The sequence below is a fragment of the Micromys minutus genome (genome assembly GCF_963924665.1).
Source record: "Micromys minutus genome assembly, chromosome: 22".
Classification (NCBI taxonomy): Eukaryota; Metazoa; Chordata; class Mammalia; order Rodentia; family Muridae; genus Micromys; species Micromys minutus.
Genome location: NC_137957.1, coordinates 35518987 through 35585989, shown reverse-complemented (window position 1 = coordinate 35585989; position 67003 = coordinate 35518987). Strand labels below are relative to the sequence as shown.

The 67003-nt window shown below is 41.7% G+C and overlaps 1 protein-coding gene and 1 pseudogene across 2 annotated transcripts; both read right to left on the bottom strand.

Moving 5' to 3' along the window:
• Window positions 1-6522: 6522 nt before the first annotated feature.
• On the bottom strand, window positions 6523-43038 carry PLEKHG7 (pleckstrin homology and RhoGEF domain containing G7; the record flags this gene model as incomplete). Its single annotated transcript, XM_080935380.1, is given in 10 exon segments — window positions 6523-6608; window positions 6611-6658; window positions 8077-8170; window positions 8174-8248; window positions 13402-13540; window positions 32127-32157; window positions 32388-32431; window positions 32433-32477; window positions 40516-40682; window positions 43021-43038. Coding segments are annotated over 10 exon segments (747 nt in total).
• Window positions 26157-26685, bottom strand: LOC308434867 (large ribosomal subunit protein eL29-like; annotated as a pseudogene). The gene has a single exon. The product of its transcript is annotated as a large ribosomal subunit protein eL29-like (transcript).
• Window positions 43039-67003: the final 23965 nt, after the last annotated feature.

Sequence of the window (67003 nt, the reverse complement as noted above, 5' to 3'; positions counted from 1 at the left end):
CGCTGGCACAGTTCACTCTACTGGCCCTGCTGCTTCTGTCCCAGGTGGATCCAACCACCCTGGCATGTTCCTTCCTCCACCGCCTGGCACAAACCTGACTCCAAAGCCTGGTAGCTTATCAATCAGGTTTATATATTAAATTCTCAATCCACAAACCCTCTACACAATAAGCTTACAACCAATAGACCAAGATGCAAACTACCCTTCTATATGAGATAAAAATACCCATTGAAACCCTTAAAAATAATAACAATCTCATCAAACTAAAGATGCACCAAGAGAAACATACACATCTATCTCCATCTTCGTTCCTCCCGGAATCTCCTCCCCATCTCCTCCTCTTCTGCCTTTCTAGATCTTTCCCCACCTATCTCTGTCCTGCCCAATCATGTATCGCCTTAACATAAATCTACAGTCTTATGCAATACAGTTGTAGTTTGGAATCAACTATCTGACTGGTGCCCATATTCTTTCCCATGCTAAAACTTTTCTGTCTTATTCAAACAGTCACAGTAATACATCAGGAACAGCAGTGTGTTAAAAGGAACAAGATGTGCTAGTTACAAATTGGAACACTCAAAAGGTGAATGCTGTGCATGTGATTAGCCATTCATTCACCATTCAGGGTTGCTCTGCTATGCTTGGGCTGGTTTATGGCTACTGATTGATGTTTTGGGCTTGTACACAGGAGTGGACATTAATGCAATTCTGCTTTCTTCTTTTCCCATGGTCAGGAATTCATGCCATGCTTTAAAAGTTTGATATCAGGTTAGTGCAAATCTCATTGCTGGATGATGTGAATTCACCCATACCTAACATGTAGAGGGGATCAGTGCCTCTGACTACCAGTGTCTGGTGGGGTGGGCTATCAAGCATTGTGGATTTTATTATAACTTGCAGGTCAGGAGTTAGTGAAGGACTCATTAAACCAGTGTCCAAGCCTCTGATTCTAGAAACCAAGACAGACAGAGAGAGAGAGAGAGAGAGAGAGAGAGAGAGAGAGAGAGAGAGAGAGAGAGAGAGAGAGAGAGAGAGAGAGTTGAGTGTATCAGGAATAAATACAGATGCCCTTGCCTAGGGTTCCCATAAGGCAATAGATGCTTGGAAACAAACCTGCTGGCATCTAGCTTAGTACTCAATGCCAATCTTGAACCTTTTCAGAGCTTGGGGATTTAAAGCAAAGTGCTTTCAACTCCTAGGTCAATTACATGACTAAATAATGATTGTCATCCACGTGAGAAACATGGGCATCAGCATTGCAGCTTAGATGATCTTTATTTCCAGGACTTTAGTCTGCCTCAGAGGAAGCAGGTAGAAGAGTCTCCCCTTATGCCTGTACATGGGGTCTAATATGAAATTGTAATAGCTTGCATGCCCCAGAGCTTTTAAGTAATTGAAAGGGCCTCAGATACATAAAATGCTAATTTTTTTAAAAAAAGGTGTGAAGACTGTGAAAACCATTCATCACCTAGTACTAGACTTGTAGATGTCTATCTATTTATTACTTAAAGATTTTGTCCATCTAACCAAATTGCCATCATTAGTGTCTTGAAACATTAAACTGATGGCTTAAGGGATAGTAAAAGCAATGTGTCGTTACCATGATGGTGACACTGATATTGAGAAATGGGAGAAAATGATGCTCATTCACCAGAGATGTTTTAAGACTCTGGTCCCTAGTTAGGTGTGTGCTGCATTTTGTCCACAGCCCAGCAGTACACTGCAATGGCTTCTGCGTTTCTCATGAAAGTAGGCTCCATGCCACCCCCAACCTCCTGCTCAAAACTGTAATTTCTCAAAATGTTCTGGACTCTTAAAGTCATTGTGAACACATTAAGTCACAGTGAGCACTGGATGTCGCTTCCTTGCTGTGTGGCTACACACAGCTTATGGCCTTACCCTACTCTGGTAGACTTTTTGCACTGACCAGTATGGACAAGTCTACCATGGATTCCTTTGTGTTGGTGGGCCAGGCATAAAGTTCTAGAGTTTATGGGACTTAGCTTAAAAGATTACAGACTGAGTTGTTCTCAGACGTACCTCTGCCTTGCTGTCCTTGAGAAACATAATTTGTTAGTTATTACTTTGCTTTGTAGTACGTAAGATCCAACTTAGTGTTCGAGAAGAGCATGCAGCTCTGACAGAAGCCAAGTGGAAATATCTACAGCCTCACTCGGAGGCTTGCTTAGAAATTAGAGCATGTACCTGTATGTTGTGCTTCATTCTTGTAATTAAAGAAAACCAGAGAGGAACAGATAGGCATCCAGGAACCTTGTGTTTTCTCAAGGAAGGAGAAAATGGGGATTGAAACAGTAACTTTTATTGCTTTATTTTTATTTTTATTTTTAATCAAAGAGCCTTTCATAAAACAAGAGGGGGAAAGGCTGGAGGTTCAGGGAGGTTCTGTCAGCAGAAAACTGTCTGATGATTTTTAATTGATTTCTTCCTAAAGCACAGATTCCAACTTGAAGTGGCTTTCGCTAAGCACAGGGCAAAGCCATCAGCTAAATGAACCTTCAGCATTTAGCCTCTTGAAGTATCTGTCTGGGAGTCACTGCCAAAGGCACACATTCACCACACACATGCGCGTGCGTGCACAGACAAAGGCATTTTGTGGTTGCTATGCACTAGACTTGAGCCCCCATTCATATCTTGAAGCTCTTTCTCTCAGTATGGCCATATCTGAAGTAAGGAAATAATTATGGTAAAATGTGGTCATGTGGAAGAGAGGACATGGTTCCAGTGAGTCACTGGAGAGTTCTCTGTGCCTTGTGGGAACACAGAAAGATAGAGGTGTCTGCAAGTCAGAAAGAATACCTTCCCCATGAACCACTAGTGAGAATTGGCAGATTCCCTGACCTGCCTCCAAACTACCAGAAACCCTGTCCTTTGAAACACTGTTTTCTGCTGTTTTATACAACAACCCTCATTGACTAAAGACTGACACACAGTGGGAGAAGAGATGTCAGATATTGTAATCAAGTAGGAATTAGGAAGGAAACTGCATACACTTGGGAGATTGAACAGGAAAGGCATTCTGGTTAGAAGTGGGATCTAAAGTAACTAGAGCAAACATAGGGAAACACAGCAAACCTTTTAGCTTATTGCATTTGTTATACATGTATGAGTTATTCTAGCTGTTATTTTCTACACGCCTTGCTCCCAGAAGGGCGGTGGCAAAAGCTAAACTAATACATAAAAATGTATGATTTAGTTTAGTATCCCTTTCAGATTAGAGGAAAGACTATAATCACATGGAAAACATGTTTTATTAGACTTGAATCATTCTAGTATTTTTAAAAAGTTGTATTCCATAATTATTACTTTCCTTTTCATAAATCAGATGATGGTAGAAACTCCTGATCACTCCTCAGAAACCACTATCCCCTTGGTAGGAATGGCCTTTATCAACTTTTGTGGGCACATATCCATGGAGAACAGACCCCCAACTTCCCTTGCGGCTAAACTCTAACCAAAGGAATGTGAACAGATCGTTAACTTCTCAGTCATCTTCATTAATATTGGGTGGGCTAGGTGCTTCTGCACCTTCTCTCCTTCTCCCTGGGTTGACTGTAAGCATAGAATTTCATCATTTTGGGGCCACACAGAAGAAGAAACAGAGCAAAGGGAACCCAGGTCTCTGCTTCGTAAAGCAGGTCAAACATATGGCTCAGAATTTAACTCAAGAGGTAAATAATCCTAACTTCTAAGTCAGTGGTTCTCAACCAGTGGGGCCATGACCCTTTGAGGGTACCATATCAGATATCCTGCATATAAGATATTTACTTTACAGTTCATAGCAATAGCAAGATTACATTTATGAAGTAGCAATGAAATGATTTTATGCACAGGGCTCACCACAATATGAAGAACTATGTCAAAGGATCACAGCATTAGGAAGGTTGAAAATTACTGTTTTAAGTAATTATATCTGTGTCTGGTTACTAAGTCTAGATAGCACTAGATCTTTTTTAGCTAGGGCTGGCATAATAAGATGCCCTAAACTTGGTGACTCAAACAACAGAAACTCATTCCTCTCAGAGCCAAGCACTGGCCCACAGAGTCTCAGTGAGGGCTGTCCCAGAGCATCCCTTCCCAACTCCAGCTCTGTAATAGCCTGAACAGCTGAGCTTCCTCCGGTGCAACAGCTCTTCCTCAATTGCTTGTCTGCATGCACTCACTCTTCTGATTAATAAGACCAATCATTCTGCTGGAAGCAGTTTATGTGACTTGCATCTGGCCTGAATTCTAATAGGGATGGTTATGTTCCAAGTTAGGAAAACTACCTTCTGGGGATAAAAAAACAAACAAACAAAAAAAAGTGTTTGTTTGGTTAGAATATTACTTTCTTTTTTAAGATTGAAAGCAATTTGGAATTGCAATCCGAGTCTCAGGTTTGAGCCAGGACTCTGCTGTTCTCCTACATGTGACTTTGAACATGAAATGAAGCCTCCCTAAAGCCAGAGTTCTACATCTGCAGATGATTTTAAACATAACATCTCTATATTCCCCAAGAATGAGACAGGGTATGGATTTCTTTGATATAAGACACTGAACTTATCTGTCCCCCATATTTGACAGCTGTTAAGTACTGATACTTAACACCTGCCAGTATTCTCTCCCCAAAAGACGAGACCTTCAATCTGCGTATTGAAGAAGGATAATATTTCCTGAACAGGCACCACTGTGTCCCTGAGGGCTTCACAAACACAGCAGGTACCCAATCAAGATTTTGTAGGAAAATGAATAAATAGGAACTCTGTATTTCTGACAGGCATTTCTCTGACTCTCGCTCTCTCTCCACCCCTACCCCATCATCATTACACTATGTACAGATAGAGATTTTGTGTCCATAATTCTTTGAAGTACTTATCCTTATTCGAAATTACTCATTCCTCACAACAAAGAGGGAAGATCAGAGCAGGCAGGGTGAGGTGTGAGTGGACTCTTTCTTCTGCACACGCTGGAGAGTCTAGTCTTAGTTGGCATCTGCCTAGCATCTCCCACTGCATGCCCCATTTCCCTGTCTTCTTTCCTGTCTTTCTGCCAAGCCGTGCTTTCTAGTTCCCAAAGCTCATCTTTGCTCTTGATTTAGCCTGAAGTCTTTGCTAAGTGTTTGAGAGGAAAGACTCGAATTTGCATTGTATTCTGATAATAGAACAGACTTCCCAACTAGAAGGAAAGAATCATAGAGTCGTTATTTTATATTTTTCAGGGGTTCTATTTAGTCCAATGTATGCTATTTAATGGTCCTCAACAAATACCTGGTAGCTTGATTGCTCTGTCAGAAGACACATGCACATTCACGCACTCGAAACACAGGACAGTGGTGATACTTGATGACACAAGTGAAAGTTTACTGCATGTCACACTGTAGGTTGTCCTGAAGCTGGTTGTATTTTAATGTTAATTCCACTTCCCCAAGAAGGGCTGCCTAGTCACATAACTCCAACTGAACCTTCCCATTTTAATTAGTAAAATAAAGGAAAGCCAGTGACTGGGCAGGGCGAGGGAGAGAGTCGAGGTCTGAGGAGGTCAGAGGACAAGGAGAGGTCGTCGAAGCATGGAGGTTCCCAAGGACCAGCTGGACCCAGGTGGGATTGATTGGCGTTAAATAGCTATGAACATTAAGGATTTTATAGGTCTAATATCTCATATAGAAGGGCAGTTTGTATCTTTGTCTAGTTGATCCAATCTTGTTGTGTAGAGGGTTTGTGGATTGAGAGTTGAATTCAGGTCTGAGGAGTGAGACCTTAGGGCTGATAAAGAGATAAACATTTTATATATTTTTAATATTTACTGCAACATCACACCTTGAGGTGAGTTCTTCATGGATGACATTTTCTTTTGGCAATGGTTTTACAAACTAAATATGATGATCTTGCATTACAGGGGCAAAGTGAAATGTCTTTTCACACTGGACCTTGTCAGATTCATGCTGTTCTCTCACCTTGAAACAAGGTTTAGGTACAATGTCTCTTTCCCATTAGCTTACAGCCATTGGTAAGCAACAATGTGGCTAAGATGCTGTGTTTTTAAATAAGTCACTTATTTATCTGTGGGATTTAATTTCCCTTTCTAGAGAAGGTGCCTGTTGTTAGTTTCAAGAGGTTTTCTGTCAGGTGTTCTTTGAAAAAGTGCTTCTTCAAGCTCTGACAGAACAAGGGAGAAAATAAAAGGATATTTAGGAAATACTTATCTAGAAAAATAAGAGATCGCTATGAAATGGAAATGAATGTGTTCAAGGAGTTGGGCCAGCGAATTCCATCACTGGAGTTCACGTAGAAAGTTCACAATACTTGGATATTCTGGTAGGTGAAACTGGTGATGGTAAAGAGGGGAACCTCTCAGAAGAACCCTACCAAGAATGGCATGATGACAGCTTTGTCCCTGTATCTAATGCCACTGGGGGGAAACTTTACCTTTGATGGGCTAAACTAGACAGTTCTTCAAGTGGACAGCTGAGGACATTCAGAGATGTGTTCCCACCTAAATTCTGGACTTCAGAGAAAGGTCAGGAGTTCAACTGATCCTTTTTGAACCTATGAAATGAAAAGCTGTTTTGTCTTTGTCCCAAAGTGGAGGCCATACTATATCTCCAGTCAGTGTCTACATTTTTGGAAGTTGTCAAGCAAGTTCATGTTTCCTTCAAGATCCCCTGAAAGGCAAGATATACCCAGTGTATTTTTAAGTGCATATAATGTCAGAGCATAAATTCTAACAGAGAGAGGCAATCATTATTTAGAAGCACAACTTGCCCCTAGAGAGAAGCTATACTGTAGGTTCATTATCTTTATTCTTTGTTGCTTACATGTCTTAGGAAACTTACTGAATTAAAACCAACTTCTTCTGGAGAAAAGCAATACCAATAAAACTTCACTGATTGCATCACTATAAAAAACCTGGAAGGTGTGTGTGTGTAAAAATTCGTAAACAAACAGAGCATTCTTTCCCAGCTTCAAAGACACATCCCTTTATGACAAGGGTAATCAGCTTTTTTTTTTTTTTTTTTTTTTTTTTTTTTGGTAAGAACTCAAACTTTGTGTTAATTTTCTAAAACTTTTAACAGAATGTTGCTTTGGGGTTTGATTCTGGAAAACATAGGCATACACCATGGATCCATAGAATTCCACAGGAAGTAGAAGCCTTCAGAACTAGTTGTCTTAAAGACCATAGACTTAAAGTAAGCCACCGAGAGAGCTTACCCTTCATAAATGAGAATCTTGCATTGAAAATTCTCCAGGGAACTCACTTTGATCTGCTTCTCAAACCTAACCAAATGCACAATAACAATCAATGTTTCTGAAAGTTTTAATTGACTTTGGTTTTGTTACAATGATAAAGTCAATTCTAAGTCCTTAAATCATTTTTGAAATTTGAATTAGAGATTAGAAAAGAAAAATGAACCCCTCTCTAAAGTAAGTGGCTCTTTTACTTTTAAATTTGCAAGAGAACATAAATATATAATTACTGTTCTACTGATATTTATCAAGTTATTCTCTTTTTGATGTGCAATAATAGTTTATTGGGTTTTTATTTTTATTTTATTATTTTTATTTTATTTTTATTGCTTTATGGGTTTAAATCATGAACTTTGTTGAGTTTATGCAGTGACACATATATAAGTGGATCATCATAGCCTGCCACAATTTTAGTACTAAAGCTTCAGTTGACATTATTTTTACAATAACTCTTGATTCTAGAGACATTTTAAAAATGTGAATGGCAGTTTATAATCTGAATAGGCTTCTCATTTCCTTTCTGTGATGGATGGGCACTGATGGTAAAGACAGAGTACCTTCTTCAGTCATTGGAAAGGGACATTTTCTTCCCTGAACTCACTTGTAAAGGCCTTGGGGATAGACCTGGGTCTTGTATGAACTTGGTGCTAGTGTTTTATCCAATTTCCAAGATGTGACCAGAGTCCACTGTTGTGATGTTTGATTCATAATGCACTTACCTTGAATCATGACTTTACATCAGTGGAATTACCTTCTGAGATAGAAGACCCAAAGGTCCCATAAACCACAGATCACCCTGACATTTCCCTCAAGCTCACACATCACAGGGACTTACAGATTGATTTTTCCACCTTTTCCTTAATGGTGTAGATTCTAATCTTAGTGGAGTGTGTACTCCATTTCCAGATACTGCTCAGCAACGTGGAGTATCAGGTTAGCCTGTACAGTGGAGCCACTAGCAGGTCAAGCAGAGGAAGACACCTGCATTGCTCATTTTGTCCACGCCACTGGGAAAGGCAGAAGCAGTTCATGAGAACACCACCTGTCTGTCGAGGCACTGAGAAGCCTATACCTACTCCGTAATCTTGGGTCACTTAGAATGTATGTAGACCAAGCTGGCCTTGAACTTAGAACACCTTTCTCATTTCTACTTTCTGAGACTATAGAAATGCAACACCCTACCAGACCAGGAAAAGGTCTTCAGATTTAATAGGATGCACCAAAGAGTTGCTGGGGAAATTCTTAAGCCATGGATTCGCTTTAGATAGATAGATATAGACAGACAGACAGACAGACAGACAGACAGATTGATTGATTGATTTCTGGAAAGAAAGACTTTACTAGATGGCTTATTCTAACTTTGAACTTTATAACCCACGATCCTCACTGAGATCTTTTATCCTGAGTTTTCAAGTGTTAGTATTACAGGTCTGAGTCACCATACCAATCTAGCCTCTGATTTTGAAAATTCCATATCAAATCCAGAGGTTTTGAACTAGATCTTTACATGTGATCAAGAAGGATTGTTACTTTCAAGGTGAAGAAAACAAAGAATGTTCTTCAGCTGCTCTGCCTTCTGCAATGATAAAGATACCCTCACCAGCATTAGCTCTGATGCCACCTCTCAGTCCCCAGAAAGGAGGACATCAAATCAAGACTTAGATAGAGAATGGAAAACTCAGTAACCCATCTTCAAAGTATTCTTTACATGTGGTAGAAATATGATTTATTCCCATTCAGGTTGTTCACAGTGAGAGTTCTCTTTTACCTCTGTCTTCTACTCCTTGGTCCACAGGAGGTTTCTGGTTTCACCGGTTTTACTCCCGTTCTTTCTGTGATGTGCAGGAGAGATGAGAACCAGGATTTGAGAATGAGAAGGGCTAGAGAAGGAATTTTGCTTATTTGATAAAATCCTATCTGGGGAGGATGAAGCTAATGATAAAAATAAATAAAAAGGAAAGGAGAACAGAATTCCAAGAAGTGAATTGACCTACATGGACATTAAATTACAGAGCAAGCAGGAAGGAGGAGGGAGAAACAGTTTTTATGTGAGAGAGTTTGGAACTCTCTTTCCCTCAGAGATCCTGCCGAGAATTGCCTTGCCCACACCCTTCATATGGACAGTGGGCCATGAGTGCTTCACGACACTCAAGAAGCCGGGCTACAAGGAACACATTCCCTTTTGGGCCTCAGACTCCTCCTCTGTGAACTGCAAAAGGTTCTAGAGCAGTGATTCTCAACCTCCCTAAAGCTGTGACCCTTTAATACAGTTCCTTATGCTGTGGTGACCCCCAACCATAAAGTTATTTTGTTGCTACTTCATAACTGCATTTTTTGCTACTGTTATGAGCAATGTAATATCTCATGTAATATCCTAATATAAATATCTGATATGCAGGATATCTGATATGTGGTCCCCAAATGTGTTGCAACCCACAGGTTAAGAACTGCTGTACTAGAGATGTACTGTGCTTCTCACTGCATTAGAGGATAGAGAAGAAAGTGAGAGCTGCTCTTTGAGAAGCCTGGTAGGGACATCAGTAGGGAGCCGTTGAGGTGGAGAAGTAAAGCTATGGCTGAAGAGGCTGATCTTAAGGTGACTCCTCCGCTGCATTCTTGTGATGCCTCTACTTCTACTGGCAGGCTGAAGAGTCCCAGTAGCTTATTTTCAGCAGCATCTAGGGATCCCCTCAAAAGACACAGCCCAGAGTCATATGCCAAGGGACAGCTCCTGATTTCTAGCCTTCATTGGTAGTCAAAATGAATATGAAAACACCCACCCACTGCTTCCCACTCCCCAAACAAGATGGATCAACAGCAAACACTTTGGATGACTATTCAGACAGAAAAACCAGAAGCTATTGGTGTTTTGGAAAAGTCTCAGAACAGAGCAAATAAAATGGGTGACAATTATGGGAGAGAAGCTGTATGTTTTTCTTCTCTCTCTCAGTTTCATTTCTCAATTCCACTGGGGAAATCAGAAAACTTCTCTGTCAAGAGAGACTACACATAAAAGACCTTTACATTGATGGGATTAGATCAATGAGACTATTTTTATTTTATAATAAATATTCAGTGTTAGAGAAACAGTCAAAAAGTTAAAAAAAAAAACATTTCTATAACAAGTCTGTTTTGTTGGGACACACGGGGTTGGGGAAGGCAGTCTGTGGAACAACTTGAGGAATTTGTTTATTCTCTTCTACCATTAACCAAATGTAGACAACAGTAACAGTCTCATCGGATTGGTGGGAGGTTTGAGTAAAACAGCCATCCCAAGCTTATGTACCTGTGCTGAGCAGATATGAGCAAGAACAGTCATGTCAAGGGCCCCAATGCCTCAGATCCATAGGAATGGCAAAGCTCCCCTCCCCCATGATCTGAGTACCAATTCTTAGGAAGGGTTGACTGTTAGCTAAAACTGGCTTTTGCAGAAACTATCAAACACAGCTTCCTCCTCCTGGATTGCTGCAACCTAAGACAGCTCTCCTACAGAGACCTCCTACTAAGATTAGCTAACCAGCCTCCTCCATGGGCTGAGTTGCTAGTGTGACAGCTTTTCTGTAGGCGTGCCTGTCCTCTCTTCATTCCCCACACACCATTGCCTGTGATATCTCAGACATGTAGTATTAGCACTCCAGATCCCTGAGCTCTGGGGTTCCCAGCTACTGTCTGTTGGGATTCTGTAAACCCCACCCCACAGTTACCTGGCAACATCCAGGTATGCTCCGCCCCAGTTATCTAACACTATAAAAGGGGATGCTTGCCTCCTCTTCTCTCTCTTGCTTTCCTGCTCTCTTGGTCTCTCACTCTTTTTTCCCTTTGTCCCTCCCTCCCCATTCCCTTCTACCCTCTCTCCACATGCTTATGGCCAGCCTCTACTTCTCTCTCTCTCTCTCTCTCTCTCTCTCTCTCTCTCTCTCTCTCTCTCTCTCTCTCTCTCCTCTACCCTCTTAACTCCCCTCCCCATGTCCTGAATAAACTCTACTCTGTACTATACAGTCATGTGGCTGGTCTCTCAGGGGAAGGGATTCTCAACATGGGCCCTCCAGAGACATCCCCCTTGTCCCCATGCCTCTCACACCTTCATAGATCATACCCCCCCACACACATACTCTTCATTTTTTTTTAACACTGCCTGCTGAACTGTACTAAAAGGCATGCCACAGAAATCCCGGCCTCTTCCTCTGCACTATCCCGATTGATTCCAAATAGTGGGAAGCCTTACTGACATCATAAAACCCAACTTTACATGCATGGTAAGAAGGCAGACACAGAACATCCATTCATAGTTCATTTGAAGGCAGGTGGTAATATAATGTGGCTTATCATCTTCTAAAGAGACTGTCAGCTTCTGAAAAGGCTGAATTCCTGTGCCTCATGATCACTTGCTGCCTGAACTCACCTAAGCCTCTGATAAAAGAGGAAACATCAAATTCCACAGAGCTCCCATGTAGACAGAGATACCTGATACCTGGGATACAGAAAAATGCCTGGCCTGTAGTAAGGGCTCAACACCCAGCCTCATTTAGTATGTGCGCAGAAACTTGTGCCCTGCAATGGGGCACTAAAAGGCAATTTCTTTGTAGTATCTCCAAAGCCTTTTCATTTTTGTTTTATGAAGCTAACAATTCCCTAGTGATTGGAAATAGTCCTGGAGAGTAGGAAGCAGTGTTAGTTAAAACTGCAGTGGGGGCCTTGGTCAGATAGCTCAACAGTGGTGCTTGGGGCCAAGCTTGCGGATTTGAATTTGATCCAACAACTGGCTTGGTGGAAGGAGAAAACTGATTACTGCAAGTTGTCCTTTAACCTCTACCCACCCACTCTGCACGGCCTGCCCCTATATACATACACACAAATGAATGTAATAAATTTTTGTAAAATGAAATGTCATTAAAAGTACGAACAGAGTTTGGTTTTCCAATTTATATATTAGAAACATAAAAATTAAAGTCACCAACAAAATGTACATCCTTACTGAAGTTTTCTCTTTTTAAAAAATTTTTGTAATTATATTTATTTACAGAAAATTTACTGTACACTTAACCCAGTTTAGTGGTGAGTTCTTTAGCCTGTGCCTTTTCCAGCTTGGCAATGCGAGCCACACACTTAGGACCCAGAACGTTGCCTCCCCAGTAGCAGCGGATCTCATCATATCTGTCATTGTAATTGACCCTAATAGCTTCCACCAGCTTAGCCAGAGCATCCTTGTCTTCTGAGTTAACCTGTGTGAAGTTAACAGTGGTGCATGTCTTCCTATGGACCAGGCACCCCAGCCTGGACTTTACCTTGATGAGGCCGTAGGGCACCCCCATCTTTAGACACAGGGCAGACAGGAAAACCACCAGTCTACATCATGGGCAATCACCACCAGCTGAGTCTTCTTGTTCTCCACCAAGGTGGCGACTGTATTGACTCCTGCTCGGAGGACAGGTGGTCTTTTAGTTGGGACATCCCCTTTACCAGCAGCTTTCTTCTCAGCAAGGGCCAGTAGCCTTTGCTTCTTGCTTTGTCTCTGGTATCTACTTGTGGGCAGCTGACTATCTGCCTGTCCAGGGCCTGGGTGAACTGGTAAAGGCAGGAGGTACTTTGAGCCGCTTATAGAGGACGGCTCTTTGCAGCTGCAGCCTGATATAGTGGCCATTTGATGAAGCGTGTTAGATCTCTTTTGGGCTGGATATCCTGCCCAATGTCAAAGTTCTGGGGCCTTTTCTCAAACAAAGTTTGACCACCATTTTGGCTTCCTACTTCTTGACGGCAGGGACTGTGGCTACCTTCTTCCCCTTGACCTTCTTTCCTTTTGGCATCTTGCTCGGCTGGAGGAGAGAGCCCGAAGTTTTCTTAAAACGTTCCCATTACCACAAACAAACCATTTGAATAAGTCAAACATTTAAAAATCCTAGCCAAAAATCTCTCACGCCTGTGACTGTGATACCAGGATTCCAGACACAACCATGTAAAATGAGCAGGCGGACAATGGAGGTAATGTTTACTAGAAGAGCAGAATTGCAGTTAAAATAAACTTCAAATCACTTATTTTTCTATCTGTCCCTAATTTAGGTATAACAATTTCCAATATCTTCCAATCCTCAAGTTTGGGAAAATATAAAAGCCAATAAATGGATACCATACTTTTAGGTAAATACTGACATCTTCTCTTTACCCCCAGGATCTCCAGATAAAACAAAGCAGCAAAGTAGCTCAGGCAGAAGATCTGGTGGCTGTGACAGAGTGTCCCCAGGAAAGACTGCAGGACAAGGACTGAGCTAAAAGAGCACTTCCTCCCTTTGACATTACTGAGACTGGAAGAACACAGGAGCTGTCATGATTCTGCAGGGACTCCGTGATAACAATACTATTGCTGTATGCACCTAAGCCAGGATGCTACAAAACACATGCTTTTTAAAAAATAGATAGCACTGGGGGATAGCAGATGGCTCAGTGGTTAGGAGTAGAGGCAGCTATTGTGGAGGACTGGGGTTTAGTTGCTAGTACCCATGTGATAGTTCACAACTGGCTGTAACTCCAGTTTTAGAGGATCTGGTGCCCTCTTCTGGCCTCTGTGGGCATTCATGAATGTGGTTGCAAGCAGCCCTCATATACATAGAAGTAATAAAATAAATGATGAAGGGACCGATTCATCCCATTTTGTCTCCACTCAGAAACTAGGCCATAACCATTTGCTCTACCAGCAGACTCCAAAGTCCAGGAACAAGATAATAAAACCCCACACCTTAGCAACAACCTGAAGACAGCCATATAAATGGCTTATCTCAGGATAGGCCACATTGGTTAATCATTCATGACACAGGAACACAGCCCATCAGTGAGGTATTAAATGACCTAACCCCAACAATATGATAATAAAACATTTTCCTATCTCAAGTCTAAGTCACTTTGCTTCTCTAGCTGACTTACATGTCTGAATTGTTCTGAGGCTTGAAACTGCAGTCTCAGCTGTTTGGGACCTTATAGTGAAACAGTGGAGAATTAAGTAGCGTAGCCTTGGTTCTATCTCTGCAGAAACTGCAGTGCCTTAACTCCCAGCCTCTAGGTTAAAGTCACAGGAAGAAAAAGGGAAAGGAAGCTTTTCTCTGTTCTATATCTTCAGCACTTATACATCTTTCAAAGTGCATGATCACATGGTAAAAAGTTTACCACAAATTTGCACATAAATTCAGGTCATAAAATTGAATAAGAGGTTTACAACAGAGAATGTTTACATGCATATCCACTAAGTAATTATCTGGTTAAACATTCACCATCTGTCACAAGCTTTACAGCTTCCTGGAGAGTTAAAGACTGTAACTTAGTTATCCTTGAAGTTTTATATAGATAAACCCAGTCAATATTGTATCTTCTGCTCAGAAGCAATTAACTTGTAACACTTGAAGACTGGTAGAGTTCTTGTCTTGGTTTTGACATCAGAAAGGATTTAGTAGTAATCTATTATAAAAGAGGCCTGAGTGTCTTTGTCTGGGTTGCCATTTTAAAGTGGTGGTGACCCCTGCATGTTGGTTGTTTCTGCAGAATTTTCTTGCATACTATTGAAGTCAGGGGTATTCCTTCAATGATTCTCAAACTATAACAATAAGAAATATGATGTTTCTGTAATCAAAATAATGCTTCAATAAAGTCTTTCCTCTCATAAAAAAATATGCTGATTGGATGAGATTAGAACCCAAAACATGAAATGGTACAGTGATGTCACAGCAGATGGCTCTGGCTGCCTACTATAGGCCTATACTAGATTGGGCCTGTCAGTAGTCAATCATGGATTAAGGAGGAGCTCACAGACCTGTTAGTTCCCAAGGGATTCCTGGGGAAGGGCAGTCAGTGTTTTCTCTTGTGTACTCACTGGGGAGCTCCCCAGTCTCCGACGGATAGTCTCAAACCTATGCTCACAGAGATGATCTCAAAATTAAACAAAGGAAATGACAAGAGCAAACCAAAACCAACCACCAAACCCAAAGGGCATGCATGTAAGAAAGGGCCTTGGGTGGTGGATGTGGCTAATAGGGGTGGAAGGGAAGATTAGAAAGGATGGGAGTTATAATAATCAGAATGTACTTTATAGATAGCTAGATACATACATACATACATAATCCATAGATATACATATATCATATATAAAATAATCAAAGAACAAATTCAATAAAAGTTATTTTTAAAATCTATTTCTGATACCTATTAGCTACGTGATCTTATCCAGATTAAGAAACTACTTACTCCAAGCATGTTTTCTTGTCTATAAACACCTCAGAAGGCTCAAACCTGATGACAGCATGTCCCAGTTTCCCAGCTCAAGAGCTTCTTGGGAAACACCATGGTAGACTGATCATTATTCACCGATGACCCTGTCCGAGGACGCTCATGCACACCTGCTCCCCCAAAGACTCTCATCTTTGCTATGGCAACCGTAAGCGTTATCAGTTCTGGTCGTCCCATCAGCACAGGCCAAAGAGGCAGGACAGTGATTGAGCAGAAGCTGAGCAGACTTGAGACAGGCACAAGGCTGATGAGACTGGGGACTGCTTGTTACTGTGTCAACTGAGTCCACGCTGACTGTGGCAGAACAGTTTAAATCTAGGGGACATTCTTACAGACTGTTTGCATGTCTGTAACAGCACAGAACATCTTCACTCAGGGTGTGCACAGACCCTTAGGGAAGAGGATATTTGTATCCTACTCTTTAGAAGGCTAGATGCTTTGATAGAAAACTCGTCTCTCCAGACTATTTACAGATACTTTCAGAACAACTCGACACCTCAAGAACTGAGTGATCCAGAAATTTGAGCTGATTTCCAAAATTTAACTGTTTTTTCCTAAAGCCTTATTATTGTTTTTTTTTTAATTTCTGTTTTCAAAGTTGACTGAGGGAGCTCGCCACATCCTACCTGGTTTCCTGTATATGTGAGCCTTGTTAGCTTTTTCTCTTCCTCATATCATCCGTTCCAAATCTTTTACCAGGAAGCATATGCCTGTAGTCAGCGGGCCTCCTCTCACTCCACAGAGAAGTTCTGGTTTGGATGTTACGGTATTTACACTCCTGTTTTTCCTGCAGGTATTCTCTCAATTTGATTACATAACAGCGTCATTCTCCAAGCTCCACAGGAGACTGTACTCCTTGAGGGAGGGTCTTATCTAATTTTCTACATTAATTACAGAGTAACATTCTCAGATGGAACACCTAGTAAGTGCTCAGTAATGTTTGTTTGTAGTTTGTTTGATGCAGTGTTAATCCAGAGAGGGACTGGACTATAAAGATCACAGTAAAAGCCATGAGGGAAGAGGTGCTGATAGTAACGTGAGGATAAAGAGCACTCAAAACCCACAGCTGCACGTTTTCCTTTTTTCTCCTCATTTCAATGGCAGAAGTATCATCAAGGGTGTTGGTGGATTTGAAACTTTCGTGTCTCTCTTTTTTTCTAAAAGAACAACCGAGCCATGTAATTGGCCCACTCAGAACTACTTGCTATAAAAACTGTTTTAAATAGAAATCCCTTTTAAAAAAAAACAGACTTGGAAATTACTTCTTTACACATGCAGGGTTTTGTGTTAATAAAAACCTGAGGACTGCAATGCCTTAGAGGGTAGAGGGACCTGTCACCAAGCCTGATGACAGGAGTCCAGTCTCCAGGTCCCACATAGTGGAAAGAGAGAACTGGCTCCTGCAAGTTGTCCTCTGCCCTCTACACAGAGGGTTGTGAAATGTGGGCCATCCCTCCCTGAGTAAAGAAGTAAAAGTTAATAAAGCTCTTAGGAAATGCAACAAGGGGCAACAGAATTGGCAGGTTATGCTTGAAAGCATTGATTGATAGAGAAAGAGCTGGTTTCTGTATGGGAAGGTGATGGCAGAAACTTCCCAGTGCCACTGTAACAAAGGAAATCAAGTAGCCACACCCAGCTCCGGATGTGGAAGAATTTATTAGTTGTGTGAAACTGATCTCCCAGGAGGATTTATCTTTGTGAGCTCTGGAAGGAAATCCATCAGTGGTGAAGTACCAGAAGCACTTACTTAGGGAATCCTTAAATATAGGTTTGCATAAGGTCAGAGAAGAAGAAAACAGTGAGTGTTCACTTGGGGCCAAGAGCTCAAAGTGATGAGCTGAGCTTCCAGCATGCCTGGTAGATGTTCCTTATTTCAAAACCATCTCCAAGTATCTCTTACTTCCTCTCTAATGTTCATTTTCTTCTAAGCTTTTTTTTTCTTCTTCTTTTTCAAAGAATGTCTTTTCTTCGTTTTTAATGGTGTTTGAGATCAGACCTAGGGCCTCATGCATATTAGGCAAATGCTCTACCAGTATGGGCAACTCAGATGAAGAAAGCTTTGGAGGGTTTTTGTTTTGTTTTTGTTGTCGTTGTTAAAGTTTTTGTTTCATTTGTTTTATGATGAGTCATGCTAAGTAGCCTAGGTTACTCTCAAACCTCAGATTTTTTTTGCTGACTCAGTAAGATTTATTTAAGAGGAAAGGTATTAATTTGTAATGTATATAAGAAAGGTTCATTCCACCGAGCTAAACATATATGAAATTAGTACTGTAGGAGCCACTTTCTCCCACGGACTTTCATACAGTTTTGGAACCAAAGCTGCCCTGGAACTCACTCCTTGGCTGGCTTCAGATACATAGTCTTCCTGCTTCAGCCCTCTGAGTCTTGGAAATAAGTCACCATGACAGGCAAATGCGGCATTGAATAAAGGGAACTCACATATGACCATTAGGTCATACTGAACTAACATCAGATCATGCGAAGAGAGAATAATATGGAATAGTCACAGGTCTGAGCCAAGCATGGACTATCCTGAGACACTTAGGACTTCTAACACATCACTGTGGGCATCTGCCTACTTTGACTCACCTGAGTTAAAACTCTTTCAGGTTTGCCAAGAGCATCCAAAAACCCACATCTAATAGACAGACATGAGTTCTGTGCTATCTGAAGATCTTTAAGAAAAAAACACAGCAAATGCCCACTGGGTTTGGTTTTAAACATTGAAGCATGCCCTTTGCAAGAATATTAAGTATTAAATCTTCTGGGAATAATTTTACAAAACAACTTAGGAATCAGTATTTCCAGGGTTTAAGCATTTTACTCAATATTACTCATGGCATTCATGTTTCATAACACACACTGCAAATGAACTAACTCCCCAGCATGAGATCGCAGCTGTGTACATGAATCCTAACAGCATTTCTCTTGAACATTCCCTCCAAATGGGCCCACTGTGTTTCCCAGTGCCAGAGAAATCCCAAAGGCTCTCATCTGCCAACTCCACAAACTTGAGAATAAAAGAGCACCCATGCTGTGTTCTCAAGCTTTTCTGCCTCCCTCTGCAAGGACCCCAAGCCCTTTACCTCCAGAAAGCTCAAAACTAAGCAAATGTTTTGTTGTGGATAAAGATAAAGGTGTTCACGCGTGCGCCATGAATGCAGAAAGGGGCCTTGGGTGTTGGGCTTCGTGTCCTACTACACACAAGCAGGAGAGCTAGACTGTGAACTAGGGAAGCTACTCTCTTCTTTGCACTGCCTGCTCTTCATTCTGTCAACGGAATCCAGAGGAATAACCAGCCATAAAGAGCACAAAGGGGCTGACTCTGCTGACTCTTGCAGAAGTCAAGGTTTGGAAAGACTCAAGTCAAGCTTCCTTTCCCCCACTCCCCACAGTATGTACTGAGTGCAGAGAGCAGGCGGTTTTTGAACAGGCATCAGAACTGCCTAGAGTCTGTCAGGTTCTACCCTGGAGCTGGTATCTCAGTGGGTTGGATATAGGATAGGATCTGGGATGAGCATCTTAGTAGTTCCCAGGGATTCGGATGCAGATGCTCTGAAGACCCCATGCTGAGAACTATTGCCTCAGAGCTTCCAGATACTGGCAGGTGACACGGATGGGCAGGAATCTGTAATATCCAAATACATCAAACAGACAGTTGTAAAACAACAGCAATGGCCACAAACAAAAGAGCAATAATAAAACTAAGCAGTAGACCTCTGGGTTCCTTGTCATTAAAACTTACCTGCAACAATTTAGAAGAGATATTGGCATAACTGTCTTGTTTTACAGAAATGTTTGCCATTTTTAAAGATACCAAGTTCTCTGATATATTTATCTTGCTATTTGAATTATGAGTTTTCAATTCACAAGCAACTCTGGGAAACTCATACTGTTTGCGCAAGGGGAAGCACAAATGTATTGTGGTGACTTGAATAGATATGGCCCCTAGACTCAAGAGTCTGAATGCTTGGCCCATAGGGAGTGGCAGTGTTAGGAGGTGTGGCCCTGTTGGAGAAAGTGTGTCCCTAATAAGGCACACATTGAGGTGTCCCATGCTCAAGCAATACCCAGTGTGACACACAGTCTTGTCTGCTGCCTGTGGCTCAAGATGTAGAACTCTCAGCTCCTCCAGCCCCATGTCTACCTGCACGCTGCCACGCTTCCCGCCATGATGATAATGGACTAAACCTCTGAAGCTGTAAGCCAGCCCCAAAGAAATGTTTTCTTTGATAAGAGTTTCCCTGGTCATGATGTCTCTTCACAGCAACAAAACCTTAAGTAAGATGTGTGCTCAAATCCACTGGGGCACATGGAAATCAATTTAAATTTTGTGAGTTTGAGGCAAGACTGGTCTACACAGGGAGTTCTGGACAAGCCAGTGTTATATAGTAAAATGCTATCTCAAAAACAAACAAACCAACACCAACAGACAAACAAGACAACAAAGACATATCAACAAAATAGCTGAGATTTTAAGATTGAGAGCTGGAGACAGCTCAGCAGTTAGGAGCCTTTACTGCTCCTGTGGGTTCAGAGCTCAGCACCAGTGATGCCGTACAGTCACCAGGATCTTTAATTCCAGGTGACAACCTCTTCTGCACTTTACAGGACATGCACGCATGTGGGTACAACACACATGCATGCATTCGGACACACATGTACACTTACATACAAATAAAAAAATAAAACTAAAACAAAAAGCGAGATTGGTTCTTTCTTGATTCCTTATATGACCTGTCTATAAGATGTCCCCTGCCCTATTGGAATGTATCGAGAAGACCCTTGCCAGATGTGGACCCTCTATCTTGGACGCCCAGTCTCCAAAAGTATGAGCTAAACACATTTATTTTCATCATTCGTACTCATTGTGATACTCTATGACAGGAGCAGAAAAGAGACCAAGACCTTAGTTAAATGATGTTTGTGAAGACCAACTTTAAATACAGAGGTCTACAAGTTCTTGAAGTCAGTGTTGGATACTGGACTTGAACTCAGGTTTACCAAACCAACTTTTTTTTTTTTTTTTTTTAACCTAGAAGCACCCAGTTTGAACACACTACAGGCAGAGGTAATTTAGGAAGCCGTATGGCACAGAAGACACTGTAGTCCGGAGAAAGTGCTCCCCTCACCCTATCACTGTTTGTATCTTCTCTCTAAGAAACATTTTAACCTCTCCAGATCTGGTCAAACTCCAGAGCCTTATTTCCATAGAGAACATTGTAACTGTCCCGTACATTGTAACTGTCCTGTATCATCTAAGTTTTTCGGGCTGTGTAAGATGTGTGCATCCCTGTAGCTGTTAAGAAACACTGTTTACCAGGGAGCATATATCCTGCCTGTCTTTGCTCTGCTTAAAGATCATTACAGACAGGATCTTCTTTTTCCAAACATAATCTCTTGAATATCTTGGTTCCTTGGCCTCTAAATCTTTGGTTAATTTCTGGCTTTCACCAGAATAAAGGGAACCGCTAACAGATCTGGCCCTTGAAGCCGTGGACAGTTCCCAGCCACTTCTGAAACTATAGTCTGACACCTAGTTCCTAGTTCCTGACACCAGTTTCCATACTAGTCTGACACCTAGAATCTCAGAGTGTGACCTCTGGCAGGCAGAAGCTAATGAAAATGTGAACTGCGAACCTTCCATTTTTACTAATGAAAGAAAACCATGTCACAGGTGGTTATATAGCAAATGTGTGTCTGGGACCCCATATCATCCAAAGCCTTACATTTTCAAACAAGTATTTTTAGGGCTAAACAAACAAACAAGGGGGTTTCCAGCCTGGCACCCATCTGATTGGAGAGCTATTATGGAATTTGTGGGCCTTTGAAAGAGTTTATTCTAGGGTTTGAATTTAACATCCAAGAGTAACGTGGACTTGACCTCCAAGTAAGAACTGGTGACACATGACTGGAGAGAACCAGAAAGTTAAGGCTGAAGGTGAACTTTTTTTGTGATACATTTTCAAGCATTTTAAGCCCTGGGTTCTCTAAGTACATTAGCGATGACTTAAAATATACCAGTGTTCTGTGTCTAGGCTAATATGCAGATTTGTGCGATTTTTAATGTTTATTGTTTACATTTTTCATTTACTTAATGTGTGAATGTGTGTGTTCGTGCGTGTGTGGTTTCACAAGCCCACATCAGGTCCAAATCTCTCTCTCTCTCTCTCTCTCTCTCTCTCTCTCTCTCTCTCTCTGCAGGTCAGGATGTAAAGTTTTCAGCTACTGTCTGTTTGTTTAAAAAATGGCACCTTACTCAAGTTGACTCTGTAATTCCACCACATGGGTTCTGGAGATGGCGCTCAGCCCATCAGAATTGGTGACAAGGGTTTTTTATCACTTCCACTTGACACTTCATATAAGGGATTTCATCTTTCTTCCTCTGTGTATCACCACCCCTTCACCCTAGAGCACAAGCAAGTTAGCATTCTTCCTGCCATTTGTGAACCAGACCGTCCTTCCCACTGAGCACCTAGATACAGTCCATTGCTTGCACATACAGCAGTCCAGCACACTCTAGAATCCGTTGCTTTAAGGGTCAACGTCAACAATTAGACAGACACTCCTTCCTTCCTGGGGTTCTTTCCTCCTGATGGTATGAACTAGCTCCATGCACCCCTGAGAGTTTGCTGCTCAGGGTAGGCCTCAGGACATCTGGGGAGAAATGATCCTCTCCTTTAAGCTCTGGAGGCAACTCTTATCACAGACACTGTAGATAAGCCATTACCAATTACCCTACCTTTGGAGGAAAAGACTGGAAATTGGAAGAAGTGATTCAGATGGTTGAGGTCAGGGAACAGTAAGTGGAGCTGCTGGGATTAGAGCCCCAGCGGGTATTTATTTCTTCTTTTGAAGTAATTAACAGAACTAAGACCCTGTTAGGTGTACATTGCAAATGGAATCCATAGGTGACCAGCCCTTCTTTTGTCTCCAGGAAAAAGGAGGATAGACTCCAGCTCACTCTCTTTACCCATGACATAGAAGAAGGAAATGTTTAACTGTCCGAGGAGCCCCTTGTCTTATGTCACAAAGAACCAGGAACCACTGGTTTACACTGATTATTGTTTAAAACGTGATGACACCATGAAAGAATTGGAAAACCCACTAGGACCAATCTGATTGTCTCAGACATAGATGTACAGTTGTGGAATCTGCTTCTGTAGTACCTCATTAATTAAAAAAATTTTTAAATTTATTTTTATTTTTCCACTTTTTGTTGGATATATTTTATATACATTTCAGATGTTATGCCCTTTCCCAGTCTCTCCTACATAAACCTGGTCCCATCCCTCCTCCCCCTGCTTCTATGGGGGTGCCCCTACCCCCAACACCTCCCGCCTCCCCACCCTGACATTAACCCTACACTGGGGCATTAAGCCTTGTCAAAACCAAGGGCTTTTCTTCCCATTGATGCCCAACAAGACCATCTTCTGCTACATATGCTGGAGCCATGGGTCCATCCATTTGTATTCTTTGGAGTGGTATAGCTGGGCCCTCAGGTAGTACTATGTCCAGTTTTCTGAGAAACCTCCCAGAGTGGTTGGTTGTACCAGCTTGCAATCCCACCAACAATGGAGGTGTGTTCCTCTTTCTCTCCATCCTCAACAGTATCTGCTGTCACCTGAGCTTTTGAACTTAGCCATTTTGACTGGTGTGAGGTGGAATCTCAGGGATGTTTTGATTTGCATTTTCCTGATGATTAAGGATGTTGATCATTTCTTTAGGTGCTTCTCAACCATTTGATATTCCTCAGTTGTGAATTCCTTGTTTAGCTCTGTACCCCATTTTTAATAGGATTGTTTGATTCTCTAGAGTCTAACTTCTTGAGTTCTTTGTATATATTGAATACTAGCCCTCTATCAGATGGAGAATTGTCAAAGATCATTTTCCATCCCTTTTGTTGTTGTTTCATTCAAATGACAGGGTCCTTTGCCTTACAGAAGCTTTGCAATTTTATGAGGTCCCATTTGTCAATTCTTGATCTTAGAGCGTAAGCCATTGGTGTTCTGTTCCAGAAAACTTGCCCTGTGCCCATGTGCTCAACGCTCTTCCCTACTTTCTCTTCTATTAGTTTGAGTGCGTATGGTTTTATGTGGAGGTCCTTGATCCACTTGGACTTCAGCTTTGTACAAGGAGATAAGGATGGATCTATTTGCATTATTCTACATGCTGACCACCAGCTGGACAAGCACCATTTGTTGAAAATGCTGTCTTTTTTCTACTGGATGGTTTTAGCTCCTTTGTTAAAGATCAAATGACCATAGGTGTGTTGGTTCATTTCTGGATCTTCAATTCCATTTTATTGTTTTACCTGCCTGTCTCTGTACCAATACCTTGCAGTTTTTTTAAAATCACTATTGCTCTGTAATATAGCTTAAGGTCAAGAATGGTGATTCCCCCTGATGTTATTTTATTTTCGAGAATAGTTTTTAATATTTTGGGTTTTTTTTTTTTTTTTTGCTATTCCAGATGAATTTGCAAATTTCTCTTTCTAACTCTATGAAGAATTGAGTTGAAATTTTGATGGGGATTGCATTAAACCTGTAGATTGCTTTTGGCAAAATGGCCATTTTTACTATATTAATCCTGACAGTGCATAAGCATGGGAGATCTTTCTATCTTCTGAGATCTTGTTCAATTTTCTTCTTCAGAGACTTGAAGTTCTTGTCATACAGATCTTCCACTTGCTTAGTTAGAATCACACCAATGTATTTTATATTATTTGTGACTATTGTGAAGGTGTCATTTCCCCAATTTCTTTCCCAGCCTACTCTATACTTTGAGTAGAGGAAGGATACTGAGTTTGTTTGAGTTAATTTTATATCCAGCCACTTTGCTGGAGTTATTTATCAGCTGTAGGAGTAATATTTTGAATTCTTCCTTTTCAATTTGTATTCCTTTGACCTCCTTTTGTTGCCTAATTGTTCTGATTAGGACTTCGATTAGTATATTGAATAGGTAGGATGAGAGTGGGCAGCCTTGTCTAGTCCCTGATTTTAGTGGGATTGATTCAAGTTTCTCTCCATTTAGTTTGATGTTGGTTACTTGTTTGCTATATTTTACTTCTACTATGTTTAGGTATAAGCCTTGAATTCCTGATCTTTCTAAGACTTTTAGTTGAAAGAAAACTACTTTCTTGCTTTTTTTTGGGTGTAGTTTCACTCCTTGTGTTGGAGTTTTCCATCTGTTATCCTTTGTATGGCTGGATTTGTGGAAAGATGTTCTATAAATTTGTTTTTGTCATGGAATATCTTGGTTTCTTTATCTATGGTAATTGACAGTTTTGCTGGATATATAATCCTGGATTGGCATTTTTGTTCTCTTAGGATCAGTATGGCATCTGCCTAAGATGTTCTAGCTTTCATAGTCTCTGTTGAGAAGTCTGGTGTGATTCTGATAGGTCTGCATTTATAGGTTACTTGATCTCTTTCCCTACTGCTTTTAATATTCTTTCTTTGTTTTGTGCATTTCTTTGGTGTTTTGACCATTATGCAATGGGAGAATTTTTTATGGTCCAATCTAGTTGGAGTTCTGCAGTCTTCTTTTATGTTTATGGTTCTTTCGTTAGGTTAGGAGTTTTCTTTTATAATGTTGTTGAAGCTATTTCCTGGCCCTTTAAGTTGGGAATATTCACTCTCTTCTATACCTATTATCCTCAGGTTTGACCTTCTCATTGTGTCCTGGATTATCTGTATGTTTTGGGTTATAAGCTTTTTGCATTTTGCATTTTTTTTGACTGTTGTGTAAATGTTTTCTATTGTATCTTCTGCCCCTGAGATTCTCTCTTCTTCTCTTGTATTCTATTGGTGATGTTTGTGTCTATAACTCCTGATCTCTTTCCTAAGTTTTCTATCGCCAGGGTTGTCTCTTTTTACGATTTCTTTATTGTTTCTAATTTAATTTTTAGATCCTGTGTGATTTTGTTCAATTCTTTTACCTGTTCAGTTGTATTTTCCTGTAATTCCCTAAGAGATTTTTGTGTTTCCTCAAGGGCTTCTACCTGTTTAGCTGTGTTGTCTTGTATTTCTTTAAAGGAGTTATTTAAGACCTTCTTAAAGTCCTCTAACATCGTCATGAGTTGTGATTTTTAAATCAGAATCTTGCTTTTCTGGTGTGTTGGGAGTATTCAGGACTTGCTAGGGTGAGGGAATTGGGTTCTGATGATGCCAAGTGGACTTGGTTTCTGTTGCTTAGGTTCTTGGACTTCCCTCTTACCATCTGCTTATCTTTGGAGTTAGCTGGTTTTTCTTATTCTGACAGTGGCTTGATTGTCCTGTAAGCCTGTATGTCAGCACTACTGGGGAATCAGCTCTTTCCCTGCAGGGTCTGGGGCACAGGGTCAGAACAAGGCGCAGGTAGAAACCAGAAGGATCCTGTCCCAAACTGCTTCTCAATTCCTGTATCCTGAAGGCTCTGGGCGCGTCCCTCAGAGCAACAGTTGTTTTCTCACCTGTGCTCTCAGACATGTCAGTACTCCTATGAGACCGGCTCTCTCCTAGCGGGGTCTGGGTACAGAGTGCTCTGGCACTGGGTCAGGTAGGGACGAAGGCAGGAACTTCACTAATTTCTTTTTTTTTTTTTTTTTCTTGTTTCAAGTTTATTTGTAAAAACAGCATAGGACACTGGTCATCTTCAATAGTGTGTAGGTGGGTGTGTCATGGCAGTCTGTCCGTCTGTCTTCACTTTGGCAGGGGCCTTTTCTACGGAGCCTTCACAGGGGCCTGGGCACCTTTGGGAGCCTGAGCTGGAGCCGAAGCCTGGGCCTTAGCTGGAGCTTTGGCCTCTGCCTTGGTTTGAACCCTGGGCTTTGGTTGGCAGAGCCTACGACCCTTGGCATGTAGCTTCGAATCCTCTTCCCAAGCTTGGGCTGAGTTTGCGGCTGGGGCCCTTTGGCATCTTGGGCTTGATGACCTGAGGCTTCACAAGGGCCTTGATGGCCTCTGCGCGTGCGCTCACTGCCTTTGCATTGTTGGCCTGCATCTTCTTCAGGCCTTTCTTGTGCTTCTTGGCAAAACGCATGTTCTTCAGGAACTTGGGATCAACCCCCTTAAGAGATTCGTATCTTTGTGACCGGGGTTTCTTGATGCCATTCCTGTGCCATTTGCGGGACTGGTTGTGGGTGGTGTGGTTCTTGGACTTGGCCATGTCTGCACGGTAACCCGCGGCTCCCGCAGTGCCTGGGACCCCATTAATTTCTTAATGTTCACCACAGGCAAGAGGTTGAATGGCTCTCAGGATGTGTACAGGTATAAGTTCCTTTCAAGTTAGCTCTTTCTAAGTCACTTTGTATCCAAGTTAAATAGTTCATATTGCAAAGTTTCACTGTGTTACAAAGTCTTGCTTTGGTTTCTTGCAGAACTCATCACCCGCTGGCAATTAGCCCTGTTTTGCCACGTGAAATAGCATTATTCAGCATGCTTCTGGAGCTGATCCTTTGGATAGGATGATGTAATTCATATTTCCCCCTGCCATCTGCCTTTGTACTAAGATAAAGCCAAGTGAAGAGGCTCTTCCCCACTGTTACTTTCTTAACCACAAGATGTTTAATTAAAAACAAAATGACAATGTGTGACACTATTCCTGTCTTGAAGAAAGGCCATCCTGGCTCTTTGGGATTCAGATGGACAACATAAAAGAAAATACATCATTACTTATAGTAACAGGGGAAGGGGGTTACTGTGGAGCTTTAACAGAGCTTCCTTTTGGAAAGTAGCTAAAAGGAATGTTGTCTGTCTCCTTTCTCTTAGAGTACCAGAATGAACATTCATAATTTTGCTGATGGATGCTGCATTGTTGAGAGCTAGAGGCTGTGGTCTTCCATCTTCAGGTAACATGGTAACAGGGCTCTGCTTACCTTGTTTCTCCATCAGTGCAGGAGAAGTCTCTGAACTGCTAGAAATATGTGAGTCATTCATTTAAAAATTAACTTAATAGAAGAGAAAGTGGGAAATAGTCTTAGTACATGAGACAATTTCCTGAACAGAACACCAGTGACTCAGACTCGAAAATCAATTGATAAGTAAGGCCTCATGAAATGGAAAGGCTTCTGTAATGCAAACGATACTGTTACTAGGACAAAACGGCAGCCTATAGATTGGGAAAAGACCTTCACTAACCCTACATCTTACAGAGGACTAACATCAAAAATAAATAAGAACTCAAGAAGTTAGACAACCACAATCCAAAAACTTCAATTTTAAAAACAAGGTACAGAGCTAAACAGATTTTCTTTTCTTTTTTCTTTTCAATTTTATTGGATATTCTCTGTATTTACATTTAAAATGTTATACCCTTACTTCTCACTCCTCTCCCTCCTCCCACCTCAACTTGCTTCCATGAAGGTGTTTCTTCTCCCAATCACCCTCTTCACCTCAGTGCCTTGGCTGTTGATGGTGTTGTTCTTCCCATGAAGTTGCAAACCTTTCAGCTCCTTCAGACCTTTCTCTAGCTCTTTTATTGGGGTCCCCATGTTCAGTCTGATGCTTAGCTGCAAGCATCCTCACCTGTATCTATATGACTCTGGCAGAGCCTCAAAGGAGACATCCATATCTGGTTCCTTCTAGTAAACACTTCTTGGCATCAGCAATAATGCTTGGGTTTGGTGACTGCATATGGGGTGGTTCTCCAGGTAAGGCAACCTAAACAGAATTCTTAACAGGGAAATCTTGAATGGCTGAAAAGCACTTAAGGAAACATTTAGCATCCTTAGTCATCAGAGAAATGCAAATCAAAATGTCCATGAGATTCTACTTCACACCAATCAGAATGGCTAAGATAAAAAACTCAAGCAGCAGCCTATGCTGGTGAGGATGTGGAGAAAGGGAACCATCCCTCCATTGCTGGTGGGAATTGGTCCAACCACTCTGGAAATCAATCTGACAGTTTCTCAGAAAATCGGAAATAGTTCTACCTGAAGACCCAGTTATACTGTTCCTGGGCATATACACAGAAGATGTTCCACCATAACACAAGGACACTTGCTCAACTATGCTCATAGCAGCTTTATTTGTAATATCCAGAAACTAGGAACAACCCATATGTTTCTCAACCAAATAATGGATGCAGAAAACATGGTTCATTTACACAATTGACTATAATTTATCTATTAAAAATGATTAAAAATCCGCATTATAAATTTTGCAAATGGATGGGACTGGAAAATATCATCCTGAGAGAGGTAACTTAGACCCCAAAGTATATACATGCCTGATTGGTATGTACTCACTGATAAGTGGGTATTAACCATAATGTATGGGATACCCATGACCCCACAGACCCAAACAAGTTAAACATGAAAGAAGGCCCAAGCAAATATGCTTGACTCTCACTCATAAGTGGGGATAAAATAGTCATAAGAGGCAAAGGGAAGGAGGGAACTGGATGGGCAAGGAGACAGGGAGGGGGCAGGAATAGGGGTGCAGGATCAGGTGCAGGGCAGATCAGGAGAGAGGGCCTTGGGGTCAGGAGAATGAATGGAAATCTGTAGCTGCAGGGGGTTGGGGCAAGGTTTAGTACTAAGAAGCACTAAAGACCTGGGATGGGTGAGGCTCTAGGAACCAATGCAGGCAATCTTAGCTAAGATGTCAAGCAGTGGGGACATGGAAACTGAAGAGGCCACCTCCTATAGCTGGACAGGACCCTCCAGTGGAGGACACTAATCCACCCACAAAACTTTTGACCCCCAATTTTTTTTTTTTCTGTGTAAAAAGAAATGCCAGGACAAAGATGCAGCAGAGACTGGAAGAATGGAAAACCAATAACCCGCCCAATTTGAGACCCATCCCATGGACATGCACCAACCCCTAACACTATTAATGATACTATGTTATGCTTGCAAACAGGAGCTTAGTATAACTGTCCTCTGAGAGGCTGTACCAGCAGCTGACAGATGCAGATACTCACAGCCAAGCACTGGATAGAGGTCAGGGACTCTATTGGAAGAGTTAGGGGAAGGACTGAAGACCCTGAAGGGGATGGGAATCCCAAGGGAAGACCAACAGAGTCAACTAACCTGGACCCTTGGGAGTTCTCAGAAACTGAGCTACCAACAAAAAATATACACAGGCTGGGCAGAGGCTCCCAGCACATATGCAGCAGATGGGCAGCTCACTTTTTTTGTGGGTCCCCCAATAACTGGAGCAGGGACTGTCTCTAAAGCTGTAACCTGACTGTGAAATCTGTTCCCCAATAGTGTTGCTTTGTCTGGCCTCAGTGGGAGAGGATGCCCGTAACACTACAGTGCCAAGTTAGGGGAATTCACAGAGGAGAAGGGGAGAAGGAAGGAGGTAGGGGGTGATGGGGGGGGCAGCATTTGGGTCATAAATAAATAAATAAATAACCAAAGAGTTACTAAATTACTGAAGGGTAGGCTTGAGTAGACCTTCTTCATCACTCCCCACTTCCCACCATGACCAGTTAATGCCATGCAAATGTCAATGCCTGACTTGACCTAGGCATCCCCAGATGTTGTTACATGAAAATCTTCACAGTGGGCAGAACTTCAGGCAGTTTGTTTGGTGTTACATATGGTGTTACAGTTTGTCTGGAAGAAGAAATGGCCACAGGTAAGATGGTTCACTGATTCATGGGCTGTAGCCAATGGATTGGCTGGATGGTCAGGGACTTGGAAAGATCAGGATTGGAAAACTAGTGAGAAAGACATCTGGGGAAGAAGTATATGGATAGATCTCTCCAAATGGGCAAAGGATGTGAAGATATTTGTGTCCCATGTAAATGCTCACCAAAAGGTGACTTCAGTTGAGGAGGAGTTCAGTAATTGAGTAAGATCACTCATTCAGTGGACAACCAGCCTCTTTCCCCAGCCATCCCTGCCATTGCTCAATGGGCACATGAACAAAGTGGTCATGGTGGCCGAGATGGAGGTTATGCTTGGGATCAACAACATGGACTTCCACTCACCAAGGCTGACATGGCTACAGCTGCTGCTGAATGTCAGATCTGACAACAGCAGAGACCAACACTGAGCCCCAGATATGGTACCATTCCTCAAGGTGACCAACCAGAAACCTGGTGGTATGCCAACTACATTGGACCACGTCCTCTGTGGGAAGGACAATGTTTTGTTCTTACTGAAGTAGATACTTATTTTGGTAATGGACTTGCCTTTCCTGCACGTAATGCTTCTGCCAAAACCACCATCCGTGGACTTACAGAATGCCTTATTCATCGTCATGGTATTCCACACCATATTGCTTCTGACCAAGAAACTCATTTCACAGCCAGGGAAGTGCAACATTGGGCCCATAATCATGGCATCCACTGGTCTTACCATGTTCCTCATCATTCTGAAGCAGCTGGTCTGATAGAAAGATGGAATGGCCTTTTGGAGACACAGGTACAGTGCCAATTATGTGGCAGCAGCATGGAGGGCTGGGGCAGAGTTCTTCAGAAGGCAGCATATGCTATGAATCAGCGTCCAATATATGGTACAGTTTCTCTCAGAGCCAGGCCCCATGAGTCCAGGAATAAAGGGGTGGAAAAGGGAATAGTTCCACTCATTATCATTCCTAGTGGCCCTCTAGGAAAATTTTTGTTTCCTTCTCCCATAACTCTAAGTTTGGCTGGTCTAGAAGTTTTGTTTCCAGAGTGGGAAATACTCCTACTAGGAGTCACAAACATTCCATTGAACTGGAAACTCAGGCTCTTCCCTGGTCATTTTGGGCTTCTAAGGCCCTTGAACCAACAGACTAAGAAAGGAATAATAGTGTTAGGAGGGGGATAGATCCAGATACCATGGAAAAATTGGATTGTCTCTCCACAATGGAGGTAAGAAGGATTATGTCTGGAGTGCAGAAGATCCCTTAGGGTGTCTATTAGTACTACTACATCCTGAGATTAAAGTCAATGGGAAACTACAACAACCTGATCCAAGCAGGATGACAAAGAATACAGAACCATCAGGAATGAATGTATGGGTCACTCCTCCAGGAAAAGAGCCAAGACCTGCTGAGGTGCTTGCAGAGGGTGGAGGAAATAAAGAATGGGTAGTAGAGGAAGGTAGTTATAAATACCACCTAAGGCCAGGTAAACAGTTGCAGAAATGAGAATTATAAAGTAATATGAATGCTTCTGTTTTATTTTAAGAACACATTTGTAACATCAATTGGTATTTAAGTTGAGATACTAAAAGATTGTTCCCAAGGGACATTGCCCCATTGTAATTTACAAATGTGTTTGTGATTGTATGAGGAATGTTAGGTGTATTCATGACCTTGTTATTACTTCATGTGGACATGAGATATTATTTGTGTCAAGTTGACAAGGGTAGATTGTAATAGCTATTCCTGGTTGTCAACTTGACTATATCTGGAATGAACCACAATCCAGAATAGAATGGCTTACCTGTGATCCTGATTTTGAGGCTGGGAGATACATGTTTCTGACCTGAATCTTGGCATGGAGATCTTGAGGCATAGCAGCTATGAATCTTAGGACACTAAGGCAAGGAGATCTTAAAGTTCAAGGTCATCTGGGACAAAGCAAGTCCCAGATCCAGGTGTGGTGTTACACACCTTTAATCTGGGACACAGCTTCTGCTGTGGACCTACACAAGGGCATTGGAAGAAGGACAGCTCTCTTCCTTCATCTGCTTACCTTGTGGGACTGAGCAACTTCTGAAAACATTCTGTGGGGAAGACCCAGAACTTATCTCCTCAAATGGATCACTTATAAAAGACTGGTAGTCACCTGGTTCCAATAACTCACGTCTTTATGATTATTCTAGGTGAGGCTTCCATTCAAATGGGTCCATACCAGAATTCTACCAGATCTTAACCAGTTGAAAAGTCCCCTTTGTGTATTACAATATTTGCCCCATAGCTAATATGCAATGAATGTAGACAGAATGAATAGAACCTGGATTCAGCAGCAGCAGTGGGTGACACAAATAATCACTAACTATCAAACACTAGAAGGTCCCCAGGTCCTGTGCTCACAAAACCTGTGCTAAAGAGAATAAAGGTGAGAGCGGAGAGGCAGGATGCTAGCAAGTCATTCTTCAGACAACTCTGGTCATGCAGGCGTGTTCTTTAAGGAAAAGTCGGACTACTTCAGTTTTGAGGCATAGTGAGGTCACAAGAAGACAAGTGTGGCTTTTTTATTCTTATTATCCATTGTCTTAGTCAGGGTTTCTATTTCTGCATAAACATCATGACCAAGAAGCAAGCTGACACTCCCACATTGCTGTTCATCACCAAAGGAAGTCAGGACTGGAACTCAAGCAGATCAGGAGTCAGGAGCTGGTGCAGAGGTCAGGGAGGGATGTTACTTACTAGCTGGCTTCCCCTGGATTGCTCAGCCTGCTTTCATATAAAACCAATGTCTACCAGCCCAGGGATGGCACCGCCCACAATGGGCTGGGCCCTCCCCCCCTTGATCACTAGCTGAGAAAATGCCTTACAGCTGGATGTCATGGAGGCATTTCCTCAACTTAGGCTCCTTTGTGATAACTCCAGCTTGTGTCAAGTTGACCCAAAACCAGCCAGTACACCCACATATCTTAACTCACCCAGAGAACCCTGTTCATTCAGTCTGACACTAAAAGAGAGTTTTTAGACCCAGACATCTTTGCAAATGGTGCACAGTACCTCAGAGGCAAGAGGGGGTGACCCTGGTGCACCTTGCCACCCACAGCTGATTGTTTGAAGTCAATAGTTTTTTTGATTTTAGAGAGAAATGAGAAAAATTGCTAGAAAATTTGGGACACTCCAGGGGCTCTTTATCCTGTACAGACAAGAAAAGATATAAACCATATATCCAAGTCATGCATGGTCTGCCCCTGTGTGCCTTCTGGTATTTGTTGCTTTGCAGTTTAGTACCTGAAAACAGGGTCTGGACTGTAATAAAAATGATTTTATGCCAGGGATGAGAGGCACAGGCCCCATTTTCACAGGCTTACTACTGTTTAATGCAGGAGATTCTGGCCCGTGCGGTACCAATGTTAAGTAGCTTAAATGAGGTCTGTGTAAATAAAGTTAGGTTCAGATTTATTCAATTAGCTCCACTCCCTGGAGTTTTAGGATCTGTTTTACCTGTTCTTTCTCTGTGTCTCCCAAGCAGATGAGGAGAAATAGATGAAATCATTCTCTCATGTTGTTCTCCCATGTGGAAAGTGATTTACTTTCAAAGGTCATTTTGTAGGCTCCTGCCTTAATTCTGCATTATCCTAACTAAGCTCCTGGCTCCTCTAAATCCCTCTGTTCAGTAAGGGCTCAGTAAACATTTGTTGAGTAAATGGAACAATAACCAAGCCCGCACTTTGTACCCTGGTGATAGCTAGCTGCCAAGTGCTAGTCTCCAGATTCACGTCTGTGTTTTCTGTTTCCACTTCCATTTATCTCCACTGTCTGGTAGGGATTTCTCTCCAAACTCCGACCAGGACATTTCCTTTAGAAGTCTCCCCATGGGCTAGAGAAATGGTTCAGTGGTTAGAGCACTGACTGCTCTTCCAGAGGTCCTGAGTTCATATTCCCAGCAACCACATGGTGGCTCACAACCATCTGTAATGAGATCTGATGCCCTCTTCTGGTGTGTGTGAAGACAGCTACAGTGTACTTATATATAATAGCTAAATAAATCTTTTTAAAAAAGTCTCTCCATTCATTCCAGAATATTCTCTTCTGCTTGTTTTCTCACTGCATCCTTCCTTTCCTTCCTCCTTCCTTTCTCTAACTCCATTTTTTCCTCTTATAAATATTTCTCAGGAGGCTGTAGTAGGGCTGACATATCAGAGTGTTTAACAATCTAGCATGGGCTAGAGCAGTGTTCAAATGAGCTTTCTGAATAAATAGAAATATTGGCCTATGCAATGAAATGCTGGCAGTCTTTGGTTGAATTTGGTTTTAGAGTCTGGATCCTAAATGAGTAATTAATTATATGTATATACAAACCTAGAATATATTATGGTATTACCCCCACCCACTTCTCCTCTTTCTGGGGTTCTTTCTAATATGAGATATTCATTTAGAATGACACTGGTCAGTATTGACTGGAATTTGTCCATATGGAGTGGAGAGAGGGCATATGTTATATGCAGGCCCTGAGTCAAGACCTTTTTTATGTGGTCAAAGCACAAAGATGCCCATACTGGGTGGGTGGGGATGCCTAAGGGCATAAGGCAATCTGTGTACATGCGCATTTCTTAACATCAAAAAGGAAGATGGACAAGTAAAAGTATTAAGAACCACAGTTGTAATAAAGCAGAGATGTAGGGAAGCAATTAGAAAGAATACTCTTGTCCAACAACATGAAGAAACATAGACTGCTAGAGAGAACATTGTCTGTCTTCCCCAAAGCTCAGTGGTGGATAGATTTCTGGGTACTCTGGAGAGGAGTGGGGTCTGATTCTCTAATGGAAGCATCTCAGTGAGAGCAGTTGAACTTAACGCCATGTGTGAGTCATTGCTGCTTCTAAAGACTTTTCTTATTTTTGCTGTCCTAAACATTAAAGTTTCTTGTTTTAAATAGCATTGGATATGTTTGGTTCTGAGTTGATTGCCCACTGTAAATTCATTTAAATGATCTTTGAATTGGTACCCACTTCCCCCCAACAAACATACAATATTTTTATGTTACAATATAATTATTTTAATCTTTACTTGTTCAGTCATCTGGTTTTGGGTGCTTCATTACAGCAAAACAGCAACCACAGGAAGCTAACAGCAGAACAATACAATTGAGTGACCTAAATCCCAGATCCCCAACTCAAGACTGTCATCACAACCCCGTGGTGACCTTTCCCTGTTCCCTTGGACCTTGATTTCCCTAAGTGAAAATAAACACCTAGTAAGCTTTAAATAAAGATTGTGTAGGTGCAATTTTGTGGTGGATGTTCTGACAAAGCAGATGAGCTCTTCCATGACCAGGCACTTAGCTCTGATATCACAATATTTTAAAAAGAATCAACCAGTCACCTGCATAAGGAAGTACTGTGTAAATGAATGGGTTCTCCAAAATCCAAACCAAACCAAACAAACACCCCCCCCAATAAAAAAGAGGAAAAAAAGACCCAAAACAATAGCTACAATAATAACCAATTCTAATTTATTGGTAGTATTTAATCAATGAAGAAAAGCTGTGAGGTTGTGATGGTTACCACTGACAATTCAAAGTGACATGATGTAGAAACACATAGGAGACACACCACTTGGCCAGGCTATGAGGGATTACCTGCGTTGAGTTAGCCTCTGGGGATGCCTATGAAAGGTTATCTGGGTTAGGTCAACAGAGGTGAGAAGATTGACCTTGTGACCTGTGGTGGTACCACTCTGTGGGTGAGGGTCCTGGAATGATTCAATAAAAGGGAGCTGAACATCAGAATGCCCCGCCCTCCACCTCAGCACCACCCTACCCCCTGCCCCAACCTCCGCCATGATGGACTCTTTACCCAGGAACTGTGAGTCAAGATAAACACCTTTTCACTTAAGCTGTGTTTGTCAGGGCACAACATCAGGAAAAGAGACGGACACACAGATACTATCTGTAGTTATGCATCATAGTGAATACTCAGAGCTCTGAAGAATGTGGCCCAGGATCTGTTGCCAGAAAGAACTTGAGATGGAATCCAAACTTAGGTTCTGGATCCCAGGACCTTAATTTAGGGAATGCTGCCCTGTAATGGTAACCCCACAATGGATCTTACTTGGGAAGTGTTAGTGACTATTTTGTCTGATTTCTTCCTCAAGAGGGATTTTCAAATGCCTTGACATTTGGCTATCGTGCTAACACTGACCTATTGATTAATCTATTAGTTATTTATTAATTATCAGTTAATCTCTGTATACTTAACTTTCTTATACTCATTTTGACACTGAGAATTAGTGTTTACCCTTATGAAAATTTAGTGTGTGTGTATGTGTGTGTTTTCTTTTCCGAAGCAGGGCAGGACTGAAGATGGGGTGAGACAGGCAACTCTCTGTGAATACAGACTTCAGCCATGCCAGGAATGGCTTCTTGTCCACAAGATCTCTCTACTTGCTTCCTTCTGATTAACATGCCCTTTCACACAGACAACCATGTTTGGCTCTAGCCATGTTCTTTGTCAGAATGCAAACTCTCTGGGGATAGTTAAGTGATTCTGTAGTAAAGACTTGACTGGCAGCAGCTGTTGGGATTCTGTATACCTCACCTCACCCTCCCAGTTACCTGGCAACAGCCAGTTATACCCCACCCTCAGTTACCTGGAAATAGCCAGGTATGCCCTACCGAAGTGCCCTGACATTATAAAAGGGGCTGCTTGCCCCCCCTTGTTGTCTCTTGTTTTTGCTATTGCACCCTTATCCCTCCTCTTCCCCTTCCCTCCCCCCACATGCTCATGGCTGACCTCTACTCCTCTACTTCTCTACTCCTCTATTCTTCTCGTCTCTGTCTTTGCCTCTACTACCCTCTTAACTACCCCATGACTTGAATAAACTCTATTTCGTACTATACCTTTGTGTGGCTGGTCCCTCAGGGGGAAGGGATTCCCAACATGAATCCTTCAGAGGCATTCCCCCCCCAACCCCACCTCCAGGCCTTGCCACACCTCTATGGGCCATACCACCCCCCTCTCTTCATTCTTTTCCTAACGTTGGTGCTGAAACTGGGATGCCATCTTTTAACAACAGCAGCTTCTCTTCCCTCCCCCATCTGTTTTCCTGTAATAAACTGATTTGCAAATAGACTTTAGTTGAGTACTGACTGGACGATGGAGTCTTGGAACAGCTATGATTGTGGGAGCAGATGAATATGAAAGAGACGAACTGAAAGGGATATGTTGACTGTGCTTGGGAGTAAATGAGACTCTGCATTGCTTAAGCATAAGGTCCACTCGTTATTAAGGAAAGGTAGTAAGGAAGGGTTGTATGGATCTTTCCAAGGATCTTTCCCAGGAGGCATCTTTGGCAACAGCAGACTCGGCTATAGTGAGTCTGAGCTCATGCTCACGTTAAAAGGGGACAGTAGGAATGCTGGTAAGGAAGAGTCCTTCAGTTGAATTTGACTAGCTTAGTGAAGGGGATGGCTAACCACTTGTCTGTACAAACAGAAGCTCAGAAATCATTCTGGTCAACATCTACTTTGTCAGCTTTTCTGAAATCTGCATAGTTGTCCTAAATATCACAACCTGGGACATTTCTTTGAACTCCAGTCTTCATTACAGCCAAAACATAGCTTCTCATCCTCAGCCAGTCTCTTCTTGTTGTGTCTTAAACCCTGGGACAAATGGCTGAGTTACCTATTTAACTCAACAGACCTAGCTGCCAGGTTCTCCCAGCATCCTTCAGTCCCTATGTTACAGGGTATGACTGGCTTTCCCAACCCTCTATGCTGAACGCTCCAGCCCAGCAGCTGGGCTGACTTGCCTTCAGTGGCTCTTCCCTATATAATCCAGTTATCTTGGTTACCTGCTCTCTCTTGATCTACCCTTTACCTTCCTGACTTGGCTGGTCTAGCTCTTCCCTCTCCCCTCCCCTGTCTCCTCAAAAGGCTCAGAGTCATGTCCAGTCTGGACCTTCCGAGGTGTCTCTGCCTCTGTCTATATTCTTCCTTTGATCTACAATAAACTTTCCCTTCTACCATACCCAAGAACAGTCACGATCTTTTCTTTTTCTTTTTTTCTTTCATTTTTTTTTAACAAAAAAATATCCAGTCCTCCTGTCCACTCATCTGAAGCAGATTTCCACCTGCCTCTACCTGAGTCCATCGCCCCACCCACTCAACGCCATTCAGATCGGAAGCATACTAAGCCGTGCATGATCAGACTCAAATTAATGTCACCACACCATCTGTCTCTGAATGCGCTCTCCTCTGTCTCTGCCACATCTGTGCTCCTCATCTTAGCTCACACCACTAGGGGATTAGCACATGGTCCCTCCCATTACCCGTGTCTTGCATTCACACCATTAGTACATGCTACTTCAGTGCTCTCCTGATGGTGGTAGCACTTAGCCCCTGACCTTGATTCAACCAAGTGGCTTGTTTCGGTCAATAAAATTAAATGAGATTCAGAGTCCAGATGAAAGAAGCTCTGTGTGTCTCCTCTGTGTCCTTAAACCTCTCCCACCATTGTAAGAAGAATGTGCCCTTTGGTCAAGGATAAAGGACAAAGGACACAGGAGCCGAACTGCCCAACTGAGTCCTGTCCTGCAGACTATGTACGCCCCAGTAGACCCACAGGCCGACAAGAAACAATCACTGGCTAGTATTTTGGCGTTTGGGGTGTGATTTGTTATGCTGTAATAGCAAACAGATACACCTGACACAATTATTTGCATTTTCCTCTACTGTTTCTACATGTGGGCTGATGTCATGTTGTCTGGGACAAATAGGTGTCAAAGTCCCCTTCACTCCTCTGGAATTTTCCAAATGAAATGGGGGCTTTCTTGCCAATCTTATTAATCAAGTAGTAAAATTAGGCACAGAGGTGTCCTTTCCTGTCACAGAAACTATTTATCTCCAGCTTGGAAGGCAAAGCAATGGGGGCCTTGCTGCAAGCTCAGAGCTAGCTGCACATTTACACAGCAATTGTAGGTGAGGCCACAGCTGTCTTAGGAGGCAGGGTTCTTTCTTTTCTTCCCTCCTTCCCTCCTTCCCTTCTTCCCTCCTTCCCTCCTTCCCTCCTTCCCTCCTTCCCTCCTTCCCTCCTTCCCTCCTTCCCTCCTTCCCTCCTTCCCTCCTTCCCTCCTTCCCTCCTTCCTTCCTCCTTCCTTCCTCCCTCCCTCCCTCCCTCCCTCCCTCTTTTTTCTTTCTTTCTTTCTTTCTTTCTTTCTTTCTCTCTCTCTCTCTCTCTCTCTCTCTCTCTCTCTCTCTCTCTCTCTCTCTCTCTCTCTCTTTTCTTTCTTAGATCATGCTCATTTAAATGGGACTTTCTGTTTTTTTATCCCCAGTCCTTTGAATTTCCTTTTGAAAGGCTGGTGAATATTTTTGGCCGTTCTATCTCCTCCACCAGACAAAACCATTACTAAATAGTCACTAATTAAGTCTCAGGGCCAACTCACTGACAAGTCAAAACAAAAGCCCTGAGCTCTTGGGGCTGTTACACCCTGTCCCCTACAAGCACGGACACTGGCACCTTCACTTGTCTTGCACTATTAAAGGGCTCTGCAAAAGCAAAGACTTTTGCAGCCACAAATGTAGAGCGATTGTTTTGGTTTGGTCTGGCTTTTGAAAGTGTAAGCAACAGGCTTGTCCATGAGAATAAGAACGGAGACAGAAGCCTAAAGAGCTAACAGCCGGCACTGCTCTGCAGTAAGAAGATGCATACACATCCGGACTGATGTGCTCTTCTCCCTGGAAGACAGTGTAAAAATAATTGGTTTAGTCTTGCTCCGACTTGTCCAGAATTCCAAAGCAGACACAGTGAGGAGAATAATTTCACTCTTGAAGCTAAAATGCTCTGGATTAGTTTGAGGGTAATGGTAGGTTGGGGAATAAGAACTTTGAATATTGAGTTCTTTCTTTAAATCAGCCAAGTGGTATCTATTTGCAAGAGATCATTCATTGCTCTACAGTGACTTAAAGACCATCGGTGGCCTTACTTAAACCAACTTCAAGAACACTGGAGAGAGTGAGCTAGAGTAGAACTATTTTCCTTCTATCTGGAATGCTACCATTTTACCGGAGTGGTCAGCACTACTGAAAGCTGCGTGTATTCTGACAGCTTCTCTCCTGGTAGGGCCTCCTCATTTTGGATGTTGGGGTACCTCTGAAGACTTTTCAGTTACAAACCACTGAGAACCTTTAGGTGTCGTGTGGTAAGGTTGGGCAGTATGGTTCTTTCTTCCATGTGAAGGACGCCTTACTGCTGGGCTGCTGGGCTGCTGGGATGCTGGGCAAGGGCATCCTCTTCACTGGGCTTTGCTTGTGGTCAGATTATGTTGGGTGCACTGATGGCTCCTTCGGGGTTTGAAGGCAATCTTGTTTGGGGTCGCAAGGCTGACATAAGTGAGAAGAATCCTTTGGACTTCCAGGTAGACTCTTGGGATGGCAACTTGAGCCTGCAGGGTACCTCAAGCTCCCTCTGATGGGCATTTTCAAGGAGTCATCTTGCTGAAGTAAAGCGTGTGAGACCTCCCACCCACTGCCTCTTAATATTCTCATAGTAGGAAGGATGAAAATGTGACCAGGAGCTTGCCAGTCAAACTGGAGAAGTTTCCCCTGGCTCTCAAAATGTTTCTTCAATGGTTCTTAAAGGTTGTGCCTGTCTCTGCATAGGGCGGCTCTATCCTTCCACAAGGTTAGGAGGACCTATTTCCAGAAGCTTCCAAAAGACAGTGTCCAAGTTGCTATTCTCTAGATCACAGGTTATTTCCATAGTGTCTGTGTCCAAATGCCACCCATCCTGTGGCTTTCCCTTTGTCTTTTCCCAAATGAGAATTATAAGCAGGTTGTTGCATTTTCAGAGAGAAGCAGCTGGTCCAATCTGAGGTAACAGGGAGACTGAAGTGAGAAAAGGTATCTGAAATGTCAAAGGCAAGCTTATAATTCAGAGGAAGCAGGGACAGCTCAACTTTCATCTGTGCCCTTGATATTTTGAAGGTAATTTACACATGTGGCTTTGGTCTAGTGAGTAGCATGTTAAGTCCATCTAAATAGCAGACTGACATCAAGACGTACTGTCTATTTACCAAACAAAAACTAACCTCCTTGTGATGATCCTGTTTGAAGAGAATCAAACGTGGACTAGGTTCTCCCTATATCCTGCTTGCTTGCATGTGTTCATGCATATGTGCATGCATTTAGTGTATTCTGGGGTTTCCTGATGGGGAAAACCAAGTCCCTCCCCTCCATGCCTAAATAATGAGGTGTGCTTACAAAGATGTGAACCATGCGTGGTGATGCTCGTGTACAAACTCAGGGGTATTTCAGACTCACCACCAGTCTGGGCTGCGTAAGAAAGACCCTAAAATAAATCTTTTAAGGAAAATAAAATGGTTGTGAAAAGAAAACTCCAGACCTTGTTCAGTGCCCTGTTTCTCTCGATGACTAGTGTTCTTTAGGATACACATGTAGAGTTCCCTTCCCATAAATCCTTTCTCCTGCTGCAGTAAGGCTGATTGCTATTTGGCTAAATTGCATATGGGAATATGGAAGTGACCTGTGGCATTGGGGTGGTACCTGTCCGTTCAATGATCACATCAAATTCAGTTCTTGATGACTCACAGAGATGAGACACTGGAATGGGTACTGACAGTGTCTCCCCTTGCCTTGGGAAACTGAAGGCTGGGTGTAGATTCTGCATGGGTCATTTGCAGATGAGCATTAGCAGTTAATCACTCATTCTGAGATGCTCAGTAATTTCAGTGCAACTGTCTGGAACCTTCTGGGAACCCATGTGTTTGGGCAGGACAGATTTTACAGTGATTAATCATTCACAACTTAGTACAATATAATTTTAATTTCATCAGTAGCATTCTTGAGCATCTCCACGGAGTATTATTTACTTCCTTGACTTAGTGATTGTGAATACTGGAAGTCAAATGTTTTTCATGACTTGACCTTGTACCCCTTATGGTTCAGCACTGTCTGAAATGCTATGGCTATGCCTACGTTAATTGTGGTTCTGTGCTCCCATTGTGTTATAACACATGGCTGCTTCCACACTAAAGGGCCCCACACCAACACCCCTCCTTTCTATCTCAGTGTTCTTGTGTGCCCATTCATCTCAGGCACTTGCTTTCTTTTGTTTCATCTGATCATGGCCAAGTCCAGTAACTCTGTGTAGCAAGAAGTAATAGGCTCTTAGTTTTATTCTTATCTGCCAAGAGGAGGAATCCAGTATTATGACATTGCCATGACAATGTTATGATATTGATTCTGGGGACCTTGTATTCTCTCCATTTACTCTGACTCTTAGTTGGCTAATGGTCAAACGAAGCTAACAGGTACAGAAGTATTATTTAAAGAGAGCTGCTGACCTATCAACCAAAGTCAGTTCAATTCATAGGTACAAAGAACTCTGAAAGTTCCTATAAGGTCCCTTCCATAGAGACTTCATCTGTGGAGCTGATAGAGTCAAACTGGACAGGAAGTCTGTACATGCCATCTCTTCTGAGTTCTCTACAAGATTGGTCCACTATGGGCTCATTATTCAGAAGGGTCACTAGCTTTTCATTCCCAGGTTTAAGAATCATGCAAATATCCTGGTGGTGTAAAAACCAAGAATCTCAGCCCTTGGGAGTTAAAGGCAGATGTATAAGGGGTTCAGGGTCATCTTCCACTATATATCAAATTTGAGGTCAGCCTGGGCTATGGATACTGTCTCTAAAACACAACAAAATCCAACAAATGCACTCACCCTGTTGGGGAAGAATACCACTGTTCTAGGAATTAAATTACCCAGACTAATGATTCCCTACTTCTATTAGACCAGGAAAGACCAAGATGGGACCACAGAGAGTTAATAAGATCCCAACAACAGACATGCAAGAGGGAATCCAGAAAGCACTGAAGGTCTTCGTACCTTTGGGATGGTCTACCTCTGAACATGACATTGTCTGGGTTGAATCCTCACCAGCCTCAGGGTGGACATGACCGTACATCCAGCTGCCTGGCTAGAACTTTGGCAGCTAGATCTCCACCGGTAAAATAGACCCTCCCACTGAACCTTAGCAACCTGGTTAGGGCTGAGGAAGGAACTGGCTCTACCCCTCCTTAGCAGACTTTTGAAATGTGCAAAGCATTAAAAAATGAAATTGTTCATAAAAACAATTTATGAAATTCAAATCAATTCTGACTCAGGCCAGTTTATTCTCTACTTAGACACCTAGTGGTATTCTCATTCTAGTCTCTGAGATCACCAGGACTCTGTGTGTGTGTGTGTGTGTGTGTGTGTGTGTGTGTGTGTGTAAGCAGAGGCTACAGAAGAATGGAGGTCTTGTTCCTCTGGAATTGTTCATCTTGATTTTTTGAGACAGTGTCTCTCATTTGGCTTAGAACTTGTCAAATGTGTCAGGCTGGCCTGTGAGCTCAAGGATACCCATCCACACTGTTAGGAAAAGATGAAGAGAGTGGGGGACGTATGGCCCATGGAGGTGCCGTGAGGCCTGGGGGCAAGGGAGATGTCTCTGGGGGACCCATGTTGGGAATCCTTCCCCCTGAGGGACCAGCCACATGATGGTATAGTACAGAATAGAGTTTATTCAGGGCCTGGGAGGAGGGTTAAGAGGGTAGTAGGGGCAGAGAGAGAAGAGAGAAAAGGAGTAGAGAAGTGGAGGCCATAAATATGTGGAGAAACAGGAGGGAAGGGAATGGGGACAGGAGGGGCAAATGGGGAAGAGCAAGGGCGTAACAAAGCAAGAGGGTAAGAGGCAGAGAGAGAGAGAGAGAGAGAGAGAGAGAGAGAGAGAGAGAGAGAGAGAGAGAGAGAGAGAGAGGAGGGGGCAAGAAGCCTCTTTTATAGTGTCAGGTAACTGGGGTGAAACATACCTGGCTGTTGCCAGGTAACTATGGGGTGGAGTTTACAGAATCCCAACACACACCCTGCTCTGCTTTTAGTTTCCCAGCAGAGTTCTGGGGATTGAACTCTCAGTTGCTTGTTATGCAAGTGCTCTGTTGGCGGAGTTATCTCTATAGCCTGATATCACTAGATAGATGGCAAATTCAGCAGAGACTAATGAATCACCATAGCACAGCACAGCTCACAGCTCCTGGACTCTGTGGAATCCTCCTGCCTCAGTTTCTATGTAACCGGGACTAGACATGTCACCACTGTGTGCAGCTCAAACCTTCTAACCAATAACTTACCAAAGTGCTTACTGGATCAATGAGAAGCAGTTATGGCTTGGTGGTTCTCAAACTAAAGTTCCACTGAACATCACTGTCACCACTGAGCAAGGTGTGGAGTATTAGGGACTATAGCTTTTACTAACAGAGCTGTTAGTGGTCTGAGCTCACACCTAGGTCATCTAGAGCAGAATGGCTTCACGGCAGGAAGAAAGGAAAACGAATAAAGTTTTGCAGCTTTGGGTGTGCAAAAGGAAGGTCATACTTCATTTGTTAGTGCTCTCACGCTCACACACAGGATTGTAAAGCTGCCTCTCCTGGGGATAATAGTAATGGGATGCTCATTCTCAATGAAAAAAATATGCCCAAACTCTAGTTATAACTTAAAATTAAAAGGCTAGAACAAAGCCACAAATAATGATAAAGGGGAAAATTGCCTTCTGTACATGATTTGTCCAGGAGTCTGGACCAAGGAAATCTGTAGGGCAGGGGAGAAAAAGGCACCCAGGAGGAAACACAATTACAGGACCAGCTTCTTCATGAACAGCTTGAGAAACCACAGTGATCATGAACGGAGTCCTTTGTCTCCCCATGTGACATACTGACCCACAGTGTGAAGAGCTTGAGGAACTACACTGCCTATGAAGGGAGTCCTTCATCTCCCCATGTGACCCACCGACCCACCAGATTCTCTTCATCCTGCAGAGGGAGAAGCTTGCTCCCGCATATTGTCCTGCTCTCTGTTTTGTTATCTTGAATAAGGAATTCCAAGGCCATACGCTTGAACTGATGACTGATCTATACATTTCCCTAGATTGTTTGGAGAGGTTAACCCAACATTAAAAACTAGGACAACATGTTAAGAATCAGGTTGTAGGGTCTTCTTTCTCCTAAGAATATTAATCAGGCTGGATGCACTACATTCACATGTCCCTACTTCACATGCATCAAAGAACTTATTGAGGACAGGCTGCTGGGTTCTGATATGATGTGAAGTACCCAGTTCATCACAATGACTACCACTCCTCAGGGGATCCCCAACACAGGATAAAGTTGTCACACTTAGTACACTTGTAGAGTTTTATTTGTTTTAATAATGCTATACATAATTAATCTTATACTGAAAACAGGCTCACTGTTCCTGTCAATAAAATAGTCATCACTGACAGATAAATGCTTTGACATATTCCTAGGGTGATTGCTATCCAACTGAGAAAATAATGGGCTGTTCTAGTCCCAAAAGTGTTAGACAATAAAGTCAGCCTGTAGGATTTCATGAATGCCAAGAACAGGCAGAAAAGATGAACAGAACAACATATTGTTTCTGACGAAATCTACAGTTGTTGTATACAATTATCTTTAAACTCTATGACTATTTCTTCGCTTGATTCTATTTCTTATTTTCTTTGCTGCCTAGAGTACTTCTTAGATTGTCATTTAAAGAATATAATGATCAGACATTGGCTGCTCCGTGCCTTCCAAAGCCTGCTCAGAACGATGAGTGTGCACGACTGGTCATGGAACATTAGGCAGTTAAGTAGCCATTTATAGTTTATTGGTCTTGTTTCTTCCAGTGGGTGTTAATGTAGTCAGCTGCTCCACATTTTGATCAACCTTTTGTGCATGGTTAAATTCTCAGGGTCAACCAAATTAACCAAGGAAAGACTCCATGAGTTCATTTTTTTTATTGTTTGAAAAAAATCAATAGTATACATTTTTATCTTCTACTTTTTATTAAAAAAGATCATTTTTAAAAAGATAAGGTATATTTTCACTTTAATATCTGAAAAAGATTTTTATCTGCCGTCTTTAAGAATAATGGGATAAGGAGATTAACAAAGGTCAATCATGTCTTGAAAGGCTCATTATGCTGAGTGTGGAGGGTGTTTTGGAGACAGCATCATTATTTCTCAGGGTCCTTGCATTTAACAATCCAACTGTAACGAGCAGGCATTCTGCCACTGAGCTACACTCCCCGTCCTAGAGAGTACTATTTATGAAAATGATAAAATAATTTATATTCCATTGTGCAAACTCTTCTTATGCTTAATATATCACACGATTTAACTTGATACAATTAAAAGTATTTACAATTGATAGCTGGATTCTATCCCAACTACAAGATAACAATTATCTAATCATGACTCTATTGATATCATAAGCTAAACTAGAGTGATTTTCATCCATCTCTCTCTTGCTAGCTATATTCTTTCTCTTTTGGTTTAGGCAGGCCCAATTTCCCTTCCTCTGCCTTCATCACAGAACCAGGCCTCTGGCTGCAGTTGACACACCTCCCAATTGAGTGTGCATGTGTATGTGCATGGGGGGCAATCAAAGCTTTCACTGCTATCCGGAGAAGCAGGCGCCCTTTCTGTTTGATCCCAGCTGTGCAGATGATATGCAGCAGAGCTTACACACGTGTGACCACAGAGGAGCACCAGTGTAGTCCAGGTGAGAGAAGCAGAACACATGGATGCTGAAGCCCGTTTAACCCTCCATCTCTCCCAGGGGTGTAACAAATTTCTTATCGTGTGTGTGTGTGTGTGTGTGTGTGTGTGTGTGTGTGTGTACATGTGTGTCTATGGATGTAACTGTGCATGGATTCATGATGTAGAGGCCAGAAATAGCTATTAGCTGTCTTCTTCTATCCCTCTCTAAATTATATTTTCCAGACAGGGTCCTTCACTGAACCCAACACTTACTGATTGGCTCAGCTGACTGGCCAATGAGATCCAAGGATTCACTTGTCTGTTCTTTCTTGCCTAGTGATTCAGTGTGAGGGTCATAGATGTGTGTGAGGAAGTTTTTATGTAGCTACTGGGGATTTGAACTCAGGTCCTCATGTTTTCATTGCAGATGCTTTACCCACTGAGCCATCTTTCTTAACCCCAATCTCTCTTTTACAACCAGTGTCAAATATGTTCCTATACCAGTAGCCAAGAGTCCTCATTAACACTGAGATTAGATATAGTAAAGAGAAATTGAAATGTTTAGTTTGTAGAAGAGCTAACGAAAGGTGGATGAGAACCATTTTGCCACATTTAAACAGTTATTTTAGGGCATTCTAGTGGTATCCTTGTCCTGAATAGCTTAGCCCAGAATTAGGCTTTAATTTAGAGGCAGGTAGATTTTCCAGAAGCTTTCCACATTGTAGGCTTTAGAAGGTCATGTCCTGCCACAGTAAGGTACCTTATGAGTAGGGCTCAGCCACGAGTCCACAAGTAGCTTAAGCATAAATTCAGAAGGGAAGGGATTCACAGCAGAAAATGAAGTTCCTCCAGCTTGGGACACAAGTACTCTAATAAGCCGGGTGTATTGATGTCTGTAAGAGAAGAGAGAAAGCTCTCTAAGAGGAAGATTGGGCTGAAGAAGCTGGAGAGTTTCTGACTACTGAAGAAGTGTGTGTGTGTGTGTGTGTGTGTGTGTGTGTGTGTATTTTATGAGACTGGGTGTATTTTGAGTGAAAATAGATGCATAGGCCCATAGGGAGTAGCACTATTAGAAGGTGTGGCTTTATTGGAGGAAGTGTGTCACTAGACGTGGGCTTTTGAGGTTTTAGATGCTAAAGCCAAGGCCAGTGTCTCTCTCTTCCTCTGGCTGCGGATCCTGATACAAAACCCTTCTTCTCCAGCACTGTATCTATCTACACGCTACTGTGCTTCATGGCTTGACAATAATGAGCTAAGCCTCTGAATGGTAAGACAGCCCCATTTGAATGCTTTCCTTGTAAGAGTTGCTGTGATCATGGAGACCCTTCATAGCAATAGAAACCCTATGACACTGAGTCTCCGTATGTAGTCTACTCTAACCCAGAGCCTGTCATTCTCCTGCCTCAGCATTAAAATTTAACGTAAATTATGAATTACAGATAATTTCAGGAAAGAAGCACTTGGCATTTTGTGATTGGCGCTAACTCTGCTCCAGCTTCATTCTCTCTTCTCCGAGGATCCCACAGCAATGGTGCATGTGTCTTTACCTCTGCTCCATGTTTCCAGCTCCACACTCTTGAACTTCAGGGCTTTGCCTTGAAAATTATTTTTGGCCTGTCTTTGAGTTTCCCAATTCTGTCTTTGAGTAGTGTACTGTCAATCTTATCTGGTGGGCCTCAAGGTTAAATATCTTATTATTTCTATTGTACTTCTAGAATTTATAAATTTTTATGTAAATTCTAACTCTATGTTAAAACTTTTCTCTCTTATTATTATTATTTGTTATTTTGTGATGTCAGGTACATTGTATGTTCTTGTCCTTTCCTGTTTAGGCAGCCTGGTTGGAGGGCTTATGACCTGTCTTGTATGTGTTTGTATGTAAGATTCCCTGGCTAAATTCAGTCTGCCTCTTTTGTCAGATATCTGAAAAATCATGTTGATTACAAACAGTCCCCCTGGTGACATTTTGAATATGTGGCAGGGAAACTCATTGTCTTTTCAGACCACCCTTGTCTTCCACAGTCTCAGAACTCAACAATACGTTTTTGGAAAAATGAGTCAGGATTTGGGGCTATGCTGCATATTCATATCAGCCTGACATGAGCCACAGTCACTTAGGAAGTGGGAAGCTCCATTGAGAAAATCCTCCCACCAGGTTGGCCTGTGGTACATTTTCTTGGTTGGTGATTAATATGGGAGGGTCCAGCTCACTGTGGGTAGCATTAAACCCTGTAATGGTAATCCTGGGAGCTATAAGAAAAGCAGGCTGATCAAGCACAGGAAGCAAGCCAGTAAGAAGTCTTTCCTTCTAGTGTTGCTTTTGGTCATCATATTCGATGACAGCAAGAGAAGCCCTAACTAAGACAGGGTGTCCTCTAGCTTTCATTTGTCACCTCAGCCTACTTTGTCACAGCACTCCTATCTCCTGTCCCCAGCAGTGTCTCTCTATCTGTTACACTAGTCCCCAGCTTATATTAGATATAGCCCGTGTCTTCAGAAAACAAAATAGCAGTTTAGGTTCCCATAAGAAAGACTTTCTGCTTTGTTTCCTTTCGTTTGTTTGTTTCTGGCATTGCCGTTGGACTGCCAGATTACCGTTATCTGATAGTGTCCCTACCGTGGTACATGTAATTTGTTGTAGTTTTGCTCCCACGAGTACGAATTGTATTGAAATACTGTGAATCCATGCTGAGCTAACATGTTTTCAACTTGGTAGGTGATTTGAGCAAATGGAGATGCCGGTAAGTTTCTATGTTTTTAACTGTCCCTTAGAACCCTGTAAAAGTAGACTGTGAAAACAATGGGGGGAAGAGGGGCTCCAGAGGGATCAGGAGTTAAGAAAGTACACTGCTCTTGTACAGAATGGAATTTGGTTTCTAGCACCCACAGAAGTCAGCTTACCAAGGCTTCTAACTCCAGTTCTAGGGGATCTGTTGTCCTGTGCTGGTGACCATGGGAGCCTGTACCATGCTCACACACCCGGAGGTGCACATGCAAACATATACAAACAAAACTGACAAATAAGCCCAAACCAAAAATAAGCCTTAAAACATCATAGAAGCACTTTATTTAGCATATACTATACTTTAGGCAAAGTCCCTCAGAAAGCCCAAGATGGTAACATTATTATTATTTTTCTATAGAGATATGGAAGTTTCAAAATTTCAAGTACATGGTTTAAATAATCAATGACAAGGTTGTAGCTTAGTATGTTTATCCGACTTCCATTGCTCTCAGTTACTGTACTGCAAGCATTTGTCCAAAGAAGAGAAGAGATCGATCAGGATGTGTAAGGTTGTCCCTGCCCCGTGCTGAGATTTATATGAACATTAACGATGATGCAGCATCACACAGCTCCTCACTCAAAGACACACATGAGGACCATGTGCACACTTTCACAGTTGTTAGGACAGACCCTTCATGATATCACTTCTTCCAAGCTATTAGACCTGTGTTCAAATCCAGTGTGTAAACAGCAGGCTGTTTTCCTTACTTTCTTACTAACAGATTTTTTTAAAAAAATTTCTGCTGTTGTTTTATTTTGTTTTGACATGGGGTTTCTCTATGCTGCCCTGGCTGTCCTGGAACTCTCTCTGTAGACCACGCTATTCTCGAACTCAGAGATCTACCTGCCTCTGCCTCCTGAGTGCTGGTACTAAAGGGATCTGCCACCACACCTGGCTTTGTTTTTGAGTTTTACAGGAAAATTTAAGAAGAAATTTTAGAATGCATTGTTTTAAGTGGTTTCTTCCTGGTGTGTGTTTGGCACAGTGATTAGATGAACGGAAATGTTTCTTCTTTCTCTTTCTACATATTTTCCCTAGGTTCTGCAATGTGGTTTGACTTCACTGCTTCTCAGCCACACATATCTAATTAGAAGGCCCATGATGGGGCTATGAGTTACTGATTATTTATCTGTGTATTTTCCCCCTTCTTTTATTTTAGCTCCAGGAAGGTTTTAACTTCCAGGATACTTTCTTCTTCCCTGTGGCCTCTGCTTGCATCAGAATTAGTCCCATGAGTTCCCTACACAACAGAGACAAAGACAAAAGAAACTCACAGGGAAGGCAGAGATGACAGTCGCTGCTGATCCTGGTACAAGCTTCTCAGGGAGAATACATCTCTTAGATGCTGTCAGAAAATTTCAAAACAAACAAGCAAACAAACAAAAAGAAAACCCAAACCCAAAACCAACCAACCAAACAAACAAACAAAAAAAACCAAACAAACAAACAAAAAACTACAAGACAGATAAGGAGCCACCATTCCAAATACCTTCACTTTTCAGTTACAGACCACAGTCCAGAAGAATTAAATGATTTGATTATTTATCTTTTAGTGAGACTGGAACAACCTGGTATAAAAATGCAGAAATCTTATCTTTTATTTCAATGTTGTTCTCGAAGCCCTTCCTAAAGTCCGTCCTGGAGGCTGTTCTTGTCACCACTCCAAGAGAGGCTAAAGAAGAGAAAAACTGTCCCTTCACTGACAAATACTTCAAAAATCGTCATTCCCATGTTCCTGAAGCCAAGATGAGACCCCTAGGACCTTATAACCAACATGTGTGATGTTGGAGCCCTGAGTGACCATGTTTGTACCAGATACAAATATTTAAAAAGAATTTGACACCACATGGAAGTGTAAATGAATCATTTATTCTAGCTGGCCCATATATAAGACACAAAATCCTGGTATTTTATTTACAAGCTCTAAGCTCAGATTAGGCAGGTTGTGAGCTATTCTAACTGATATCCTATATATAGGTCACTTGTTACTTTTTGTGTGAGTCGAAAGGTTATTTCTTTTCCATCAGTCTGTTCTAGGGGAGCATTTCCCTCGGCACCTGCTCATAGTCCTTCATGTCTAATGGAGACATCCTGTTCTCTCTAGCTTCTTCTGATTTCTTCCTCCTCCTCTTTCTCCTCTTGTGGTCTCTACCTGCGACCTCCAGCCTGAAACTCCCCCTCTCTAGATTCTCCCCAGTTGGCTGTAGCCACTTTTATTTAACCAAAAGCTTTAAGTTGGGGAGCAAAGTTTACACAACAAAGACTGGTGTACATGGGAATTTGCATGTCTGGGACCACCAGATCTTGGGGTATAAAATCCAGCATTTGAATACACAGCATCAGACCAACCATCAACATGGAAGTTTGAGCAAAAGGGACCTCACTAATCAGGCCTTGGGACTGCTGCTATAGTCTCCAGTCTTGAGTGAGTCACTGGTACCTGCTGAGAGACACAGCAAATAAGGTACAATTCCAGATAAACTGGGGTGAATGACTTACAAAGACACTATGGTATAGTAACAAGAACAGGAATTCTAATTAAAATCTAACAAGAAGAAGAAGTTCAGAGGAAGGTAATATCACCTCTCTGGAGGTGGTCAGATAGCATTCTGTAAATATTTCACAGCTGGAAAAGCCCAAGTTTACAAGTTTCCATTTGTGTGAACATTTCCATGATGGCTCATCTTGACCATCTGATGTAATGTTACAGAAAGCTTCTGTGGGCAGAGAGGCATGTCACTGGCTTTCTGTTGCTTATGCAAGCTGACTGTAGGACTTGCCTGAGAGTCAACAGAGAATGTTCTATAGGCAACATGAGAATTGCTTATGGAATGGAGACATACACATGCATGCATGCACGCACATGAACATTCATACACCCCAGAAATTTACCAGGCAGTCTAAATGTAGTAGAACATTCTAGAAGAAAAAATCTCAATGGCAGAAAAATAGCTCTTAAATAATGTGAAAGACGTGTTCCTATATTTTAAGCTTACCTTCAAGACTACTAAATTTACATAATGTTAATCAAGCACATAAGTAATATCATTTCATAAAGAGGTTTTATATAGTTAAGGTTCTTTTTTTAATCAACACTCAATGTAAATGTATGTGGCAGTTAATAAAATGTTGATTACCTCCTGCAGGCACTTATTGAGTATATAAAATTATCTTCTGGATGAGGAAAAATTGATAGACTATTTTCAGCTTTAGTTGTTGATTGACTGATAAATTTAATTTTTGTGAAGATGTTAGGATAGTGTAAAATAGAAATGTTGTTTTTTTAATTTAAAAAAATTTAAAAATTCTTTAATTTTTTAAATTATTATGAACAAGAGAAAGTATTTATGTAGCACATTCTTTGAAAATTATCATAATACCCAAATCTGGGAAAAACCTGAGAGTTCACGAATATGAGATGATTAAATTAACTCTCTCTATACACAAATTTGAATATATACAATGCACTAAATAGTCATGTAGCAATATGGAAGATATTTGCTATATGACATTTAATGGGAAATAATAGGTCATAAGTTTGCTTATACTTTGAATAGTTGGAAAGGAGCAAATTATTTGCTTGTTGCCCCTATGGTTTCATTTGAGTAGATATTAATAAGTTTATGTTATTGAGATCTTAAGCTTAGAAGAAATTACTTGAAAGTGTGAAGTGACAAAGACCAACCTGAAGATGTGATTATTTGGGATGATGGAGGTGGTGGTCTGAAGAGCATTTTAAATGAACATTTAAAATCAGACCAGGTCAGGAAAGCATGTTGGGCCCAGATGCAGAAAGATTTGATAAACCTCAGCTTTGTCTTATTGAAAATGAGAAGTTAATTTTGCACAGGGAGTTATTCTATGGTCTTAGTATGGAGAAGAATACAGAAGACCATTCATCAACACAGGAGTAGCTCCCTACCATGAAGAGATGATACAACAAATGAAGCCTAAAGGGTACCAGCTCCTGATTTTGCCTGTGCATTTCCTTGAAGAAGATCTTTGTAATGTGACCAAGAATATCAAAGGAGAAGAAAGAGGTTCCCTCTGGCTTGTTTCAGGAAATGTCAATGAATCAGATAGCACAACTGTTAAAAAACACTGGACTTTAGAAAGGACTACTGAATTAAATCAGCCTATATATGTGATAACTTAAGAATGGAAGGAAAGAAATGTTTTGCTTTGGGGAGAGGTCTTGTCTTTGTTTAAATAGGAGAAGAAAAACTATGGATTCCAATCAAAATCAGACTGAATGGGAGACACTTCCAGAAGATCTAGAATACAGACATGAAGGGAGAAACTAAGAAGAACAAAACAAATAAAGCGTATGATGGTCCCTCTACATGGGAACAGTTCTGAGACTGACTGAGAATCGAATGTTTCCAGCCAGGACTTGAGCAACGCATAGCCAATGAATCTTGTTAGCTACTGCGTCCTCAAGACTTATCATACCTTCCTTTCTAATGACATGGATGGAAATTTATATTATAGTTTGGGTACAGAGTCCAAACAGTCTTATAAAGATAGATGCCTTTTACATGCTTGAATGTAGAACAAAGAATCATCCTTAGGTAAATTGTACACACTGCACATTTCTTACACGTGACAGTGCAAAATGCATATTACCTTGGAAAGTTTATTTACTATCAGAGCAACAGAACCAGACACTAAAGAAGATAAGACAAATAGCCAAGGTGATTCGACATCACAGACTGCATCAAATGCTGTTTCCTCAAAAATCTGCCTCTAGAACAGCTTCTATACAGCTAGCTCGGTCACCCAGCATCAAAAACGTTTCCAACCAAGACTTCTCTGTACCTTCCCATCACACAGAGACTGGACAGCAAATTTTACAGCCAGCTTGGCCAATATCCCAATTTTCTTAGGGTCCCAAAAAGGAAACATTGCTCCCAGACAACAGGAAGCTATTTTAAGAGAATGAGGTCCTATTCCCAAAAACATGAGGTGGATAGTTTTGGATGTTGGGTGGGTGATGAACGTTTGTCATCATTTTTAGGTGGGTTGGTTATAAGTTGCTGATGATCTTGCGCAGGCAGGAAACACAGTATAAGAGGTTAGATTCAGGGACAGGACAGACAGACAGACAGACAGACAGAGAGGGGTGAGGACTTTGCCTGGAATGGGCTTTTGAAAACCTCAGAGCACACCCCCCCAGTGACACACTTTTTCAAATAAGACCTCTTAATCTTTCTAATCTTCAAACAGTTCCATTCCTTAGTGACTAAGAATTCAAATATACGAACTACGGGTACCGTTTCTATTCAAGCCCCTATAGCATCTTTGGCTGAGACTGAGGTGAGAAGCTGAACACGCTTAGTTTCTTCCATCTGGATCCACAGAGGAGCTATGTGCTCTGCACTGTACTGAACATTCCTACCAGCCTCAGAATTTAGGGGAACAGTTCCTTATGGGCAGAAATGTTCAGAAATCTCAATGTGGTCATATTCTCTTATCCAGCTATGATCAATACAACGTCTTGTTAGACATCTCATTATTGCTTTCATATAGACAGAAGAGGAATTGTCTCCCCTCTCTAAAACCCCAACAGTTGTCATTGCTTCTGTTCAGGCAATGGTGCATTCTGGTCCAGACATCTGTGAAGATACTGCTGCCGAAGATGTCGATGTATGTGCATTGCACAAGGCTGAATGCTTCTGTTTTTTTTTTTTTTGTTTGTTTGTTTTTTGTTTTTGAGGCTTCTGGCCAAATTTCCAGATTGACTTTTTCAGTGAGACAGTGTCACCTCTGGTTTAAGCTGTATTCAAAGGAGTTGCTCTCTACTGAAGTAGTGTGAAATATCATTCCACTGCTGAGAGGAATGTCGGTAGAAGGTTGTGCTGGGAAAGTGTTCAGAAGGTACTTTATTGTCTTGTTATTTTCTAAGACAGAATCTTCCTACATAGTGCAGGCTTTTCTTAAATCCATCTTCCTCTTGCCTCTCTGACTCTCACGTGTTGGAATTCCAGGTGTATGCCGCTGCACTTGGCTTCAAGAAGGACTTTAGGTGGCTGGGGTTATGGGTCCCTTGGTGGAGTGTTACCTCTGTGAACCTGAAGCCCTGGGTTTGGTTCCCAACACGGTACAAAGCCAGGCATGGTGCTATACAATTATAATCCCTGCATTTGGAATTCGAAGTCAGGAGGATTAGAAAACTTCATTCATCTCACAGTAGTCCCTGGCTCTATTGTGAGTTCAAGGCCAGCATGGGCCACATGAAGGCCTGTCTCACAACACCCCCCCCCCACACACACACACACAGAGAGAGAGAGAGAGAGAGAGAGAGAGAGAGAGAGAGAGAGAGAGAGAGAGAGAGAGAGAGAGAGAGAGAGAGAGAGATGTTAGTACCTGGTAATTGAATGTTTCAGCTTCTATCTTGTCAAGTAAGAGTCTTTGATACATTGGTTCATCTCATCCATTATCTCTGAACAAGCCATCATTTCTCTCCTGTTTCAGGGAGAGACATTTTCTAAAATTAGCTATCCAATATGGTCATGACTATGATTGTAATATCTACCCCGAAGGCATGTCTGACAGACATGGAGGATGTCTCACTGACCACCCCTTCCCATCCTTCCAAAGTTAAAACAGGAAGAAAAATAAACACAGCAAAATTTGTGCTACACGGGAATGGAGACTATACGCCCCATGTGCTGCAGGGAGCACTGTCTGTTGCTGGTTGTAGGAGAACTCAGGGACAGGCCTGCTCTGAAGGAGCCCGTATAGGGATATACTCCACACTCACACACTCCTGGGCAGCCACTGTCTTAGCTTCTATCTTAGCAGCGTTCCCAAAAAATGGCATCCCAGAGGTTGGAATTCAGGGTTCAAATAGAGGAGAGGGTGGTGGGAGAACATTCTGAAGGCGTCCCTTGTCCCATGAAGTTTGAGAAAACCGGCATCTGCTTGATTTCATTGAGGTTCTCAGTGCATGTCTGGTAGTTATACAGTCTTTGAGGAGTCCCACGGAAAAGAAAGTTGTTCACTTTGTGTAGTCTCAGTTCCCTAAACACTTGAGCACATACTTCCCATTCACTGCTTTGCTACTAGAAAGATCTACGCAGAGGCCACCTAAGACCTTACTGCCTACCTGCTGTCAGTGCCTCTCCGGTTAGAGTAAAATCCCCATCTAAAAGGCCTCCTGTCTACTGTCAAGCGTCTGAGCTGCTGCACCGATCTCTGATTTCTGCTCTTCCTTTGATGTCCTTCAATGAGCCAGGGTCTTTTTCACGTCAGAGCTTGACACCACTCGTCCTTCAGTGAGACACCATGTCTGATCTCCGTTGTCCCCAGCCCTCTTGCCTGCTAACCTCAGGCTTGCTTTTTGAGGTTTTACATTCTGCGGGCTTCACTAACCAGGGTCAGCTGTTATCCAAAAATAGTAAATGGAAAATTCCAGAAATGAGTAATTCGTAAGTTTTAAGTTACAGTCCTTTCCTGGCAGTGTGATAAAAATCTCACTAGTTGTAATGACTATTTCTGGTTGTCAACTTGACTATATCTGGAGTGAACCACAATCCAGAATTGGGAGGCTCACCCATGATCCTGAACTTGAGGCATGGTTGCTATGAATCTTTTTTTTTATTATTTTTATTGGATATTCTCTGCATTTACATTTGAGATGTTATTCCCACCCCCAATCCCCTCCCCTCTCCCATTGCCTCCATGAAGGTGTTCCTCTCCCAACCACCCTCACCCACCTCATCACATTGGCATTCCCCTACACAGCGAAAATGAACCTTCATTGGACCAAAGGCCTCTGCTTCCATTGATGCCAGAGAATGTTATCCTCTGCTGTATATGCACTTGGTACCATGGGTCTCTCTGTGAGAACTCATTGGTTGGTGTTTTAGTCCCTGGGAGCTGTGGTAGATTTGGTTTGTTGATAATTTTGTTCTTCCCATGGGGTTGCAAACACTGTCAGCTCCTTCGGTCCTTTCTCTAGCTCCTTCATTGGGGCCCTCGTGTTCAGTCTGATGGTTGTGGCTATGAATCTTAAGACACTAAGGCAAGGAGATCTTGAGCTCAAGGTAATCTGGACCAAATCAAGTTCCAGATCCAGGTGTGGTGGTACATACCTTTAGTCTAGGACATAGCTTCTGCTGTGTACCTACATAGGACATTGGAAGAAGGAAGGCTCTCTTCCTTCACCTGCTTGCTTTGTGGGACTGAGCATCTGCTAGATCCTTGGACTTCATTCACAACTGCTGCTGACCATTGTTGGGAAGTTGGACTACAGACTGCAAGTCACCAACAAATTCCCTTACTATTATAGAGACTGCCCATAAGTTCTGTGGCTCTAGAGAACCCTGACTAATACACTAGCATATGTATACAGTAATATATAATGTTGAATGAATCCACTTTATAGATCTTACCCAGTCCGGGATATATCCAGGCACCTGGTAGATGTCTCAGTCACTAGGTCAATCGTTGTGGTATTGAAGTATGTGAACATACATAAAGGCTTGGTACTATCTGTGTTTTGAGCATCTAGTTGGGGGATGTCCTATCTATCTCCTGTAGATAAGTAGGCTATCCTATCATTTGAGTTCCTTCTGTTTTATTCATTGTTATCAAAGCAATTTCCCCCAACAGTTTAAATATTTACCTTCCTTCTTCTCCCTCAGTCTCTGCAATCTTGTGGGAGGAAATGTGGTGCAATAAATTTAACCTTAAACATTTGCCCACTTTCCATTCCTCCACAGCAAATTGTAGGGTCTCACCAAAGAACAAACTTACAGTGTAGTGAAGGGTCCCTTGTTGTTGTCCTCATGACTTTGTGGTTGAGGTTTCCTGACTAGATTTCCTCAGGATCTTGGGTTCTGGCCAGTGCTTACAGCAACACTGTCCTTGTGAGAGTCCTGGGACATTTTCAGGGTTTTGCTTTTGCAGAAGAGTCAGGATCTCGCCTACAGTGATAATTCAGTGGGGTAAGAGATTGCTAGCCCAACTTCTCCAAGCCAGAGATCAGAGTGACATTTCTCAACCTGTGGGTCCCAACCCTTTTGGCAAACCTCCATCTCTAAAAATATTTACATTATGATTCATAACAACAAAAATTACAGTTATGAAGTAACAACAAAAGTAATTTTATGGTCAGGGTCACTACAGCACGAGGAACTGTACTGAAGGGTTATGTCATTAGAAAGATAAGGAATCACTAGACTCAGCTTCTGAATCAAGGTAGAGTCCTATTTCAAAGAGCCCTCAGAAGGAAGTCTCTTCAAGTTCAAAGTCAAAGCTAATTTTGTAACAGAAATATATTTCTAGGACTTATTATAGCCTAGATTTTAAAATTTTATTACCTTTATTTCCTTCTTTGTATATTTGCATTTTATTAGTCAGAGCACTGTATCTTTTTTAAAAAAAAATTTGATATTCTCTGTATTTACATTTCAGATGTTATTCCTTTCCCACAATCCCATCCTTCCTCCACCTCCCATTGCCTCCATGAAGGTGCTCTCTCTCCCAACAACCCTCTCCCACCTCAGCACATTGGGATTCCCCTACAGAGGGAAAATGAGCCTTCAGTGGACCAAAGGCCTCTCCTTCCATTGATGCCAGAGAACACTATCCTCTGCTGCAATGCACCTGGGACCATGGATCTCTCTGTGAGAGCTCATTGGTTGGTGTCTTAGTCCCTAGGAACTGTGGTGGGTTTGGTAAGTTGATAATTTTGTTCTTCTTATGTGGTTGCAGACCTTTCAGTTCATTCAGTTCTTTAGCTCCTTCATTGGGGTCCCTGTGTTCAGTCTGATGGTTAGCTGCAAGCATCCTCCTCTGTATCAGTATGGCTCTGGCAGAGCTTCTGAGAAGGCATCCATATCAGATTCCTGCCAGTAAACACTATTTGGCATCAGCAATAGTGGATGGGTTTAGTGGATCCTCAGGTGAGGCAGTTTCTGGATGATCTTCAGTCCAATCCCTGCTACTCTATTTGTCCCATTATTTCCTTTCATGAGTGTTTTGTTCTCCCTTCTATTCTTAGACTGAGGCACGCACCTTCTGCCTTTCCTTCTCTTTGAGCATAATTTCTGTGAATTTTTTCTAGGGTATTCCGAGCCTTTGGGCTAGTATTCACTTACTAGTTAGTACATATTATGAGTGTTTCTTTGTGACTGGGTTTCCTCACTCAGGATGATAACTTAAAGTTCCATTCATTTGCCTAAGAATTTCATGAACATATTGTTTTTAATAGCTGAGTAGTACTCCATTGTGTAAATGTTCCACAATTTCTGGATCCATTCCTCTGTTGAAGGACATTTGGGTTCTTTCCAGCTTCTGGCTATTATAAATAAGGCTGCTATGAACATGTGTACTTGTTAAATGTTGGAGCTTCTTTTGGCTATATGCCCAGGAGTGGTATAGCTGGGTCCAATTTTCTGAGGAACTACCAGACTCATTTCCAGAGTGGTTGTACCAGCTTACAACCCCATCAACAGTGGAGGAGTGTTCCTTTTTCTCCACATCCTCACCAGCATCTGCTGTCACCTGAGTTTTTTATCTTAGCCATCTGATTGGTGTGAGGTGGAATCTCAGGGTTATTTTGAGTAGCATTTTTCTGATGACTAAAAATAGTGAACATTTCGTTAGGTGCTTCTCAGCCATTCATTATTCCTCAGTTGAGAATTCTTTGTTTAGCTCTGTCCCCTATTTTTTTAAATAAGGTTATTAGGTTCTCTGGAGTCTAACTTCTTGAGTTCTTTGTATATATTGGGTATTAGCCCTCTATCAGATGTAGGATTGGCAAAGATCTTTTTCCATTCTGTTGGTTGCCATTTTATTCTTTTGACAGTGTCCTTTGCCTTACAAAAGCTTTTCAATGTCATGGGGTCCCGTTTGTTGATTGTTGATTTTAGAGCATAAGCCATTAGTGTTCTGTTCAGGAAAATTTCCCCAGGGCTCATGTGTTCAAGGCCCTTTCGTATTATCTCTTCTTTTAGATTCAGTATATCAGGTTTTATATGGTATCAAGTTTTATTCTACACAATGACCACCAGTTGAACCAGCACCATTTGTTGAAGAGGCTGTCCTTTTTCCAATGAATGTTTTAGCTCCTTTTCAAAGATCAAGTGACAATAGGTATGTGAATTCATTTCTGGATCTTCAATTCTATTCCATCGATCTACCTGACTTTCTCTGTACTAATACCATGCAGTTTTAATCACAATCAATCTGTAATACAGCTTGAGGTCAGGGGTGGTGATTTCTCCAGAAGTTTTTTTCTTGTTGACAATAATTTTTGCTATCCTGGGGTTTTTATTATTCCAAATAAATTTTCAAATTGCTCTTTCTAACTCTATGAAGGATTGAGTTGAAAATTTGATGGAGATTGCATTGAATTTGTAGATTGCTTTAGGCACAATGGCCACTTTTACTATGTTGATCCTTCCAATTCATGAGCATGGGAGATCTTTCTACATTCTGAGGTCTTCTTCAATTTCCTTCTTCAGAAGTTCTTGTCATACTGATCCCTCACTTGCTTGGTAGGGTTACATCAAGGTATTTTATATTATTTGTGACTATTTTGAAAAGTGTTGATTCTCTAATTTCTTTCTCAGCCTGTTCATTCTTTGAATAGAGAAAGGCTACAGATTTGTTTGAGCTAATTTTATACCCAGCTACCTTGGTGAAATTCTTTATCAGCTGTAGAAGTTCTCTGGTGGAATTTTGGGGTCACTTAAGTAAACTATCATATCTTCTGAAAATAATGATATTTTGACTTCTTCCTTTCCAATTTGTAGCCCTTTGGCCTCTTTTTGCTGTGTGATTGATCTGGTTACTACTTCTAGTACTAAACTGAATAGGTAGAAAGAGAGTGGGCAGCCTTGTCTAGTCCCTAATTTTAGTAGGATACTTCAAGTTTCTTACCATTTAGTTTGATGTTGGCTACTGAGTTGCTGTATATTGCTTTTAGTATGTTTAAGTATGAGCCTTGAATTCCTGATATTTCCAAGACTTTTAACATGAAGGGTTATTGAATTTTCTCAAATGCTTTCTCAGCATCTAAAGAGATGATCATTTTTTTTCCCTTGAGTTCATTTATATAGTGGGTCACATTGATCGGTTTCTGTATATTGAACCATCCTTGCATCCCTGGAATTAAGTCTACTTAATTGTAGTAAATGATAGTTTTGGTGTTTTCTTGGATTCAGTTTGCAAGAATTTTATTGAGTATTTTTGTATCAATGTTTATGAGGGGAATTGATCTGATGATCTCTTTCTGCATAGGGTCTTTGTGTGGTTTAGAAATGAGTGTAATTGTGGCTTCAAAGAATAAGTTGGGTAGTGTTCCTCTGTTTCTATTTTGTGGAACAGTTTGGAGAGTATTGGTATTCTGTATTTTATGAAGATCTGATAGAATTCTGCACTAAACTCATCAGGTCCTGTGCTTTTTTTGGTTGGGAGGCTTTTGATGACTGCTTCTATTACTTTAAGAGTTATGGGGCTGTTTAGATGGTTTATCTGATCCTTATTTAACTTTGGTATCTGGTATTTGTCTAGAAAATTGTCAATTTCCTCTAGATTTTTCAGTTTTGTTGAATATAGACTTTTGTTGTAGAATCTAATGACTTCTTGAATTTCTTCTGTTTCTTTTGTTATGTCTCCACTTTCATTTCTGATTTTGTTAATTTGGATACTCTCTCTGTGCCCTCTGGTTAGTCTGACTAAGGGTTTATCAATCTTGTTGACTTTCTCAAAGAACCAGCTCCTGGTTTTGTTGACTCTTTATATAGTTCTTTTTGTTTCTATTTGGTTGATTTCAGCTCTGAGTTTGATGATTTCCTGCCATCTACTTCTTTTGTGCATATCTGCTTCTTTTTGTTCTAGGGCTTTTAGTTGTGCTGTCAAGCTGCTAGTGTATGCTCCCTCCAGTTTATTTTTGGAGGTGCTCAGAGCTATGAGTTTTTCTCTTAGCACTCCTTTCATTGTGTCTCATAAGTTTGAGTATGTTGTACCTTCATTTTCATTAAATTCTAAAAAGTTTTGGATTTCTTTCTTTATTTCTCCCTTGACCAAGCAATCGTTGAGTAGAGCATGGTTCAGCTTTTATGTGTATGTGGGCTTTTTGTTGATTTTGTTGTTATTGAAGAACAGCCTTAGTCTATGGTGATCTGATAGGATGCATGGGATTATTTTGATGTTCTTATATCTGTTGAGTCCTGTTTTGTGACCGAATTTTTGGTCAATTTTGGAGAGGGTACTGTGAGGTGCTGAGAAGAAGGTTTATTCTTTTGTTTTAGGATGAAATATTCTATCAATATAGTCTGTTAAGTATGTTTGGGTCCTGATTTCTGTTTGTTTCACAGAGTCTCTGTTCAGAATCTGCTTACATGATTGGCCCATTTATGAGAGTGGAGTGTTGAAGTCTCCCACTATTATTGTGTGTGAAACAATATATGCTTTGAGCTTTAGTAGGGTTGTCTCTCTTTGTGTTTTCTTTATTGTTTCCATTTCTGTTTTTAGATCCTGGATGGTTTTGTTCCATTCCTTCATTTGTTTGCTTGTGTTTTCTTGTGTTTCTCTAAGGGCTTGAACTTGTTTATCTGTGTTCTGTATTTCTTCAAGTGAGTTATTTATGTGCTTCTCAAGGCCCTCTATCATCAACATGAGGCACAATTTTAAGTCCAAATCTTGTTTTTCTGGTGTGTTGGGATACATACTACTTGCTGTGATGGGAGTGCTGGGCTTTGATGTTGCCTGGTTGTTTTGGTTTCTGTTGCTTAAATTCTTGTTCTTGCCTCTTGCCATCTTCTTCTCTTTGATGTTAGTTGATCATGTTGTCTCTGAATGGAGCTTGTCTCTCTTGTGTGTCTGTGGGTTTCAAAGGGAGATTGTTCCTTGATGTTCAGCCATCTATGAGTAGGCTGTGAGTCCTGATGGTGATGGGCCAGCTCTAGTTCTGGGTGCGGATGGAGGCCTGAAGGGTACAGACCCAAGCAGTATGGTGATACTTGTGCCTTGAGAGTTTACGAAGACATCTCCCCAAATAGTCAGTGGAGAGAGAGTGTGGGCTCACCAGTGGACTCAGAAGGGAGAGCTCTCTCACATCTCCTTTAGGTGCTCAGCTCTCTGGAGGCAGGCTACAAGTCCTGATGGCTGTGTGCCTGTGTGCCTCTGTGTGTGGCTCTGGGCACAGATGGAAGCTGGACCCATGAGTACTGTATTTCTAACAACTGCACAGACCATATTGACAAATCAGAAGACAGAGCCTTCAAAGGCTTTAGTGGGCTCTAAGCCCACTTCCATGTCCAAAGTCTGTCAGCCCCTTTGCAAGTAATTTGTTTCACAGAAATGCAAATGAGTTTGCGAATGTCTGGTTGCCCCAATTATTTTCCTTCTTAGTTAAGACTGAGACAAAGCCCTGCTTCTTATTTGACAAGGACACTCACAACTCTGTGTTCTATCTGTGGTCAACAGAAATAAAAAGGCAAGGGCTCAGCTCCTTCTATTATTAGCATTCAGATTCATTCCTGGGAATACACAGATGCTAACTGGAGCAGAGCTGGGTTGGTGTGCCAGGTTGGGGGGACAGAAGCATGTGGCATCATCGTGGCCCTTCCTACCATGGCTCTCATCCATCTGCATGTGCTGTCAACCGTGTTCTGGCTGGGAGGTAATTTCATTCTCGCTGCACTTTCTAAAAGGCATCAATTCTTTTGACAGTTAATAATGTCAGGATGGGCTGACATCCAAGGTCCAGGCTCACCAATATCCTAAAATATAGCACCGCACAGGGGGACTCATTAATAATAATGAAAATAATAATAGAAAAGGATTAAAATATTCACAAATCTTTAGCCTGGTTTCTTTTAGACGCTTACCATGTTTCATAATTTAAGACCCATTAGTTTATGTTAATTTCAATATAAATTTGAAGCTTATTTCCTTTGCAGGACACTTGGAAGTCAAACCTAAGGATCAAACTCTAATCACTGTGCGACTGTCGGTAAGTGCATTTACTACCATACAAACTACTTCCCTCAGCAATACAAGGCAATAGGTCATTTTTTTCATATACATTGCACAAAGTATTAAAGATAAGTGCATGTAGGCAGGTGTGAAAACCACTTACAACATGTCTGCATGACTGTCATCCTCCCTTGTCTTATCCTGAGAATGTTTTTAATCTAAAACATTCACTGCAATTTCAAACATACAAATCAAGTGGAATATTTTTCTTTTTTTCTCTCTCTCTTTAATTGTAGGTTGAGGAATGGGAGCACATACAATGTGTCTCTCTTCCTAGTCTGGGAGAAGAGAGGATGGACTTGTGGGAGGGGCCTCTGTTGATTGATGATTGACTGGAAAGACAGAGGCCTTTGGAGCATACCCCTCTCTACAGCACTCTCTTCACAATCCCTCCTGTTATGACATTTAACATATCTTAATCCTCATGCCAACACAGTTTTGGTTTTGGTTAAGAAATTTTGAGAATGGATAAGTGTGGCGGTGGGTTTTTAGTAAGTGGTCCAGCCTTCTGCTCTTCCCAACTCTTCCTTACCTTCCTTACGATGCTCTCATCCCTGCCCTGGGTCATACATATAAGGACAATGGCTTGCAAATGGACAGATACAAAGAGGTTGTGACTCTCTCATAACTCAGGAGGTCTGTACACCAAACCCCTTGCAACCCAAAAGCTTCTAACAGCTAAGTATTCGCATGGGTCAGGTCCATGTGAGGAGGGGGATGAGTAAGAACAAGTAACAGGAAGTGGAAGGAGTAGGATTGACGATATGGCTCCAGGAAGAAGAGGTGGAGAGAAAGTTGCTCAGGCCTTACATCCTGAGGGGAGTCACTTCTGTGGCTAGGGTCTGGGGACAGCGAGAGAGGGCGGTGTTGATCTTTGAGAAGGCAAGCCAAATGGAAAGTTTTATTTTTAGTATTCTTATACTTGATATTTTGGCCAGATTTAATTGAACGATGCGAAGTTGTATAAATGTTCAGAATTTCATGACTGGTTACAGAAGCCAAAAGCAAATAGCCTTCAAACCAATGAGTACAAATGCTCTGCTGGTAATATGGATGTCTGGTTAAAAAAAATGAGATTTTTAAGATGTCTGTATTGCCCCAGTGATGTTAGCTTCCCACTAGAATTAAGACAACTTATCCCTTGCTGGGGCATATTTATGTTGAATTCATTTTCCACATCCCTATTTTATGATCTTTAGTGGAAAGACAATGAATAAATGTTTTCATAATTATAAAGGCTTCAACTTTAAAAGTTATCGAGAGACCCTCATTAATCAAACCATAAATATAATAAATGAGAATTTAGAGGAAACAAGAAGAACTAGATGCTGTTGTGTAAATAGTAAGCTTCTAGTTAGAAAGATATGTCCTTACTGTTAGTCTGTACTGTAACATATATTTATGTGCTAGGTCACTCAACAAAAGAGCATGAACTATTTTCTTGATTTCCATATAATTATCTAAATTACACTCTATTAATTTTCAGGACTTTATGGAATATAGTTTAGCTATTTTGGCTCCATTCTTGTGTGTAATATAAATAAGAATGCAAGATATGAAAATCCATCCATAAAACAACAACAACAAAAAAAACCCATTATGTATTTCCCACATCTGAAGAACAAACCAGCATTCAAGCTGACACCAGATCCCTGCAGACTGAGAGAGAAGGAGAGACCAGGGGCCACTAAGGGTAACATTGGGAGGGATCTCTATTGTCTGGATTAGTAACTACTGTTGTGACAAAGTATCTGGCAACAGACAGGTAAAAAGCAAAGGGTTTATCTTGACTCACGTTTTTGATGGTGCAGTCCATCCTGGTGTGGAAAGTGTCATAGGATGGTTGGAAGAACTTGTCATATTGTATCTGTGATCAGGAAGCAGAAGGAGTGCTGGGGCCCAGGTGGGCTCCAATGACCCCTTCTGTTTTCATTTGGTCCCAGATCCCATCTTATGTAATGATGCCAACATTCCTCAGGGTGAATCTCCTCAGTTAAACTGTTCTGGAAATACCATCATCGTTTACACCAGAAATGTGTTTCCATGGTGATTCTGAACTGAGTGAGGTTGATGATGAAGGTTACCCACCACATTATCAGGGTTGTGCGTGCTTGCTGCCAAGCCCCCTGCTGGTGCATTTACACCTTGCCCTCAAGACAGCTTCCCCAAAGCTGTCATTTTATTCCCACCTGTCCTTGCCTTAAGGTTGGTAAACCCAAGGCCGAAATGACTCCAAAGTTACTGCCCCACAAGCCAGTAAGAAGTTAATCAAAGTCTGAGTACAAACTCCCTTAACCACAAACTTATTTTTTTTTCTAAGTTCAGTTGGTCACGGCTGCAAACCTGAGCATTTCCCTAGTGATCTGTCATCAGAATTACTTAAATGAAAATGAAAGAAATAAAATTCAAAAGTCATCTGATATTATTTCTCTCATGACTTGCGAGACCATGTTACATTGAGGAGTATATCTGAAATTCTGAGGCTAACCATCATAGATGAGAAGTCACTTCCATCTTTTTCCAACTTGTTTTGACATCTTTTTAATATTATAAATTATAACAA